Source organism: Toxotes jaculatrix, chromosome 20 (assembly GCF_017976425.1).
Source record: "Toxotes jaculatrix isolate fToxJac2 chromosome 20, fToxJac2.pri, whole genome shotgun sequence".
Lineage (NCBI taxonomy): Eukaryota > Metazoa > Chordata > Actinopteri > Toxotidae > Toxotes > Toxotes jaculatrix.
Window position 1 is genome coordinate 14,736,581 of NC_054413.1, and position 72,089 is coordinate 14,808,669.

At 39.3% G+C, this 72,089-nt stretch overlaps 1 protein-coding gene across 1 annotated transcript; it reads right to left on the reverse strand.

The window, feature by feature from the left end:
* Window positions 1–4,872: 4,872 nt before the first annotated feature.
* LOC121200308 (2-lysophosphatidate phosphatase PLPPR4) lies at window positions 4,873–43,789 on the reverse strand. Its single transcript, XM_041065521.1, has 10 exons — window positions 43,718–43,789; window positions 24,835–25,020; window positions 16,690–16,819; window positions 15,732–15,927; window positions 11,265–11,322; window positions 10,427–10,600; window positions 5,535–6,579; window positions 5,188–5,474; window positions 5,082–5,133; window positions 4,873–5,039 (listed from the first exon to the last, which is right to left on the reverse strand). The coding sequence occupies exons 1-10, from the start codon at window positions 43,787–43,789 to the stop codon at window positions 4,873–4,875; spliced, it is 2,367 nt and encodes a 788-aa protein (XP_040921455.1).
* Between the last annotated feature and the right edge of the window lie 28,300 nt (window positions 43,790–72,089).

A 72,089-nucleotide genomic window follows, 5' to 3' on the forward strand; every position in this document is an offset into this window, starting at 1 on the left:
GGGACAGACTCTAAATCAGACAAATTATCTAAAACAATTCAATAGAAATAGTCATGTCATTTCTTTTTTTTCTTTATATCCAATATATATATTAGACATGTTACTCTGGGTGAGAGGTGGAGGGTGGTGTGGGGAGTTCTATTATTCATATATGTTATCATAAAGGGAGTATGGACAATGTTAAGGCCTTGATCTAAAACAACTTGTAACTTGTATTTTGCACCCTCACATTATGCAAGTTCAACTTTGTAATGTTTAGGTGACGTCATACAGGCTGGTTTCACATAAATCATGTATTGTAGATAGAGGATATAAATGGGAGCCTTATTATTGATACGTCTTCTGTAAAAAGGCTGGTATGAAATGGTATTCTCAAATAAATATTGTGCATCATAAGAAATCTTCAGGGTGCAGTGGTTAGCTATATCGCCTCACAGCAAGAGGGTTCCAGGTTTGAACCCTGGTCTGAGTTCTTCTGTGTGGACTTTGCATGTGCCTGCATGGGTTTTCTCCGGGAACTCCGGCTTCCTCCCACAGTCCCACATTAGGTTAATTGGCTACCTTGCCTCTAGGTCTTTGTGTATGCGTGTGTTGTTGTTTGTCATTGTGTGTTGGCCCTGCGATTGACTGGTGACCAGTCCAGGGTGTACACTGCCCCTCGCACTGAAAAAATCTTCAGTACTGATTTTAGTCCTATATTGGAATTGAAAATGACCTCCTGTACTTTTGTACAGCTGCGTGTTTTCTGTAATTTGAATGTAGTCCTCCAATCTGTAGGTTGGTAGTATATAGGCCTATAATTCCTGCACGGTTTTGTTTTTCTGATAATTCTGCTCTCAGGATTGCACTTACTCTGCCAGTCACTGTGGCTCAAGCAGAGAGGAGCTTTTCAAAGCTAAAGTTGATCAAGTCGTACCTGAGGTCAACCATGTCTCAGGAAGGGCTCACTGGACTTGCTGTCATCAGTATCAATCACTCAATAGGGAAGCAAGTTTTGTATGATGACATTATTGATGATTTTGCATCAAGGAAGGCCAGAAAGGTCAGGTTTTAGTTTTAGTTTGCTGCTCTTAGTGCAATAGTTTTATAATTAAATTTCCTTTAGTGTGTTTTCATTTGTGTGATGAAGGGTTTGTGCTATTCAGAATATTTATTACATATTTTATTTGTATATTATTCTTTTATTGTTTTTATTATTCTAAAATAATAAAATTATATTGTTTGTATTTTATATTGTCATTCTCTGCTGTTGTTATGTGTGATTGTGTATATTTTTGCCACTTTTATGTGTATAGAGTATATTTATGTAATTTCTGATAACTTTAATTCCTAAATTGTATTATGTTGAACCACCACTGACTGCTGTGTAAAAAAGCTCAAAAAATGCAAGAGAAAAATTAAGTATATATCTGATGATTTTACAATTCTATAAACTGCACCTGTGTACGACAGTAAAGAGCACAACTGGACATGCCAGCCAAGCTGGCTTGTATGTCTACAGTCACATGACTGACAAATGGCACAATCTTAGTTAACTCCTTAAACCTTCACTGTATTGTGTTCCACACATTGTTTTGACATTTTAAGGGCAAAACAAGTGCACCTACACCTAATTATTGTGATAATAATGTGTGCAAGAAACTATTCTGAAGTCTGAAATGCAGATTAAAGCCGAATCCAGCCACTTAAGCGTTTGATGCAGTCAAAGCCTAATGTTTAAATACAGACTGTAAAGACTGTATTTAAAATAGTCAATACCTGGGTTGCTTAAAGAATAAATACTTTCTTTTTGAGAGTCAAAGAGCTATTTTTTTTTTTACATGTTTGTAACACATAAATAATACACATTTCAGATTAACTTAATCCTGGGTGAGCGGCAGCTCCATTAAGATAAAAAAAAAAGGGGGGGGGGGGGGGGGGGTTGTGGGACTACCAGCCGGTAGTAATGACCTTAAAGGGCAACAGTACTTAGATAACAAAGATTGTCATATAACTCTCACTATGAAACACATAAATAAAGTACATACTGTTAAACACTTCTGTAATTCAAAATAAAAGCACATTTATGATAAAAATCTTGTGATATGCACTATAGAAAAGTGACCATGCAAATGTTATTAACTCATGTACAATATAATGCAGGTTTGCTATACAAATACTGAAAATTTCATTTGATGATTTATGTTTTTTCCTATGAAAAGTTCTAGCTTTGGCAAAATTTCTCATATAGTTACTCTGGCAAAATATTTTCATAGGTGCCAATCTTGGAGTGTATGTATTAAATTTAATTTATATGCAGTGGGTGGTTATTTAACTAGTGATACAAATTAATGTTATGCATCACAATGTAAATCAATGTAAACAACAGATTTTGTCATTCCTCAACTGAGAAACAGTCTGCCTTCAGCTTTTTCCCAACAGTCTCTATCCTGTACGTACTGTATATTAATGTAAGAAAAAAAAAAGAATTTAGACAATTACTATCACCATAAACAAACCTGATGGTTTCTGATAAAACAGCCTCTACAGGCCTCAACTGTACATACCATGACACATTAGGTTACATTTGGTAGAAAATCTGCTGGTTACTTTATGGCACAAGAGGAAATTACAGCACAAAACTGGGAGAAGGTGCTGTTCTTCCAGTGCATACGGCAAATGGTAGAAGGAGTGCTAAACCCACCAAGAATCATCTATTACATCCTTATTCTGTTCAGCAAAGCCAAAGATGCCAATATGTTTTCATTTGATAATGATTATTATACTGAGGTATCACAATTTGACAGCAATATTGTATATTCTTTTTGAAAATTGCTACATGTAGCACCGGTAAATGTAGGCTACGACAAAATGAGTTTGAGTTTTACTACTATGCTGAGCACATTGCTTTATACAACATTTTGCTAGTAAAGAACTAAGATGTAAAATCAGCTCAGATGTTTCCAAGGCAGGTGATTAAAGCAACACTTAATCATTTTGGGAAATATATTTGTTTGCTATTTCAATCAGAGTCAGAAGAGAAGATAGGTCTTGGATGTGTTTAGCCAAGCTTAGCAGAAAGACTGGAAAAATGGGCAAACTGATAGCCTCTATCTTCTGTATCAGGTCTACCCTGCATAAATAGAAATGTTGGAAAAAAACTTTTGGGTGCAAAGGCTGCAGGAAGATCTTTGTCCTAAGCTAGGCTAAACACATCCCAAACAGACTTTATCTCAGTAGCTAACACGCAGGGATAAAACTGATTCAGAGTGGCAAAGTGTTTTTTTTCCCCACTGTAAACTGCTGTTTCTAAATGTTCTTTTATTGATATCTCCAATGTTAGAAATAGAAAAACTGAAGCCTCCTAAGTGCTATAACAATTCTGTCAACTGGGTTAGTTTGGCGGATGTGGCGGATGGCTCTAAACTAAACTAAACTCTGGGTATCCTATCTCTACTAGGAGAGAAAGCCAGTCAGAGGCATGAATCATAGCTTTAGCAAATTTTAAACACTTCATTATTTAAATTGAGAACATAAGGCACCATAGAAGCTGAATTCAACCAAAATTGACCAAGAATCTGAAAGTGAATTAATTTAAGCTGTAGACTGTATTATTATTTTTTAAAGTCACAATCTTTGGCTTCCACTTGTTGTTCGTAGCTCATGTAAAAAATTTTTTTTTCAAATCAAAGAATATTTATTTTCTAACACAGTTGTTCATCTTGTGTGATAGAGTGGGAGAGTTTCATTCTAATCCAGCCTTTTAAGTGCTCCACCCGCCAGTTACCTAACCATATCTATGCAAAATGTATTGGCATGGTTTTTATTTCTGAACCCTGGACACCCCTGAAAGAGCTACTCCCCTTCGTGACTCTGTTATTATTAACATAAGGCTGCAAATTTGACATAAGGAAGTGCATTTTGCAAAATGTCAAAATGTTCCATTGAAAGCTACAAAGACAGTTTGTAAGCAGATTGAAACCTGCCAAATTCAGTTGGAAAGCTTGAGGTCAGTATTGCATTGAGTTCTGGAAGTGTACTATTAATCTTATGGTATAAAGAAGCATAATACTGCGTTGTTTTGCTGCTTTTTTGTGCTGTAGATAGGAGACTGACATGGACATCCAAATGTAAGTACAGGATCTTAAGATAAGGTCAGGGTTTACAGTATACAAGGTACAGTAAACGCATATATCAGTGCAAGTCACAGCATATTTGACTTCATAGCTACAGAAGGAATGCTAAGCACACTTATGGTTCAAAACAGTATTGAGTATGTGATATCTGTACAGAAAAAAAGACTAAATACAAAACATATCTCTGTCACATATTAATGTCATAGTTTTTCAGTCTTTGTAAAATAAATCATTCTTTATCTACTCAAATTATATAGTATGCTGTATAGTAAATAGTTTTTTTCTGGTGTAGCACCCTTTTCAAATTTTTCATACATAGTATTTACAGTGCAGGGAAGTAAACACTAGTTTCACAGCTATGATACAATTATTTTGCAGTGGTTTGCTACAGTTTTAATGTTACTGTGCTACTTTTTTTCTTTTTTTTGTACTGATTTATATCCAAACTGTTTGGAACTGTTTAAAAAAGCTTCTCCTATCCCCAAAGCACTGGCACAGCATTAACATTACAATAGGTTTCCTTAGGAGTGACCACAAAAGTACACAGTGATTATTTCTACAACACTTAAAAGGTTGTGCTTTAGTGTAAACAGGTACAAAAATCTCATGCTGAATAAAACATTTTCTTTTAAAGTTATTATGATATGTACAATGGCAGGTAATACTGAGTGTTGTCACAGATATAGGGTTCTCTGAAATTTCAGCTGTGTTGCATTATTAGCTACATCTTCTCAAAAGTTTTAAGTCATTTTATGAGTTAGTCCTTGAAAACAGGAGTCATCGACGTTCCCTTGTAGAAAATATTCCGGGCATTATCAGGGCTGTTGGCTCTCTCTGGAATCAGGATTATATTATTGCCTTTTCTCTGCAGAGTGGACTCCCGACTGGAGGCAACTGAGTGGGTTTCTGAAGCAGTCTCACCACCTCCACCTCCGCCACCACCTCCTCCAGATCCAGAACCACTACCATCCCCTGGTGTGACCCTTATAGTAGAGAGACCCTGGGGGTGGAGCCTTTGCTCTGACTGGCCAGTGTTCTGGGTATGAACAGTGACTATGGGTGGGGTGCTAACAGTGGCAGTGGTGGTAATGATGTGATTGGCACGCTTCCTGTCAATGGACCCTTCACGTATTGAGTCAGAGCTCTCTGAGTCTCTATTTAGATCATTGAGCTCAAAGGACTGCCTCAAACTCCCACCTCCTCCTCCGGATCCTCCTCCTGCTCCACTATTCCCTGCACCTCCGCCAGTTCCAGTGCCATGATCCAGGGACCGCCATCTCCATGATCCGCTTCCATCTGTGGATGGAGCTTGGATCACAGGCCTGTTGTTTTCAGGGTGAGCCTCTACTCTGACAATTGCTCCAGTACTCCCTGAAATACTGCCTGTTGTGCTGCCCAGTGAGCTGGGCCCTGTGGTGCTGGTAGGTTCTTGATCAGTTAGCACCCTGTAGCGAGCAGAGCCCTGGCAACTCCCAGTGGTGCTGCAGCCCATGCTGCTCTCATCTAAGCTCTTGGAATGGGTCTGTAGTAGGCCCTGTTGCTTGGACATAGCAATCACTTGCAAGATTCGCGGCTGGGTGTTCTGCCCATTATCATTAGTCCTACAGTCTGCTGTCTTCTCTGCTGCTCTTTGCCAGTTAGCTTGAACTGTGCTATTTACTGTTGACATCCCTTTATTTCCTCCTCCTCCTCCCACTGTCCTTGGGGAGGTGGTATTATAATTCTCATGAGTTTCCTCTGGTATATGGACCAGCTGTGAAGACCCAGGTCTAGATTGCATGGATATCCTGGCCCCTCCAGTGATGCCACTACAGTTACTAGGCAGGGTGGTACTAGCACCTGTGGCCAGTTTCGACATGTATGCTTGACTATCAAATCCTCCATTCAGACCCATAGCCAGTGGCTCAGAGCTAGATCGGAGCTCCATGCTGCCATGATGGTGAGGATGCTGGGAGGACTGGCCAGATGACGAGTCTACAGAAGAGGAGGAATCTGGGACCTGCAGGGAGCATTTGTGGTTGCTGTTCTTACTTTTCCATTGAGACAGAAGCTGCTTTGAGCGGCTAGAGTCCATGGAGGCATGGTGGAGAGTGGCAGCATGACGTCTGGCTGCTTCCTCATATGCTGCCATAGCCTGGGGGGTGTGCACCCGGGGAAGAGTGTGGCTAAAAGTCACCATGGCATCTTTGCTCTGGGAGCTGTGGGGGGAGATCACTTCTACATCTGCACTGGACCGTTTCAGACTGTCATCAGGCCTCTGCTGCTGAAGGCCTCGGTGGAGGAGGCCCTCAGAGTGGGATGTGGGTATGCCTGGCTCCCCAGCCATGCTAGCTTTCATTTGCAGGTGATGGAGGACAGCCTCCTGGCTTATGTGGGGCAAAGAGCAGGGGGGTCGGTGTAGCAGCGGAGGGGGACTGTTGCTGGCCTCCTCACTTGGCTGGAAATTTCCAACTGCATATAACCCCTGGCAAAAGAGAAAAGAGAAAATATTATTTAGAGTAAAACATTTAATCTAATGCTTGTTTTACTTGATAACCAAATTAGGTGAACTGTTGAACTATTTCAGACTGACTCACAGAAAAACTTGCGTTTATAAAATCTAATTCAAACTCCACATTGTCCCTAGGTGTGAGTGTGTGCGTGTGGTTGTCTGTCTTTGTGTGTCAGCCCTGCAATTGACTGGCACCTCTCGCCCGTCAGCTGGGATAGGCTCCAGCTCCCCCGCGACCCTGGCAGATCAAGCGGTATAGAAAATGAATGAATGAATGGATTCCCTATCCCATTTCCAGTCAACCCTGTGAACAACACCTACACCACCTCTCTCCATCTCTCCAATATGATGCCGTGCTGATGCTCTCAGGAGAAGCTTAGCAGACACAGACACTCTGATGAAACCCAGAAGAACTACAGTGGGTACAGAAAGTATTCAGACCCTCTTAAATTTTTTCACTCGTTATATTGCAGCCATTTGCTAAAATTATTTAAGTTCATTTTTTTCCTCATTAATGTACACACAGCACCCCATATTGACAGAGAAACACGGAATTGTTGACATTTTTGCAGATTTATTAAAAAAGAAAAACTGAAATATCACACGGCCATAAGTATTCAGACCCTTTGCTCAGTATTTTGTAGAAGCACCCTTTTGAGCTAATACAGCCATGAGTCTTTTTGGGAATGATGCAACAAGTTTTTCACACCTGGATTTGGGGATCCTCTGCCATTCCTCCTTGCAGATCCTCTCCAGTTCTGTCAGGTTGGCTGGTGAACGTTGGTGGACAGCCATTTTCAGGTCTCTCCAGAGATGCTCAATTTGGTTTAAGCCAGCGCTCTGGCTGGGCCATTCAAGAACAGTCACGGAGTTGTCCTGAAGCCACTCCTTCGTTATTTCAGCTGTGTGCTTAGGGTCATTGTCTTGTTGGAAGGTGAACCTTCGGCCCAGTCTGAGGTCCTGAGCGCTCTGGAGAAGGTTTTCGTCCAGGATATCCCTGTACTTGGCCGCATTCATCTTTCCTTCGATTGCAACCAGTCGTCCTGGCCCTGCAGCTGAAAAACATCCCCACAGCATGATGCTGCCACCACCATGCTTCACTGTTGGGACAGTATTGGACAGGTGATGAGCAGTGCCTAGTTTTCTCCACATATACTGCTTAGAATTGAGCCCAAAAAGTTCTATCTTGGCCTCATCAGACCAGAGAATCTTATTTCTCACCATCTTGGAGTCCTTCAGGTGCTTTTTATGCAAACTACATGCTGGCTTTCATGTGTCTTGCACTGAGGAGAGGCTTCTGTCAGGCCACTCTGCCATAAAGCCCCGACTGGTGGAGGGCTGCAGTGATGGCTGACTTTCTCCCATCTGCCGACTGCATCTCTGGAGCTCAGCCACAATGATCTTTGGGTTCTTCTTCACCTCTCTCACCAGGGCTCTTCTCCCCCGATTGCTCAGTTTAGCCGGATGGCCAGCTCTAGGAAGGGTTCTGGTTGTCCCAAATGTCTTACATTTAAGGATTATGGAAGCCACTGTGCTCTTAGGAACCTTAAGTGCAGCTGAAATTTTTTTGTAACCTTGGCCAGATCTGTGCCTTGCCACAATCCTGTCTCTGAGCTCTTCAGGCAGTTCCTTTGACCTCATGATTCTCATTTGCTCTGACATGCACTGTGAGCTGTAAGGTCTTATATAGACAGGTGTGTGGCCTTCTTTATCAAGTCCAAACAGTATAATCAAACACAGCTGGACTCCAATGAAGGTGTAGAACCAGTTCAAGGATGATCAGAAGAAATGGACAGCACTCGAGTTAAATATATGAGGGTCATAGCAAAGGGTCTGAATACTTATGGCTGTGTGATATTTCAGTTTTTCTTTTTTAATAAATCTGCAAAAATTTCCACAATTTCGTGTTTCTCTGTCAATATGGGGTGCTGTGTGTACATTAATGAGGAAAAAAATGAACTTAAATGATTTTAGCAAATGGCTGCAATTTAACAAAGAGTGAAAAATTTAAGGGGGTCTGAATACTTTCTGTACCCACTGTACACTTGTATGATGCCCCCAGGGTCCCTGTCTCTCTGCAAACTCTTTACCCGGCATCTCCATTGTTATGCCTCCACACTGGCGACAGCCATGGCCGATGGTAATATTTCTGTTATGTCCGCACAATGGACAGACATACAACCCAAAAACAAACAGGTTTTTGGGTTGGCAAAGAAGCATAACAATGACTCAAGAGCAGTGGCAGTTTTTGGCAAGGGCGAACCGGGCAGCCGCCCAGGGCAGCATCACATGGGGGGCCGCACAACCACGTGAAAAAGAAAAATAATCTGCGCCGCTAAGCAGTTTTCTATTATCTATCATATTACTGTGTGGGGAATAAGCAAATTGGCAATCCCTGCAGCTGCAGGCGCACCTGTTTGCTGAGAAGGTGCCATGCTCAGAAGCCGTGTGAGGAGGGGAAAGAGGAGGGGGGGCACGGGGGACAGTTCACTCTGAGTGACTCTGGGTCTCTCCCAAATGGAACAGAAAAGGCGGCGGGGGAATCCACTGTATAGAGGAGCTTTTCAAAGGTAAAGTTGATCAAGTCGTACCTGAGGTCAACCATGTCTCAGGAACGGCTCACTGGCTTTGCTGTCATCAGTATCAATCACTCAATAGGGGAGCAGATTTCGTATGATGACATTATTGATGATTTTGCATCAAGGAAGGCCAGAAGGGTCAGGTTTTAGTTTTTGTTTGCTGTTCTTAGTGCAATAGTGTTATAATTAGATTTCTTTTAGTGTGTTTTCATTTCTGTGATGAAGGATTTGTGCTATTCAGAATATTTATTCTCTATTTTATTTGTATATTATTCTTATGGGGGTGTTAGGGGGTTGTCTCGGAGGGGGTCTCGCCCAGGGAGTAATTCAATGTAGAACCGCAACTGCTCAAGAGCGTTGCTAGACAGCCTAGATACGACACAATCACAAGCACGGTAAAATTAAAATTCTTGATTTGGTAAGAACATGGGGCGAAAGCTGAGTAATTATAGACCAATATCTAAAATGTCGTTTATGAGCAAAATTCTTGAAAAAGTACACTGTAATCAAATTAACAACTTCTTTCAATTAGACCTTTGAGTCTGCTCTCACCAAAATTATTAATGATCTGAGAATTAGTGCTGTTATAAGCAGGGTGTTTGTCCTGGTTCTTATTGATCCTACAGCTGCGCTTGTCATGGTGGTCCACAATATTCAGTTGATTTTCTCCAAAGACGGGTTGATCAGAGCTGGTTTTACTCTCATATCAGTGGTAGGAAATTGACATCCATGTCAGACATGTACGACCGATGATTTGATAGTCTGAGACCACTTTCCCATTCACTTGTATAAAGAAAGTATTGAGATCCAATCTGCACTCAATAATCCATAATGACAAAGTATTGAAACCCTTTGCTGTACCACCAAGATGTGGTAAAGTGCATTCTATGCATGTGATGCTCGGCAGGACACAGTAACTAAAAATGACTTGTTGTTGCTTTGTGTTAGATGTGAACGTTATACTTCCAGTTGCTTTACAAAGGTAGGTAAAAGCCTGCTTGAAGGAATTAATTTACCACGTGTAACAACATGCCTTACATTAGGTTGGCTAAAGACCCCAGGTTGGTTCTAATAAATTTTTGATTAATTTCTTAGCTCTACTTTCATTAAATCTAAGGCAATGCAATAAAACTATTCAGGTGTTTGGTTAAAATCTCCATCCAAGAATCAGATAAGATAAACAACAATCTCTCAACAGGCCCTCAAGGAACAGGGAAGTCATTGATGGGACTGGCTCCTACCAGGTAGACAGCAATAGCTCCTCCAAGCAGGAAGCCCAGGTAGACATCAATGGCGTGATTCTTGTACTGAATAATTCGGGTCAGACCACAGATGATGGCACAGATAATGAAGGAGAAGACCAGCAGTGGCTTTAGCAGCTTGGATGAGTCTGTCAGAGTGCTGTTGAAGTACATCTGTGGACACATGACACATTTACTGATTTAATTTCTATTGTCCTTATGATTCCTGCTTTGTGTCATAACAGCATTTAATACAAAACACAGGGAGTAATTATCTCCTCAAAGAAGCTAATTCCTCTGTATTGTCTGATTATTGGCGTGAGTCACCATCTCCAATGTCAGTAACCTTTCATTTGAGAATGAAAAGTGGTTAATATACCAGTTATTAATTGCTGTGGTGATACCATAGGCACCTTTAAATCTTTAATAGCGTCAGTATTTGTCCACTTTTTATTCAGAATTCTATCATTCTTTTGAACATGGTGGAAAAAAGGTAATATTCAAACTGTAATGAACTGTTTGAATTCAACATTTCCAGTAGTAATAAGCAACAGCAATGTGCTACAACTGCCAATTACTTAGCTAGCCAGCCTGCAAACTGATTTTATTAATCAGATGGGCTGACCTGTTCTTAAGAAGGTGAGCTTTAAAAATAAGTGGATTTAAAACAGTGAAGCAAAAATTGAATGGAGGAAAGAACTATGCGAAACCTTAAATCTGGGCTAATTCCATCTTCCATCACTCATAAGTGTCTGTGTTAACTTGTACTGTGTCATTAGGCACTTCATGGGTGGATGAGCAGGGCTAAGTGTTTGCGTGGACACAAACCATTACTTACCGAAACATAAACAGCGGCGAAGGATGCAAGAGTAGCATGCTGCGATGGGAAGGATTTTCTACAAGAGATGAAACAAAAATAGACACAGCCAGCGTTCACATCTGTACAGTATGAGTGAGTCAACAGGAGGTGGAGAGAAACACAAACATAATGAGATATCTCAAACACCACCCTGCATACACACTTGGTTGTTCTCGGCTGGAGGACTGAACCAAATTGGATGCCTCTTTTCATGCTCTTCAAGCTTTTGTTAACATGTTAGAAACCCCAAAATAATTTAACAAAAGCAGTCAGACAGCGATGAGGCACATTTTTTACATTGTAGTGACATCTTTATCTGTTGCCACTGGCCAAGTACCAAATGAATATATATGGAAACATAAACACAGCGTCTGATCTACAGTCATATACTGCAGTGTAGCAGTGGGAGCTTCACTGTGTGCTACATACTGATAGTGAACATGTGGCCAGTTTTTCACTGAGCTCCATCCCAGTGACCTACTTCTGACAACTCCCGATACTCACTCCTCCAACCAGCCTTCATCCTTACTCCTGACTTTGCGTGTGTGTGTGTGTGTGTGTGTGTGTGAATGAGCATGCAAATGCATGTGCATGCTTGTGTGTGTGTGTGTGTTACAGATGTGTGCTCCTTAAACCAACACTTACAACATCTGCGGAGTCATAAAAATTGCATTCACATATAAAAAATTGTGGCACAGCTTCTGCATAAAATAGAATGAATGAAATAACCAACACAAACTGTTTTGTACATCATTATGCATAGATCCATACCTAATATGCTTCCAATGTAAGCAATACGGGACAAATTTCACAGCCCTCATTCTGAGCAAAAATTCAAATTTGTACTCCAAATTCTTTGGAGTACAAAGTTCCCTCTATGTGTTCAAAGTATTCCTTTATGAAGCTCAGCTTGGAAACACTGGCTGGGTAAAACACACAGAGGGAATTTTGCACTAAAAAGACTGTAACTATTTGATTTGATTCACTTAGACTGTTGGAGCTTGACTTTAAACTATTGGAATACATTCTTCCATGCAATGAGGACTGCGAATTCTGTCATACATTAGCGTCTGTTTTAATGTACATGTGGGCAAGTGAATATTGTTTTGAGACAGACAAAAAAATTGAACCTATCCTTTGCATAATACAATCAAATCTAATCCACAACATACAGTGTATCATATCATACATATCATGATGTTTGAAATAACTTTTTACCTGCTGTTGATGTTATTTAGCCCTTTTGACCAACTAGTTCCAGGAACTAAGCAGCCCCAGGCACTGATCTTGGAACAAGTCTTTCCTCTTTGCGTTTTTTATGAACCATTCTTAAGAACTGTGAAGATTATGCTAATTATAGTGAAAAGGGATTAAAAGAGAATGCCATTGTTTAACACAATTTTCACATTCAAGGAAACAGTAACATAGAGTCAGCTTGAGCTTTGTGTTTTGCTGTAATACACTTCACATTGCAATGAATGGACACAAAGGTGAAGCACATTGTAGCAGCCTAAGGTTTGTGTTTGACTAATCACAGTCTTCAGCACTGCAAACATCACCCTGATAGATCCTGGACTATTGGACAGAAGTACTCTTAAAGAGGCAACTTTTTTGGATCCAAGAAATGTGGCTTATGAACAAAATTCTGTCTCACTAGGTCACAGAAAGAGTCTCTTCCCTTCTGCCGCCACCCTCATCAACACAGCTGTTTGGGGGGGAAGGGGGTGGCCCTTCCCCCCCAAACAGGACGGACCCTCATTTCCCCACAACAGACTATGTTACATTAACATAATTCAGCTCTGTATGCGTTATATTAACGCTCTTATGGACATTACTACTATATCTTTGCACTACATCTACTGTAACATTGCGCATTATTACTATTTGTACAGACTGTTTAGTTTCTTCCTCTTAGTACTTTCTTTCTTTCTTTTTTACTTCTTTCTTTTATTTAGTATTTTTCACTTGAGTGTGTTATAGGACTTGTCAGTCCAATTCTTCTTCTTTTTGCACCAACAACACCACGTCAAATTCCTTGTATGTGTAACATACCTGGCAATAAAGTGTTTCTGATTCTGATTCTAATTCTACCCATTCTACCAATTTCCAGAAGATCCTGGTAGTTGTAGCTGAGTGTCAGTGCGTTAAAAGATATCTTGTTTTTAATAGTTGAGGATATGTAAAACAATGAAAGCACTGAAATATTTGGTCCACAAGCGGCCAGTGTGTCTGCATGTGCCAAGCCCCCCACTCTCTCTGGACATCTTTAATTACATAATTTGTTGAATTTGAATGTAATGTAATGTAATATGGAATATAACTACGTAGATCTGCTTAAGTACTCTAATTAAGTATAAATTAAAGGTAACTGTACTTTCCTTGAGTGCTTCCAGGAGGTAAGTTTTCCAGGTAAATGTTGTACTTTATACTTCACTATACTCTAGCTTTAATTACCATTTTCTTCACAGATAAACATTTTACATACAAAAAAATTAAAAGCTGATCAATTATGATGTAATGCTATAAATTACACTGGCCAAAAGTTATCTCCAACTCAATCGAATACAACAGCAAAACGCTGCTTACACATTAATGTATTAGTAAAACAAAATTCAGTAATACAAAATAGCTAATAACAATGGAACAGCACATTGTACATTGTGATAATATGTTTAAATATTTTTGAATCTACATACTGTTACATACTATCTAACGATACATTTGTGTTATCATCTTTCATTTCAAATTTGTAGTTGTTTCAGCTGTGGTGCTGGAAGGTTATGGAATGTCAGCAAGTGAGTGATTTGTTCCCCAACTTTGCCCTTTAGGCAGCGCATCTCTTCAAGTTTGGTGTAGATAGTCATGTTGCCTGTGGGGCAGCAGTATCTTTAAGACTAATTTCAGGGAACAAAAAATCACCTGTTCACAGTAAACACCAAAGATTAATGTATATGAAAAACTGTAATATGATCATCTGCAGTCTGCAAGATGTAGCTATATTTAGCTAGTTAAATGGTAAATCCCCCAACCCAGGTGGCTGGATGATTCTTACCAACTATGGTGACCCTCTGGCCTTTTCTTTAGCTCCCCCATTTTCCTGAAAGTTCCACTCGTAGGTTAGAAATCTCAGTAGCTGGACAACAATTAGATTTGTTGAACAGACTTAGAGTATTTTCGTGAATATATAGTGATTTTATGATTCTATGTTAAATCTATGTTGTAGGATGACCTCCAACCCACACCATAATGTATCATAGTGTGTCATGCCTTTGCTAAAGGGAGACAGGTAGTATACTATTTCCACTGTTAAAATAGGTTAATAATACCCCTGGTGCACAAACACTGAAGCAAAACAGCTTTTCATGCTGCTCTGGAAGCAGGACTGATGCTAAAACTGGCACACACAAAGAGCAGAAGACAGTGTTTATGCCAGGAGCAGTAGGTTATATTTAGAGCCCCATACTCTGCAGCCAAAACTACGTGTCCCAAATGCATGGGTCAAACCTAGCCTCATCCCCTCGCCCAGATCCCTATGCTATTGACAGTCATACTCATGCAGGCATAATTTCATTAAACCTCAGTCAAGTTTAGAATGGAGAGGGCTATGAAGAAACAGACTCATTGCTGAAGATTTCAGCCGGTGTCAATCCAGAGGACCTTTGCTGGGTATCATGTAATGTCTGTATTGAGTAGTATCTGTATGGAGTCCTGCTCAGGCTGTCCCAAAGGGCTTAGAAAAAGCTTAGACACTTACAGCTAAATCACAGGAATTATGTCACATTTCTCTGTCACTGAAGAAATTAAAGAGCAATTTTGTTCTTTCTCTGTGACCAAAGTAATCTGCTCTGGCTTGTATGAAAATGGATTCCAGAAAAAAAAACAACAGAAAAAAAAATCAGCAAAATCCTTAACAGACATAAAGGCAAAGCGTGGTAATTACGTGAAACCTGTTACTCATATGGTACTATAAGACATAACACCATGGCAACTGCATGATGCCACAAATCGACATTGAATTTTTAATTATTTTATAAGGGTCATTCACCTGTGGCACTGATCTCAAGGACTAAATTTGTGAATCATCAAGGTGCTGAAGAATTTATTGATTAAACAATTATATCCCACTTCAAATGAGTACAAATTTCTAATCTCAAGAGCCATTAGTTACATTATAACTTTCATAATGTCTTATAAATGTAAGTGGTGAAAGTTGTAGTGGGTGGCTGGTGAATTCAGCTGCAAATTTATTATGTGACAGCTGTTCTATGTTAATTCTGTGAATTGGTTACAAAATGAAACTGTTTGCTGTTATGTGATTAGTATTCTTTCTGTGGGCTGACGAATAAGCACTTGAATAAATAAATTCTGGTTAGTGCTTAAATCCTAATAATGATACTTCATTTGAAACTAGAATCAAAGAAATCAGTCAATCAATTTCCTCCTTACCTGCCCTGATTGATGGCTGTGGGGTCGGCCCCTGAGCAGATATCCTCCATGACGTAGGGATTCTGCTCACAGCTGACATTAAGCGTGGTGTAATTGGGTTTACACACAGTGAGGAAATAGGGTGTCGGGTAGCCTGTCATCAGTTGGAGGATGTCAGTGATGAGGGCTGTGGCACAAAGCCCAAATGCATGAACACCTGAGGACAGAGGAGGGTATCATGTAAAAGCAGGGAATCAAGCTAAATGTGCTGAGGCATAATATTAATTGTTGGATGAGCCAATATACAGTATACTGGCAATGTAATTATTGACTTTAAAATCAGAAGTCTAAAACTTTACAGTTTTGACAGTCTTTGAAATGTACAGTTTTTTTAAGTTGATAGATACACAGTATACAATATACAGAGTTCAATTGATAGGACTTGCTTTAATGCCAACATAAGCATACACATTTAAAACAACGTATTTCAGCTATAACAATGTCTGGGCTCAGAAATCTTAGCATAACATTAGTTAAAGTTTCTAAGCTCCAGAATTCAGGCTAGTGCTAGCTTGAGCCTATGCAAAGCCCTTCACCTACATCCTCACTGAGTATGCTGTCTCAGCTAATCCAGGAATAGCGAGCTTTCCTGCCCCTGAGTCTGTCATAACAACACCCTCCCGCAGCTAATATGAAAGCTTGGTGCAAGAGCAGTAGCACTAGAAGTACATTCATGTATTGATTGACAGCTGTGAGCTTCAACTCCTGACTTTGGCTTTCTGTGACTCATTGGAAAGGTCACTCAAAAACTGTAACATACTGTAGTTTTAAGTAAATGATAGTTCTTGCTCCATGGAGAAGCTGAATGACTGTCAAAGATTTCCAAAGGCTTGTGCTGGTATATAAGTCATGAGCAAAAGCTGCAAAAGTTACCAAGTTACCACCAGGCCGGTGAAAAAAAAAAGAAAAATCAGTGTACCAACGAAGCGAACGGCTCTGCGTATGAAGGAGTTGAAGTTACAGCCAGCAGCATTGATATTGGCCTCTGCCCCAGCACTGCTCTTCCTCCGAGTCAGACAGCAGAACAGGATGGCCTCTCCAATCATTATCTGTCAACACAACACACAGCAACACACTTGTTTACATGTATGAATTGTGGAAAGCCAGCCTAAATGTTTTTTTTGTTTTGTTTTGTTTTTTTTACATCATGCTCATAGACAGATGTTAACAGTAACATCTGAGTCAGCTACTGACTGATGTTGGTGGTGCCCCAGCTTGGCCTATCTGTAGCTCTCCAAGCTCTCATTTAAGCCATCAGCACAGGCCAAGACAGCTCCTCCCTGTGTAATACACTGATACACAGAAATAAACACTCCTCCTGAAGTGACATATGGTGTTGGAGTGGTATACTTGGCAATCTACAAATTAACCATTTCGGATCACAGATCACTGCAGAAAGAGATGGATGGAGAAAAATGTACTGTATATAGTGCTGAATAGAGGAGAGAGAGATGAACAATGGTTGGAAAGAAGCAAACAGAAGGCAGCACTAGTGATGGACAGAGGGAAGGATTAGGAATACTTAAAAGACAGCCTCAAGGGATCTGCATAATACTGAGACTGAGACACTGTACTTATGAGTTTCACTAAACCAGAGTTTATCTGAGACATTTAGATCATAAGAAACAGCTGTTTTCTCTAATATTTTCCTGTTTGTGGAATTTTGATTCTTTTTTGTCTTATTTAGAGAGTAGGGATTGCTATTGAGACTCATTTTCTCATTTTAATGCTTTCCTGGAAGCTGCTATCACTCTTGGACACTATGGCAGGTCTTTTGTTGCATGGATAAATAGTAAACCAGATTTAAAAAAAATATCAATTCATTGTAATAAAAGTTCTTTAGCACCTTCTTCATCAGTCTGATGATGTGTGTACAGATCCTTGTTGGATACAGATCAGGCATAACGTTATGACCACCTGCCTAATATTGTGTTGGGCTCCCTTTTGCTGCCAAAACAGCCCTGACCTGTCGAGGCAAGAACTCCACTAAACCCCTGAAGGTGTGCTATGGTATCTGGCACCAAGATGTTAGCAGCAGATCCTATAAGTCCTGTAAGTTGCAAGGTGGGGCACTTCATGGATTGGATTTGTTTGTCCAGTACATCCCACAGATGCCTGATTGGAAATTTGGGGAATTTGGAGGCCAAGTCAACACCTCAAACTCACTGTTGTGCTCCTCAAACCATTCCTGAACCATTTTTGCTTTGTGGCACGGCGCATTATCCTGCTGAAAGAGGCCACAGCCATCAGGGAATACAGTTTCCATGAAAGGGTGTACATGGTCTGCAACAATGTGATTCATCAGACGTGATTCAACAGGCCAGGCAACCTTCTTCCATTGCTCCGTGGTCCTGTTCTGATGCTCACGTGCCCATTGTTGGCGCTTTTGGCGCTGCACAGAGGTCAGCATGGGCACCCTGACTTGTCTGTGGCTATGCAGCCCCATACGCAACAAACTGGGATGCACTGTGTATTCTGACACCTTTCTATCAGAACCAGCATTAACTTCTTCAGCAGTTTGAGTAACAGCAGCTCGTCTGTTGGATTGGACCACACGGGACAGCCTTCGCTCCCCATGTGCATCAATGAGCTGGCCGCCCATGGCCCTGTCGCTGGTTCACCAGTGTTCCTTCCTTGGACCACTTTTGATAGATACTGACCACTGCAGACTGGGAGCACCCCACAAGAGCTGCAGTTTTGGAGATGCTCTGACCCCAGTCGTCCAGCCATCATTATTTGGCCTTTGTCCAATCCATACGCTTGCCCATTTTTCCTGCTTCTAACACATAATAACTTTGAGGACAAAATGTTTACCTGCCGCCTAATATACCCCCTAACAGGTGCCATGAGGAAGAGATAATCAGTGTTATTCACTTCACCTGTCAGTGATGTCATAATGTTACTGTATGCCTGATCAGTGTATATCCATATACATGTATACAATAATTACATTACATTCACTTAGCACTTTATTAGTAACACCTGTACCTGCTTAATTCATGCAATTATCCATTCAAACATCAGATTGGGGAAAAATGTGACCTCAGTGACTGCAGTCTCTAAAGTCTGTATTATGCTGCATGTCCTTCTCCCCCTCTCCTCCATTCCTAGCTGTCCTATCTTCCTCCTTTTCCTCCTTTCACCCAGCCCGGCCATCGGCGGGAGGGTCCCCCATCTGAGCCAGGTTCTGCTCAAGGTTTCTTCCTGTTAAAAGGGAGTTTTTCCTTGCCAGTGTCGCCTTAAGTGCTTGCTCTGGGGTCAGGCTCTGGGTCTCTGTAAAGCGCTTTGAGACAATTTTGATTGTGGAAGGCGTTATATAAATAAAATTGAATTGAATTGAATTGAATTAAAGTTTAGTCAAAATCTGGCTACTTCCAGTATGATAATGAACCATGCCACAAAGCAAAAATCATCTCAAACTGGTTTCATGAAGATGACAATGAGTTCAGTGTACTTCTCCCTCCCCTGTCACCAGAGCTGAATCTAGCACCTCTGGGATGTAGTAGAAAGGGAGGTTTGCAGCATGAATGTGCTGCTGATAAATCTGCAGAAATTATGTGATGCCAGCATGTCAACATAGACCAGAATCTCAAAAGAATGTTTCCAACCTCATGAAGAATTGAGACTGTTTTGAGAGCAAAGGGAGACCATTCCCAGAATTAGCACTTAGTGATTGTATATCCATTAAGTATTGACATGTCAATACTTAATGTTAAATAATGGCTCAATGTCTCACCAACTCATTACAAGGTGTAACTCATTTCTCCCCTTTTCCTTTTTTTTGTTTTTGCCTGGAAAAGGAAAAATTAGCTAAATTAAATTATCCATATTAGATGAAATGGGCCACACATTCAGGATTAGGGGCCATTACACTGGATGTTATTTTCATCCTACAGAACTCAGAAGAGTCCCTCCACTATCACAGACTGAAAATTAATTATTTAAGATACGAATGCAGAATTTGTAGATTGTAGATCTTAAATATACGTATCTCAGCACAAAATCTATTTTAGATAGCTCATATAGCCTCACAGCTTTTACTTTCTTTTGTACTGCATTGCATATTGGCATTGTGCACCCACCAGCCAAAGCTGACCACCAAAGAATAATGTTCTACGTCAAATATGTCACAGTGAGGAAATAATGTCTTATTTTTTGTCCTGTGTTTATTTTTGTCTCATGATTTCTGCTTTTATTTTGTAATCTGTTCTCCCTTTGTTTTTCAGGTAGCTTGCCCTTCGTCTTTTGTTCCCACCAGTCTGATTGTCTTCCCCAGCCTGATTGTTTCCACCTGTTCCCCATTACCTATTGTCTGCGTCTCCCTTTCCTTGCCAGTTGGTCCTGTCTCATGTCAGCAGAACCAGCACCATCCTCGTCTTGTCAGGTTTTGCACACTGAATGCTCATTGTATCTTTTTTCTAGATTTGTTGGTTTGTTTCATAGATTGCTATTTTGCCTTGCTCAGAGTGATTTTGTGTTTTGTTATAGTCTTTTATTTTCTAGTTGCCTTTTCCTCGCTAAGTGTGATTTAGTGTTTTTGTAGTCTTTTATTTTTAGTTACCTTTTGCCCCTCGCCACAAGTGATTTTTATGTTGCACTGTTCTTTTTGGAACTCTGTCCTCGAGTCGTGCATTTGGGTTCAATCCTTGTTCAGTCGAGACAAAATGTGATTTTTTTTTTCTAATGTGTGGGAATAGAAATGCTATCATGCTGATGTTTAGCAGGTAATGATTACCATATTAACCTTCTTAGTTTGGTGAGTTAGCATGCTAAAGCACAGGACTAAACACAACATACACTTTAAGCTGATGGGAATATTATATTGTAGATATTTGGTCATAAATCAAATTGCTGACATTTGATGGCAGTGACAGATAAAAAGTCTGTGTCTGTTTGATAAAAACAGCATACACTGAAAGATATCTGCATGTGAAAAACAGGTGCAGAAGCTGCAATAAACCTGGTCCTAAGACTGCCATTCCTATGAGCAATGCTACTTGGATGGCTAAAAACTCACACCACGGTTACACACAGTCATGTGATAACAAAAAATATATTACATAAGCATTACAATAAATACATTCACTTGCTAAAAGTGGGATTTTTTGGGGATAATTTTTCTTAATGACTGAATCTTAGAATCTTAGGAGTTTCACGGAAGACACTATATATGCTTTGTACTTATTACGTGAAAATAGTTTCCTTGAAGGAAACCTTCCTTTTAAACTCAAATATTCATTTACATATTACATATTTACATATACAGTGGGGTTCAAAAAGAAGTCTGAGAATGCTTTTCCATTCAAGCGAATGACTTAATTGTATTTTTCAAGAAAGAACCTCACATAGTGAGTCTTCTAGTCATTTATCAAATGCTCTAAAAATGCTTGCAAAACCAGGAGAGGGAGACCATGCAGCAAGTTTTTTACACTTAGGCTTTTACACTTCACTACAATTCATTTCAACAGCTCCTGCAACCACAACCTTCATCTTTTAAGTCATCCGAAAACTGCTGTGGGCTCACTGAATATCTTCCCAGGACTAGCCAGTGTGTTCTTATGATTTCACTGGAGAATCATGAATTGTGTTAAATAGTTTTAAGTAAAGTCAACCTCATTTTTCCATAAGCCTTGCAGGTGGGCAGCAGCTCTAACACAGAGTGACAGTCAAAGCACTTGAACACTCTGCAACCTGCAGGAGGGATCCTGACACGAGGACAGGAAAGCCTCAGGTCATCTTCTGCTCAACAAGTTGCTGGAAGATGGATCTTTGGGGGAAAATGTGTTATCAGCTGTCTGTCAGTACAAAAAAAGGAAAAAAAAGACCTGTCTGAGTGATATCAAAGGGAGAAGTATGAGATGTGCACGTCTTTGATCAATGTTGAGTTTTCCCTCATCAAGCTGGTGAGGCAGCTTCACTGCACTTCTAGGCTTCTGGGAAGAAGCAGTGGTTTTTAGCTTTTTGTGTCTCTTCTGCCAAAGATTACTATGCATCCTACTATGGAATCGGTTGCTCACTGGTAATGTGCTTGGGGTCCTTGCGAGGATAGAGCTGATACAGTTTCCGTTTTTATTTCTGCTATGAACAAAAACAAGAAATAGAATGAAATTTTGAGGTTGTTCAAGTTAAGTCAGAAATAGAGAAAGTGTGCTGTGTTTCTACTCGCAGCTGTCAGAAACAGTCATCAAGGAGACAAAGATTTTTTTTTTTTTTTTGTCAGCACAAGATGTAGTGGAGAGTGATATTTCTTCCTGTGAACATAGCCTATAGTTTGAATAAGGAAATGAATCATTGCTCAGCTTAAGAATAACTGCTATAGTCCAGATGGAACACGACTAAGGTCACAAACAGGGAGACAGAGTCAGTGGTTAGTGAGGAAGAGTCTGATCTGATGAACAATGCAGTAGATGATGTGGATGGATTCATTACACCATTCAGTGTAACATCAATGAAAATGTCTTTTTCCTTCTTACATGTTGTCAGTTACAAATAAGATGAAGAAAAAGTGTGGATGCCTCATCTGCATTATTTAGAGGTTAACAGTGTTGTTGACACAGCTTGAGAGCTGGCACATTAGTCAAAAGGGGAAGGAACATCAGCTCATGTCATTTTATGTGACTGAGCAATTTTATGTGACTGCTCCTCTGAGCATCATGACTTATCATTAGGCTTTTTTGTTTACTATCTCCCTCTTTTCAAACACTCCACCATTTTGTGAGTGTATTGTGTACATGTAGCATGTGTACATGCAGCATGTAGGACGGAGTGATGTGTCACTGTGACAGTGTAAGAAAAGTGCCACAATATATAACTTGTTATCTGGGTTTTGGATTGAGAGACAATTTTCTACTATACTGTATTTGTGGAGTACAACATACCAGATATTTGTCAGAGGTAGAATGATAAAGTCCTGGACTAACTGACGTTGTTGTCCCTGCTGTTGTCACAACAATACTGTCACTTTTACAGCTCCAGTCTTTTTTCACTAAAATCTCTCTGAAAAATGTGCTCTTCTATAGTGAAACTCACAATTTATAAAGACGTTGTAAAAAATGATGTCCACCTATGTCAAGTTATAAGCATGAACTGCAGTAATTTTAGCAGTGGCAAGCAACCTGATAGGACTATTTTTGCCCTGGGTTTTGACTCTTGAGCCACACAAAGGCTGGAAGCACGAATAAACTTTATATTTATATTGTAATTTACAGATGACTGTGTATTTTTATTATTCTAAAAAAGATGCTATAATTCAAAATTAGTCAAACCTACGGCAGCAAAGGACAGTGCCCCTGTGACAGTGATTTATTCTGGCGACTAAAAGTGAACATTTATATAGAAGTATCCTTGTCCAGTATCCATGTTAAATTATGTTTGACCCATCATTAGGCCTTGCATTGGGTATCAGGCTGAGCGGTCATAAATCTACTGAGCCCTCTGACAAATGACACCATTCCTTATCCATGCCATTCCTTAACTTAAGACTGCCTTTCTAACTCACTAAAGCAAAGGGTGAGTGTAACAATAATTAAAACCAAACCAAAGCAACAGTACAGCCTCACAAAGCCCCTGTAGTCTGTTTTGGTCTTCACTCAGGTATGACTGCTGTGTTCACATCTGGCCAAACTAATCATGCTGAGGAGGAAAATGAACAGACTAAACAGCGTAGGTTTGTTAATGGCCTCTCTACATGGATCACATAATTCCCAGGATAGCTCCACCCAGCTTCCACCTGACTAGGGGTCTAAACAGCAGGGTAAGTGAAGACACTTTCACATGCAGAGACTTTAAGAAATATTACATTGAACCAAATGAACAATGTATACATTTTTTTCCTACTTTTCATGTCATTTGATGACATCTGTGCAAGTTCCACTGGCAGAAGAAAGCCATGGGATGCTGTCAAAAGTTCTGGAATAAGTAAGCCTTGGTACGGTAATATTTTTACCATAGATATGTGTTCTTAAGAATGAGCTTTCACACTCAAAAATTACTCATGACATGCCTGGCTGGCCACAACAAATGTGCATGCCAAGAAAACTTGTGTGACCTGAGGTGGGCAGGATCATTGCTGATAATATATGGGGGGGTAATAAGTCTGTGGCCTAAGGCAGGAATCAATTTTAGAAAGCCTAGAAAATTTATTTTTCAAGATAGTGCCCACCTACATTTACACACATAGCCCAGTGGTTGCAGAACAGAGAGATCCCTTATTTGTAGAAGTCAGCCTCCCGGACCTCCAGAAAGTGGTCCACAGCAGAGATGGCATCATTATCGCTGTCAAAATGACACCTCCTTCTTCACCTTGGGGAAGAAATGGTACTTTGAGGGAGCCAAATCAGGTCAAATCAGGCCAAGGACCTCCTTGGGCGACAAGTCCTTAAGACTGTGGTAGTGGATGACAGCATGAAGGCTGATCTTGACCCTTTTCTCAGACAGTGCTGACTTGCAATTTTCAATAACCCCAAAACAGAAATACCACAAAAGTTATTATTGTCAAACTCTCTGCATAATCAAAGAGTTGAATAGCAAGTGCATGAAATGAGAGCTGTATAACTCATCTCTTTCTACCTTAGCCAACATACTTATCAGTCATTCCCTGTGGATCAACAGCTTTCCTGACCTAGAGAAATCTATCTTCCTGACCTGACAAAATGTGTTGGTGTGTTCTGGAATAATAGTGAGTGTTTGTGGCTGTGTGTGTGTGTGTGTGTGTAAGTATCAGTGTGTTTGATGCTACAGCTTGACCCCCTGGGAATTACTGTACTGCAGGCTGGATCTCCATGTACACAGCTGTGTTAATTCTGAAGATAATTTTCTTAAAACAATCAGCATCAGGTGTAGAGAATAGGAAACAAATAGAAACTGGAAAGGCAGCTTAAAAAAATGTTAACCATGTCTTTTCACTTCTGGTAAAACAGCGGGTCTAGTTGTTTTAATACACAATACTGTCATGTGAAAGAGCAAAGCACCTCCAATATGGCTGCCAGAGAGTGTACTTCACTGTGTGAAATCCTTTTAAAAAACACTTAAAGTTCTAATTTTTTGTCTTGTCATCAATCCTTACCGTGATGGCGGGTCCAGCAAAGGCCAGACTGAGCAACATCAACAGGGGGATGACCTCATGGTTGGGATCAATGTAGGGCAGGCTCAGACTGCGGTCGTGACAGGTGAAACCAGACTTCACTGGCTTGAACACATCCGTCCACTCTAGGAAATACAGACTGACCATAGAAGATACCAGGATCGGCAGCTATCAGTGGATACAAAAGAAGAGACAAAGGTGTAAGGGAGTTCAGTCATAAACAGTTGAGGGAGAAAGAACTTTAACAGATTGCCAATGAATAAATAAATAGATAAACAGGCAGTGAATGCTGCAAATGTCCCCATAACACTACGGTTCAATGAACAAGCTAATTTGATTTGATAATGAGGATGGAGGCATGGAAAATAGTTTTCATGACCTCAGGGGGTGAGGATGGTGCTGAGGGTGATGGAAGATGGCATGTGGAATTAATTGCTCTTATGAACATCAAGTGCTCCCACAGATCTCAGCACAGATCTAGTGAACAAATTCTCCTCATCCAAACAAACAAAATGAGAAACAGCTATTTCATGTTTATTACAGCCAGCTTGAGGTCTTAAAACCATAAAATAACACAGCAGTTCAATCCCAGCCATGAAATAAAGTTAGAGTAATAAAGCTGGTGTTGATCTCTCAGCTGAACAAATCAAAGTGTTTCAGTGGTGTGTGGAAGATAGCCAGGGATCAACTCTGCAGAGGGCTTGGCTATTTATGTGAATTTCTGCTTTAGATATGCTGAATGGTTGGCTGAAGCGATTTCACCACTGACCTGTCACACTGTCATAGTATGAGCTGGTGGCAATTTACCAGTGGATATCTAGTGCTGCCAAGAGTGCTGAGAGAGCAGACCTGTGGAGCTAAGAGGACAGAGCCCAAGCAAACTGTGTAGTGTCTCACCAGAGACACTACCACAGTCGCAACTATTCACAACTATACAAGAGGAAAGCTAAAAACTTCAAGATGGTGCCTGTATCTATAAAACCATATTTTTATGCTTCATGCTAGTACACTGTGTTGACCCAATTACTCTACTTCCTGTGTTGTTCTGCAGAGGCGGCTGGCCCATAGGGGGCGCTGGGGCACCGCCCTCCCAGATGTGGAGGGGGAAAAATATATATAATATATATGTATATATTTTATATATTTATATTTTTTTTTAACAAAATGTATATTATCAATGTCATTTTTACTAAATAGTGTGTTCCTACATGCAATCTAAACTATATAAACATCATTTCCACCAGCTGACTCTCATTCAACAGTCAATTTCCCCTGACGTCACAGATTAGTAACATTTTGGTCTATTAATAGAATTCTTCCTGGGCGCTAGTGAAAAGCGCCCCCCGATTGTAGCGAAATAGCCAATTGTGTACTGTTACTGGGGGAAAAACAAAATATTCAGCCAATTAACGTCGTGTAATTTTAGGATTTGGGGGCGCTGAAAATTTAGCCCCTTACTCAGGAAATGCCGCGAAAGGGATTGCTATGAGGTCACAGGTTAGTCAGTCAAAGTGATGATGGCGGTGCTAACCACAGTTGAGGGGCAGCTTCCACCAAATTCGGTGAGATCCCTTTTAAACTACCCTTTTGCGAGAAGGACGATGGTAGAAAAAATATGTGTTAAGGAGCTGGGACCTGACAAGCCCGAAATAACCATCACCCAGCCAACCAAGGAGAAAGGAAAGGCCTATAACAGGACCTTTAGCGGAAATTGGTTCCAGCGTAAATCCTGGCTAACAGGCTGTGGAATATCTAATGCGCTTTTTTGTTTCCCCTGCATACTTTTTAAAAGTGACAAGTGTGATTTGACGTGGACAGTTTCTGGACAGACTGATTTAAAGCACCTCTCAGAACGCATTAAGAAGCACGAACGATCAAAAGTTCACATGGAAAACTGCATAAAGCTAGCTGTGGTTGGAAAGATAAGCATAGCGGCGCAGCTAGACGAAGGGCACCGCATCGCTGTCAGAAGGCACAATGAAGAGGTGGATAAAAACCGTCATATTTTATCAAAGATCATCGACTGCGTGAAATTTTGTGGTGCTTTTGAACTATCAATGCGGGGACATGATGAGAGTGGTTCTTCAGACAATCCCGGAATTTTCCGAGGTCTGGTGGACTTAATGGCATCCATAGATCGGGACTTGAGGGAACACCTTGAAAGTGCGACTGTATTTAAAGGCATTTCAAAGACGGTTCAGAATGAGCTGCTGGACTGTATGCTGGCAGTTCTGCAAGAACGGATTGTGGATGAGGTAAAGACAGCAAACTTTTTAGCTATCCAAGCTGATGAAACTACTGACATTTCCACACACTGTCAGCTAGTCCTGGTGCTGAGATACATCGACCAACGCAACAACATACAAGAGCGTTTTTTCGAGTTCATCAAGCTACCCAACGCCTGTGTGGATGCAATAGCTAGCGCCTTAATGGAGAGGCTGCGCACCATCCTTCCCGAGGGACAAGAAAAAAAGTTGATCGCCCAGGCCATGATGGGGCTTCAGTAATGAGGGGTGCCACTGGAGGAGTGCAGCGTAAGATACAGGACATCTATTCAAACGCTCACTACGTTCACTGTTATGCCCATAAGTTAAACCTGGTAATGCAACAAGCAACCTCTCACATCCCTCAGATCAGTCACTTTTTTTCCGACATGGGGGGATTTGCTTCTTTTTTCACAAAATCGAGCAAGAGAACCGCAGTGCTGGATGAGGTGGTGGCGCATCAGCTTCCAAGTGCGTCGTCAACATGTTGGAACTTCAACAGTCGTGCTGTGAACACCGTGTACGAGCACAAGGATGACCTGGTGAAGTGTTTTCAGACCATCCGGAACAGAGAAGCATTTGATGGCCCCACAAAGAGAGAAGCCGGCGGCTATGTGAGGATGCTGGAAGATGAAGCTTTTTGTTTTTTCCTAGCATTGTTTCATAAGATCATGCCACACGTAGACATGCTATATAACCAGCTGCAGAAGAGAAACATCGATGCTGTCTACATCACAGGAGCCACCCAGAGGTTCATTCACAGCATGCAAGCTATCAGGTAGGCTAAATGCATTAATAATAATAATAATAATCTATAATCTATAATCTTTAGAGCATTTTATACAGAAAATGTAGCTCAAAGCTTCAGCAGTTTGACAAAGGAACACAAGACCAGCCCAGTAGCTATGTTAATATGTAGTGTATCTATGATGTTTAGATGAAAATATAATGTGATGTTTAGATGAAATATAATTGCCAGTAATTGTAACACAGCCTTGGGTTTGATTAATATATCCCTCGCCAGTTTTCAGAACTTACTCACAAAATTCCTGTATTGGATCAGGGAGGATGTTCCTAATCTGATGGAGGATGAGGAGTACAGAAGACCTGTTCAGGAGCCACCCACAAAGAAACGGAGGACACTGGGAGAAGGCACGCAACACCACTTGGCACTGGAGGTGAGCACTTGCTGCTTGTTCTGATATTAATCAGATCAAATCTAATGAAGATGCTGGCCATTTGATATAGTAATCCTGACTGAAATGTATATTGTCATATTGTCATATTATTATTGTCATAATATTTTTAAAAATTACATGTCATTGCGTAGGTATGTGACACCATTATGAGCCATGCCAAGGAGAGGTTTTCATTCACCAAGCACCTCGTCAGCGCCACTCTGTTGCAAGGAGACTTGTTCCAGCAACACTGCAGAAAGTTCCCAGATTCAGCACTGGAAGCCACGGTGGAAGCCTATCCCTCATTGGACAAGGCCAGACTTAAGACAGAACTGTCCTTGATCTATGAAAACGAGGAGTTCCAGAGTTGCAGTGGTGCATTGGCTCTCTATCAGGTTTTGATGGAAAACAATCTTCAAGACACATTCACTGAAAGCGTAAGTCTTCTAAACATCCTCATCACCACGCCGATGACAACATCAGAGTCAGAGAGGTGCTTCTCTACTTTAAACAGGATAAAGACTTTCCTTAGAAACACCATGGCACAAGATCGGCTCAATGCTCTGGCCATGCTCTCCATAGAGAAAAAACTGACAAGAGACATTCCTGACTTCAACACCAGGGTCATTGAGAAATTTGCCACACAGAAAGACAGACGAGCAAAGTTCTTGTACAAATAATAACTCTCCACCCCATTCAGTTAATCTTCTCTCTGTCTGTCTCTCTCACACACACACATACACACACGTGCACACACATTGTTGATTTGTGTAGGTTCAGTTGATATCATAGCTGTAGCTGAATTTTGTTTTCGATACCGTTTTTATTTGTTTTTGTATTGTTTTTGATACTGTTCCTTTCTAAAGCATACATGTAATGTGAATTGTTAATATACTTTATCTGTGATTTTGAGAAGGAAATAAAATTATTATTGTGGAATTTAAGTCATTTTCTGACTGTTGATTTGAATGCTTATACTGGAGTAGGCAGGAAAATTTATCGGCACATCAGCCCCACCAAGAATTTTTTTCACCAGCCGCCACTGTTGTTCTTTATAAAGATGTTATACTGCCACCTACAGGTAACATATGTAAACACCTACTATTAAATTCATTTCAGTAAAAGTGCCTTAACAAAACTGCATGAATAAAAGTGCATTTATTCTGGTCTACCTCTGTTATCAATTTCAACTTGCCCAGAATACTGCTGCTAGAATCCTATTCTAAAACGAGAACATTCAGTCACTTCAGTCACTCCACTGGCTAATCATACATTCCAGAACTAATTTCAAAGTATTTACCTTGACCTGTAAAATGCTACATGGGCTAGCATCTGGTTACTTCTCTACCTTATCACACTGTGTACACTGGTCTTTTGTTTCTAGGTACCTCCATGCCTCAGTCTTCTCTTATAATCTATCACTGCTGCTATTGTATTGGTTGTTACTTTGTTTTGTCTCCTTTGTTTTTTTGTTTTTTTTTAGAATTTTAGAATGATAATCTCTGAAGAAATTTAGCGAGGAGTGGTGGATTTATTGCAGTACTGCAAATGGCCACTGGGGCAAACTGGCAGTATTTCTTTATCCACCTCTGTTAATGCATTTGTATGTGATAAAGATGTCTTTAAAAAATCCAGAAACTATTGAGAAAACAGTGCTGGTTTGCATGAGCTTCCGTTAAATTATATGATTCTAGACCAGGGGTGGGCAACCTTAAATACTCAAAGAGCCATTTGGACCGTCTCCCATAGAAAACACCTGGAGCCACAAAACCATTTGCATATATCGTTATATGCACTGCATATATCGTTTTTTTTGTTGTTGTTTTTTTAACCTGTATGCTTTGTATAAAAAACTACAGTGTGTTCCATTTATGAAATCAGTGACCTGATACAGAGAACACAAAATTTTATTTCTGCATGTAACAAAAACATTTCGAACTTTAAAATAAAATACTCAATGTCTATTTCAGTCCTCCTCGGATTTATGAAATAAAAATCCAAACTTAAATTATCCACCTGAAGCGAACCAAAAATATCGTCTGCTTCTGTGTTCCATCATCATTTTATGGTGTGTACTAGAGCGTGCAGTCAGCTGTCAACCTGAACAAAAAAATTCTAATTCTAAATCCTATTTCACTTAACAATGTGAAAAATATTTATTTTACCTAGTTAATGTGATTTTTGCTTATGAACCTCAGCTCATAGCGTCTGCACATCAGAGCTGTTGTCTGTGAAACTTTTCTTTTCTTGGATTTATCCATTGTTTACCTACCGGGGGTTGAAAAGCTCAATAAATCTTGCCGCCGGGTGTCGCACATCGGAGGTTGTGATGCATATTTTGAGCAACAAAAATTCAAAATGTTTTATTTTAATGTTCACCATAATCTTCAAATTTAGAATTACATTTAAAAAACCAATGAATTGAAATAAAAATATATTTAAATTAAATACTCATTATTTATTTTATTTAGAGCCAAAGAAGAGGGATGAAAGAGCCACATGCGGCTCTGGAGCCGCAGGTTTCCGACCCTTGTTCTAGACCATCAGATAATATTATCTCTTTTTGCAAGCAAGAAGTTATTGCTGTTTTTGAAATTAATTGACATACATCCCTGGCAATTCATCAGCTCTCATGTGTTTCAGTATGCAGAAACAAGACCATTGTTTTATGACCTGACATAAAATGTGAGCACCTAAAAATGCTCAGATATGAGCCTTTACACGGCAGTTCTGTTGTGTCAGAATTTATTCTCTGATGTTTTCTAACAACACCCAGTTTCTGTGGTGTTCCATTAGGGAGTACCACAGGGAAGTGAGATGCATGTGTAGGCAAAAAGCTGAAGTGTAAGTGAAGGCAGTAAAGTTTGGACTGCAATTTGATGTGTCTCTGGGAGTTGAATGTGGCCTGGAGCATCATGGGCTTTATCATGCAGCTTAATACCCTGATTCACTGGTACACAGCAGCAGGCACACTGTTCGCTTGACTAATGCTAAGTAGAGCAGTGTGATGGAGGAGGGCCCTGCTGGGAGCCCAACAAAGGGGATCTCTTCAAGTCAACACACTCCTGCTGGGAGCTGAGCCACTAATACATACACACTTATACACACACAGCCACACATAGAGCCTCTGTTTGCAGACTTCCTTCCCTTCAAGTGTCTCACATTCCTGTCAGAGGTTACTTACTATCACACTAGATTTCTTGTCCTTCCGTCCTGGCTTTCGATCATTGCCTTCTTTCTTTCTTTCTTTCTTTCTTTCTTTCTTTCTTTCTTTCTTTCCTTCCTTACAAACAGGGACACTTCATCTAGTTGTGAACCAAACAGTTTAACATTAGTGCTAACCTTAGGGAAATTAGGAGGTTTAGAGAAATGGGGAGACAGCAAAAAGACAGGATTACAAAACAAAAAAATGAATGTCAATGAAGGTGTGTGTAACAGCATCCTGTATGACTTTTAAGGCTGTATTCCTAATCTGAGAATGTTCAGAGAGTTCTTTACGTACAGTGGCATAAACACTCCAGAAAAGGAGCCCCAGTGTTGGGAAGACTTACGATATTTGGAGCAAGTACAAGAAAATGTATGATTGATGCCATTCATAGGTATGCTACAGTCTTTGGGTCAATAATAAAAATTCTATGTGGATTTCCTTGAGTAACACAGAATACAGTCAGACTGCATATCACATGACTGCATCATCACAACAGTGGTCAGTCCACAGGAAAACTTAAATTGCAGATTCTGGGAACATGGTAATACCACTGAAAACAGGAAAGGCTTGTGGCAAACGTATGACTCAAACTGTTAATTGTAAACATCCCATGAACTTTACAGATCCACTTTCGAGTTCAACTTTGATCTACTGTACTTGCTGTATAGTGGGTCTCAGAATTATTAGGGATTATTATCAACATTTCATTTGCACTCTCTTTCTGTCAGATCTCTGAATAAAGAGGTTTAGATCATCTGGATAAACTGTTTGTTTCCAGCCTTTTCTAATCATCTCTGCTCGTGCTCTGATGCTCCAAATGGATGGATGTGAGGCAGTTGTCATGCACATGTGAACACGTAGTTTGAGCCCAAGCTGATGTCATCAAAATGCTTGTTTTGTATGTCCGACAATCCAAAATCTCAAGATATTCAACTAATATATAGGGTAATATGTAGGGATAATGCCATTATCAATGCTACATAATGGTCCAATTTTGTATTGATTCCCTTAACTATTCCTGATCAATTTTCTGCGAGAAAAGGTTTTCGGCATCATTTGAACTGGTTTATTATCTTGGAGTCTGAACCCAAACTGTAGCCTGAGAGCAACAGTCTGTCTGTCATCATCTAAAATGGCTGAAAATAGAAAACATTTGTGTAGCATTTATTTTCATTTAGATTTTCTTAGTCAAAGAAAAAATCTGCTGAGCCGGACTGCATGGCACTAATGATATTATAATAAGATATTTACCCTCAAGGACGGACAAACATGCTGCTTGCTTGGGTAGCAGTGGCACTCATGCAAGTGTGAAATACATGGCATTGCTGGAATTGCTGTTGCGTAGAAGAATGTTTCAGCATATTACTGGTATTTCCACCCTTACTTGAAATCACAATTTTATAGACATTACAGTGTTTCCCACAGGTTGAGAATTTACTTGTGGTGGTGGATGGGGCGGCATGTTACCAACACATCAACACTCGTGCAGTTTAGAGGGGGAGAGAGTAACCCAGAGCATTGTTAAATACAGCTACGGTATGGACTGTTTCTTCCTCACTGCCATGATTCCTTCTCGTTTGCGAGTTTCCAGCAGTGGAGACACATGGGTTTCATGTCATTGTTTTGCAGTGTGTAAAATAATAATATATTATTATTTTATAAAAAATATAAAATAAAGCAGAAAATGCACAAGCACATTGGAAAGACTACAAATATGGAATGCTTTGGATATTTCTTTGGGAAAAGAAATTATCAGTTAATTAACTGATTATATTTTTCTCTTGAGTGATTAATCGACTAGGTTTTTCAGTCTGTTTTGTATGTTACACAATTAAAAAGAAAAATAAACACTTAAAAATGCTACAAAAGAAGGCAGTTACTGAAAATAATAAATATATAATGCTTAATGATGATTGCTGAAAAATGCAGACCATAAATTGAGTCTAAAATGAGGTTAGAAATAATTTAGGTCTTCACTTTCAAAAGTAGGTCCTCAAGTATATCAGTACAGTACAGTATAACCAAAATCTCAGTGCAAAGTAAAAACAAAACTGTACTAATCCCATGTTTCTTGGTGATGACAGGCTTATGCTAACTATATGACGTAGCATTATGTGTGGATATGGCAGTCATAGCTGGTAAGTAAAAAATTGCATGCATGATGCCGAAAGAATTATTATTTTACCAACTGTTTCCTGTTGGGCTCCATACAAGCAGCTGCAAATTGAGTTGTTTAGTATATTACTTATTTATTTATTTTAAATAGGACTACTTTGATAGCCAGAAAACCTATAAAGGGATTTCTGTAACCTGTCATTTTTATTGTTTCTTTAAAGATGTTCATACAGTGTGCTATCTAAAGGATCTTGAATGGATGAAATATTGTATTGCTTCTTGTGTGCTCCACATTGTAACCGTCTTCCACAGCCCCCACTGAGCTCCACACCACCACACCCCTCCCCCTCCTTCTCTCAGGTCTGTTTTCTTGGCTTCGTGGCAGCCTCCCTCACCTCTCATCCAGCATCTCAGCTTGTGGAAATGAAATATGTAGGTCAGTGGTGTTAGCACTTGCACTGCTCATGCTCTGCAGATGAAGCTCTAGGAGGAATACTGTACTCTCCATACTTCAAAGTAGAGCTATGCAGGATATGTTATGTTATCCTTATATTTTGTGAGCATAAAAATAACAGGCAATTGCATTTGATACATTTCCATGTCTATACACATGCCTAGGTTTCCTTTTATTTGTTGGTGAGTTAAGTAAGTAATTTAATGGTAAAGCTGGCCAGTGTACAGAAAGCTAGTCATTAATTATTTCATCAAGATTTGCTGTTCAGAACACAGTGGTAGGGCCTACATGGTGTGTCAGCCCAACACTTTGCTGCAGAGCAAAGTTGGTGGGATTGTGGTCGATATGGTTGCTGAAGGAAGATTCAGCATGATTTTGATCTTGACCTTTTGTTTGGGGCTTGCAAAAGATTCTACTGGTCAAAATTTACACAGACCCCATTTTTCCCATGGCAAGACATCTGTTAAACTAAAGGTATTACTATGCATAGGCCCCAAAATCATTCCTATTTTTGCTGAGCTCCTAATCATTCATGTTGTGTGGACTTCTGAAAGTCCTGACCAAACTCTTAAAGTTCAAGGTTCACAGTTCAACTGATTCATCCATATAAACATGGAACTTACAGGACTCCCTTCATAATCAACCAATGCTAATTACTAAAACAAACAAAATAAAGACCCATCAAATAAAATATAGAATACAGTAGATTAAACTAACACAAACGTTTTTGGGCTTAATCCTATGAATTAAAATCCTGGATGAAGATGCTTCTTACCATTGATGCAACAATCTTGTCAATACAACCAGAGTTAATAAAGGTTTAGCTAACCTTGGTATAACTGACAGAAAAACAGTTGAGAACTTTATATTGTTTCACAGTATTTTATCATCATAGTCTCAACCATCAGTCACTGACAAGCTGACATCAAGCTGTTCTCAAAGTTTGCAAAGAAGAGGAAAAGTTGGACAGAAGAAATCTACTGTATGTGCTCATATCATGACTGCTTCACCAATTGTGAAGTGATCATGCAAGGTATCCTCCTTACAGACCGGTAGCCATCACTGCATGGACTGGTACAGGAATCATCAAGTCTGACATTTTGTAACATTTTTGGACAACTTCATTCAAAAATATAACTTGTTCTTTGGCCAAAGCTTGCACATTAATCATGTCAAATTCTACTGGCCAAATTACAATAAAACAGGCCAATTTTAATGACCCATTAACCCACCGATCTTAATAACCAACGACCATTACATTACTTTCAGGACAAACTACATTTTTAGCTCTCGTAAAAAAAAAAAAAATATTTAGTGTTCATCAGTTTTAATGATCACTGCTGACTCTAGGTGTCATTATTATGACTTTGACCTTTGGCATTGTGTCATTTTGTAGTGTGGTTGGAGAGTGGATTTGATCTGAAGGTTTCCCTGACAATAATCCATCCGCTGGCTCCCATGTGTTCCTGGCGGGCCCTCAGTTATCACAGAAATGAGAGAACAGGGAAGATACAAAGTACTTTGAATAATAGATGTGAAAAATGGAGTTGGCTGGCAGTTATTTCTGGTGGGTGCTGGGCCAATAATCATCAAGCTTTCAGTGACTTGAGGTGCCCGACTGTTTATGATTCAAGTCTCTCAGTAGAAAGTCAATGTATTAGTCTGCCAAATTGTGGAGATGATTTGGATAAAACAATGGGAGAATGGAAGGAGCTGCATTTACTGGCGTTAAGAAGTTCATTGTAATCTTGCATTATGTTAAAACTGCTCAAGGCAACTTGGTACAACCCTGTCTCCTAGAAATTACACTTGTATACAGCTCAACTGCAACAGCGAACACATTTTGTAGGACACACAACTTGGCAAGTCACAAATATGTTAATAATGAAAGTATCAGTAAAATGTTCACAGACAATGTATTTGTTTTCCGCCAAAATATCCAATCTTGCAGTACGATATTCATTTGTAGTGACTAGAGCATTACTACACTTTTTTATGGTTGTGTTTAGGCACCCACAGCACTTGGTTAACATTAGGGAAAAATAATGGTCTGATTTGTTGAACAAAAAAAACAGCGTCTTCACACACGTTTATTTACATTTAACCAAACCACAGGACTAAGGATGCAAACCCCAGTCTCTGGTGTGATGATGTCACTTTGTACAGCCACCATCCCCCCCCAGTCACCTCCTTGCAAATCCACTGCTGTTAATAAATATGCAGCTTCATTCGTTCATTCATTAAACAAAAAAAGAAGTAGCATAACCACTGAACTCTGAACATAATCCAGCCAGCAACTGTGTTTCCTACAAAATAAATATTTCGGGTTGCATTTTAGTTATACTGTATAGAAAAGTAATTTCTAAGAGACTGGTTTACTTGGTAAATTTTAAATGTGATATTTAGCTAAATTAATTCTGTGAATAGCAAAAAGTAAATTGCTGTAAGTCCTCCTTGTTTTCTGATTCACTCTCCGTCATTCTACTTTTTCAGAGATCTAATAATGACCCTTTACTCCATGTCTTATATCTATGGAATGTTTCAAACCATTATCCTGACAAGAAGTGCACTAAAATCAAAATACATTTTCAAGATAAACTTTACGAAGTGACGAATCAAGCCTTTGTTAGCTAACGTCAGTATCACTGACAATCCTTCCTGTACTGGTAGAATAAAAGCATACTGCTGCTTTAATATTAAAAGACATATATTAAAATCACATGCAGCAGGTGTTTTGCTAGTATCACCAGCAACTTTATCATTAGCTTACCACAATGAAGTGAAAACTATAAAAATATATACAGACATTAGTGTTCTGCACATTGACTTCAAATGTGATGATTGTGATTTGAATTAACATATTTTACATACAGAATAAAACAATTTAATTTAAAGTACAATAACAAATTAGTTAACCATAATATATGAATTACATAATGAATTTAAGCAAATTAAATGGGTTTAGCTAGCTTAAACAGTCAGCTTAAAAAATATGTCTAGATTTAGATGAGTGTATTGCGTGCAACCACTTTCAACATTGAGTAAATTCAACGAAACATTTTTTTCAATGTGGCTGGCTTTTCTGATAGTGATGAGGCAATCTACTGAAGGCTCACAGAGCAGTCAGGGTGGAGGATTAGGCGTGTAGAAAAATCACAGAGCAGGATGTTTTAATATTCCTTACACTCTCTTTCTCTGAATAGCCCTCTTCTGGGAGAGTGCTGCTCAGTAGAGATGCTCCATTGCCCTACATCTGCTAACACTGCCAACCCCGTGACTGTGTCTATCTGTGACATATTGTACTGTTCTATCTCACTATCAGCCTCTTTTCCTTCATGCTGACTGGATCTCTGACAGTGTCCTTCCTCTATTCCCTCTTTGTGTGCCTGTCCTAGGGTCAACTGATACAGGTTTTTGAAGCCCAGTATGATACACATATTTTTGGATTGAAGTCGCAAAAAAAAGAATGACAAAAGCTGGACTGCATCATGCAAGCTCAGCTTTCACCTCAAGATTTGAATCTGGAAAACCTGTAATAAATTCAGCCAGGTCAGATACAGACCAATCACTACACTATGAAGGGAGTTCATATGGTGACACTACTCACTGCCTCCTCAAACTCCTCCAAGTGTTCAAGTGCCAATTATGACCTCATTAGGGCCATGGGTCAATGCATTGGATTTAAACTGTTTATTGAAACATCATGACAAATAAAGAACACAGCCAAATATATACAACAATAGATAGTGTATCTCACTTCAAAACTGTGGGACTATGTGAAAGCAGTCACTAATCTGGAACCCGGCAAAAGGCCCATTACCATAACAGATGGTGTACAGAGGGCTAAGATTTTCACCTTAGGTTTTCAAAGTAAGGATTTTACTGAGCAATGCAACAGTGTTTTAGACTGTCTTCTCTAGAATAAAACAAATGGATGGTTGGATGAATGTATACCTTCTGAGCACTTTATTAGGAACACTTGTACACCTGTTTATTCATGCAATTATCCAATTAGCCAATCACGTGGCAGTGGTGCAGTGAATAAAATCAAGCAGATACAGGTCAGGACCTTCAATTAATGTTCACATCAAACATCCCAAAGTGATCTCAGTGACTTTGACTGTGGCAGCATTGTTGGTGTCAGATAGGATGGTGAATGAATATTTCTGAAACTTCTGATCTCTGATTTTCATGTGCAACAGTCTGTAGAGTTTACTCAGAATTGTAAGAATAGCCTTAGCCTTGCAAGCTTCTGTCCCTCCCCCACCTTAACAGTCTAGCATGTTGCTGACCATATGAACTGCATCATCCACAAATGCAGGGATATTTACTCTTATTTACATTGTTCTATGACGTAAGTAACATTTTTTTACTCAGTTAAGAGCTAACATTTACAGTAAAAACCAAATTAAGTAGCAGATTTTTCACTTTTACTGGAGTAGATTTAGTCGTAATAGTTTCAATGGCTTTTGTGTCATTGCATTTTGATGCAGATCACACTTCAATTCGAGTCAAGCCTGCTCTTGTGGTTAGTACACTCTCTGTTTTGAAGAGGCTGGTGTTATGCTGATCCCAAGTCTGCTGAGGCTCCTTGAAAGTAGACCCAACTTTTCAAGTCAAGTACATAGTAGCAGTTGTTGTTCTCTGTGTCCTTTACTTTTGAGTCTTGTTGGATTTGACTTGGTCAAATAAAGTTTTAATGTAATTTTGAAATGCTGTTCGTGTAGGCATCCAAATTAGCAAATGTGACTTTTGAAATAGATTTATTTGACAATCCTTACAGTGGATCAGAGTTATGAAATGACTATTATTATATGACAAATCATACCTAAAGTACACATGTAATTACCTTCCACTTTTCACATTTTGCCCACTGATATAATTACTAATGCAAGTAATGTGATGTCAGCCATGTATCTAAGTATGTATGTATCTAAAGCTTGAGCTTGTGAACTTACATCTCATCTGTGAAATCAAATGAGACGGTATATATTGGTTTGATTTTTCAGATGATGTTACATTTCATAAATTCTGTTCGGTTCTTTGATTTCACAAATGATATCGACATCAAAAGCGTGAACTTGTTCTGTGACATCACAGATGTTTCCCTAGTACTTACTAACTATAAATTAAATTTGTCCAGATATTCAGTAAATATAAATTTAAAAAAAATCCCAGTTGTTTATTAAATACAAATTCATTTCCCCCAATATTAAAGGAACAGAAATTCATTTAACTGATATTTATTGGATAAAAATGTGTTATGCCTAGATGTAAGCATAAATCAAATTTCCTTGTGAAATTGATTTCTGTTTATTAAATATTTGGGTTGTGTGAACTCATAATTTTGTATGCTATTATTACTACATCCAATACATGTTAACTGTTCCTTACATTTTTGTGTACATTTCCGTAATGTATTCAATCACTTTTAATAAAAGCTTAGGTATTTAGAATATTTTAAGTTATATTACATGCCACTTTGTTACCATAATTTTTAAGTTACCACTAATCACATTTTTTACAGTATGTCATCTGACATAGATCATGATCACCTAATCTGACAGAGTGACTATCTCAGAAGATATAAATGCTGTGTATCAGAAAGGAAGCTCTAATACTGTCAACATAAGAGCTCAGTGAGTAAATTGTCCTTAGGTAATGTTAACCTTGTCTGCAGATACACAATGCTCTTTATGCATTATCTGGGCTAGCGGCCATGTCCCTCCCTATACAATTATACATGTGATTTTATCTGTTGTTTCTCCCCAGTTTTAGATAACAGTTGTTCAGCCCTCCTCATGCTTCCATTTGTTCCACTTTGGAGGAAAAGCAGCCTGAAGCTTCACAGTGGAGCCTTGCTGCACTACACAGTCCAAAGTAAAGTGGAGCAGCCAGCCTGTTGGAGGGAACACACAGATCATATCTGCAGCTGCTCATCCTTCAACGTAAACCTGGATCATAACCAATAACAAGTAATGGGATTTCAGTATTTACATTACTGTCTCTTACATTAGTTCATTGAGGTTACATACACTTTAAAGGAGAGATTCACAATTTTTCGAGACTGTCTTAAAACAATAGCCAAGTGCCTATATGAAAATTGAAACAGGTTGTGCTTACTGTAATCTGTAAATGACTTCATATCAAGAAATCATATGACTTTTGTGACAGGAGCATTTGGGGCCTTATTTTCTTCATATTGGTTGAGTTGGAGGTACTGAAGGAATCTTTACAGGAATTTTTCATATTTCAACTATGTTTTATACTGTTTGACAGGAGATTTACCCACTTCATTTTTTATTTGTCACTTTTGTGCCAGGATTTCTAGCCTGCAGTGCTATTCGATCTGGCATGTCCCACAATGCAACTCAATAGGGTCAAATCTTTCCCTGTCTGTTAAACATCAACATTTTTCAAAACTGATGCCTTCAATTTGTCACACAGACTTTCTCCAAGCTACCAGCTGAGATAACCCTGATGACAACAATATGACCACTATTTTCTCAGATTTGCCATAGCTCATCCAGAAACCAAGAAGACATTATAAATGAAGGAAAAATAAGCGATAAAACAATCTTGATAATCATCATTATTAAGCTGCAGAAGTCTTATGTAGCTGATGAGATTTCTAAAGCTGGATAAACTGCAGAGTGATGTCAAACAAATACGGGAACCACAACAAATCGTTTCTAACATTTGAAAAGGTACCATCACACAGAGTACAAGCCAAAGTCAGCAGTCCCAAACTCTTAGTGCTAGCACTAGCAGCCAGGCTTACCAGCAAGACTATCATGGTTTCATTAGTTCAAACCGCAGGAGTGTGGCAACTCTGTTTTTTAAATACATTACTCTTGCCTTTTTGAAGGGGAAGGTTATACCATGTCAGCTGTGGAGAGCATGAAGTTATTTATCCAAAAATACATCATTGTTTAGAAACCACACTGATGGAGGAAGACGGGGGAGAGGGAGTGCAGGTTCTGACTGCTAACACTTAAAATGGATGGATCTGAATGTCTCTGCAAGCAGAAAATGTCAGTTTCACATATTTTTGTACAGTATATCCTGTCAGCGCATTTTGATGAACATACGGGTATCATGAAATCCTTTTTGACATGCTCCAAAGCCCGATTCCACTATACCCATACCAGACTTTTATTTGATTTATTGAGGACTCAATCCTAAACTGAGTATCTCCCTTGAACTTCAAAGTACCTTTGGAAGTTTTTTGTTTGTTTGTTTTTGTTTTTAAACAAGTAAGTTATAATAGCATTCAGTGTTATCACCAAAACATATTGTAATTATCAACATCAATCAATATGAAAAAAAAAAATACAGTGATAACACTTTTGGTGATGTATTCCCCACACCTATGTGTTGCTCTACTGCTTCAAAAGTGGTGGCATTTCAGGGTGGACCATCAGAGCACCTGCTAAAAGTGTTAGTGGAGTTTATATTTATCAATTACTGTCTTTATTTTTTTCATTCAGCTTTTGTTAGATATGTCGTATATCATAATATGTCCAGTGTCAAATGAGCTTTTTAGAATAAGTCTATACTGTAGCTTGCCAGGTAAGTATACTTATTTGGATGTGATATGACAAAGTTCACTTTATTAATACTATTATTAATTCCATGAAACATTGTTTTCATTGTAACCAACTCTCTTTGTTTTGCCCTAACTCGTTAGTAGTGACTGATGAATATTTAGTTATGTATACAGCAAATAGGGCACTATGGCACAGCAAAATTACATTTAGGTCAGGTGTAAGCTATTATATCAGCATTTTAATGGCCATGAAGAGCATGACATGGCAGTCACAACTGACAGGAGAGCAGGATGGGATAGAAGGGAATGGGCCACCACCTCAGCTCTCTGGAAACCAGCCACTAACACACACACACAGGGAATGAGAGTGAGTCTAATTAAATACACAAGTGTTGGAGTTCACGGAGTAGAATTAACTTTCAGCATTGACCTAGTTTGAATGCCTCCTGCTGTCTGTAAAAATAAAAATAGCTTTAGCAATCTGAAAAGCACAAGTCTGACATTTCTTGTTCGGGGATATTAATTGCAGTGAGAATGCACTGAAATGTAAATGAATCACTCCAAACATAAACCAAAATTGAATGAATCCCATGTCCAAGTCACTGCAGAGAGCAGAATCCATGGGAATGATGCAGTCATCCAAACAGCATCCATCATACAGTATTAGAGGCAAATCTATAATATATGATGCCAGTTTGATTGGAGAGCCACAGGCCAGTGGTGAATTAGAGCATGCATAAAGTACACAGCAGGGGAACACGGGACAGCCACCACAAGCTGCATGCAATCTGTACTTAAAAGTTTGAAATCATCAGTCAATTTGAATTAATTTCCTTTCAACATGATATTCTTCAAAAAAAAAAAAAAAAAAAAGGGGGGGGGGTCACTCTCAGGCTGACTGACCCCATACTAAAAGACACTGTTCCCACTAAGGAGTCTTCTCATCCACATCTATCATGACTGCACTACCCTGTCACCACAAATTCATACTTAAAAGTTACCAAAGCTATCTGCCATTCTGTGTGTGGAAATTTCCAAATCATGTTTGCATTATGTGTCGTGCTGCACATAATGTTAACCTACTTAGTCTGGTTATGTGTAAAATCACTTGATAATGGTGATGCCATTTCCAGCTCATGATGCACTGCACTGTAAATAAGATGCAAATTATCAAATGTATGTTAGGCCTGCAAATATTAACTCTCCTTTTTCCATTTTCTTTTTAATGGGGGAAACATAATAATATGGAATATGTAGGTATGTTTTTGTTTGTTAGTTTTTTGTGGTGGTGGTGGGGTGTGGGTGTGTGTGTGGGTGTGTGTGTGTGGGTGTGTGTGTGAGGGTGGGTGGGGGGGGTACTTGTTGGTTGTTATTTTTTATTGTTGCCTATTGTTTTATCTGTTGCTCAATGATTTACTATTGTTGTTTTTCATTACGGTCTTCTTTTGCATCTGTAGGAAAAGTTAATATTAAGAAATTATGTTGTGTTGTTGGCGCGTTTTCATGCTAAAGACACAAATTTGTGTTTAAAATGTGTATACTGTATATGTGAATTTATATGCTGATCCAACTGTAACCACACAAGTTATTATTATTATTTTTTTTTTTACTGAGGTTGCAACTAATATCAGCTGTAATATAGGTTTTAGGTTTTAGTGCCATACAAATATATAATCTATACAAAAACAACATACAAGAAATTCAAAAAACAGTACATTTTTTCTTGTTTTGTGAATCCAGCCATATTTTACGTTATGAGTTCAGATGGCTACACTGTACAGGTAATAGAGGAACAATGTTTTATATCATATATATTTAAGATTGTGGTGGAAGAAATTCACCTAAAGGCACTACATGCACATTTCTTTTCCAGAATATGTGTATTGCGTTGTAGTGTTGACGTGATTCTTTTTCACCTACTTATTAAAACATCTTGAAAAGAAGTCCCTCTTAATATGGGATGATGTGTTGTAATGGATCTTTGGTGATAGTTATGCACAACCACGTCTACATTCGACTACATCCTCATTATGCTATAGTATTGACTGATGTGGATTTAGAGCAGATCTAAATGAGAAGCATGCAGCATGAACCCACCTCTACAAAATAGAAACAGGGCAGCAGGCTGACGCTGTCTTTGGTCAGGATCCCCTTCTCTCGCGCAGACATGGTCAGGCCTCCAAATATCCAAACAGATCCGAGATGTGAGGAGGGAAGAATGGATGAGCTCTTCCAGGCTTCCTGCCGGGATCAGGAGCGCTCCATGCCGCTGTGTGAAGCAGGATGCTCAGGACAACAGTTGCACAATGTCCAGCTCGCGCTCCCGATGCCCAGATCTGCACGGCCCTTAATCACTGTTTGCAAGAATCCCCGACACGATTTTGTGTATGTCTTCCGTCAAGCTGTCAGGTAGAGAACGAAGCCACACCGATGGAGGGAGGGAGGGAGGGAGGGGGAGGAGAAGGAGAAGGAGCGCAGGCGCACTGGGGAGTAAGGTAGTTGACAGTAGATGGTTTTGACTGCTGACACGTATAATGGCTGGATCAGACTGACTCTGCCAGCGAAAAAAAAGTCAGCATCACACGTTTTTCGAAGCAGATTTTGCAGTGCATTTTCGGATATGTTAGCGATCATGCAGGTATCATCAAATCCTTTAGACATGCTCCCAAACCTCTGTCACGACTATTTCAGTGATTAGTATAGGATCATATTTGGCACAGAGCAGTGGCATTTTACAGATTACAGACCCGGAGAACCAAATAAACCCGCCCACACCCCACCATCTCAATGTGTATTCAGCTGTTTACTACAGCAACAACAAAAATGAACCAGACTAAAACATCCCTTTTAATGACAGTAGATCTCTCGTGAATTTAGAGCCTGTCCTGTATCATGATTTTGTGCTGCTTGTCTTTCCTGTCTCTTGCCTGCATCTTGCTGCACTCTACCTGGACAGTTTCAGAAGACAACACACATTAATCAACATTTCTGTAAATGTGTGCCTTCTTATTTTCAGCTAGAGTCCTTTGGTGAGATGTTTCTAAAACCAATAAGGTGACTGGTTAAGAAATACAAACATAAAATAACAGGAAGCTGAAATGACAACAAAAGTAGCAAAATCAGCATAAACAAAACAATACACAAATCGGATACAGCAACAGGGAGAAGCAAAGCATTACTGAGTTTCAATCTTAATAAGATATCATTTGAAATAGTTTGAAAGGTAAACTATTTCAACAGTGATAAAAAATATGAATACCTAATACCATATCTAAAAAGGTGTAGGTCAACACACTCATATTCAGACTTGTGAGTCTTTGGCAAATGACAGTGAGGATCATTGACTTCTGGCATGATAGACATGATGTGGTTTTATCAGTGTATTCTGCAGTGCAGAAGAGATCAGAGGATAGTTCTGCTGCATGGATACACTACCAGTCAAAAGTCTTAGAACACCCCATTTTTTCCAGTTGTTGTTTTTATTGAAATTCAAGCAGTTCGAGTCCAATGAATAGCTTGAAATGGTACAAAGGTAAGTGGTGAACTGCCAGAGGGTTAAAAAAAAAGGTAAGGTTACCCAAAACTGAAACATAATGTACATTTCAGAATAATACGAAACAGCCTTTTTCAGGGAACAATAAATGGGTTAACAACTTAAAGCTGTTCTGCAATGGAGGTTGATCAAGCCTTGGTGCTACCAATTCCTACAGGTGTCCCAACTTTTCTTGATTACTTACAACCCCCTCTGTCTGCATAAAAGTATTGTTGGAAAACACTGTAGTACCATGCCCTCGTGAACAGTATTGTACTGCATAAAGTAGTGTGTTGCTATACAAATAGCAAGAAAATGGCAGTTAACAATGGAAGAGAGGCAGGCCATATAACACTTAAAAATGCAGGTCTTTCCTACAGAGAAATTGCAAAGAAAGTCAAGCTGTCAGTGAGTACAGTTTCCTTCACCATCAAAAGGCACTCAGAAACTGGGGGAAACTCTGACAGGAAGAGGTCTGGCAGACCCAAAGCCACAACAGAAGACAAGTTTCTGAGAGTCAACATCTTGCGTGATAGGCGGCTCACAGGACAATAGCTTCAAGCACAGCTTAATAGTGGTTCTAGTAAACAAGTCTCAGTTTCAACTGTGAAGAGACTTTGAGTTGCATGTTTGACAGGTTGAGCTGTAGCAAGAAAGCCATTGCTTAGATGTCAGAATAAGAAAAAGAGGCTTGCCTGGGCCATGAAACACTGCCAATGGACTACTGAAGACTGGAAGAAGGTGTTATGGACTGATGAATCAAAATTTGAAATCTTCGGTTCATTATGCTGGATTTTTGTATGCCGTCGAGTAGGTGAAAGGATGGTTCCTCAGTGTGTGACATCCACTGTCAAGCATGGAGGAGGAAGCATGATGTCTGGGTCTGGGGCTGTTTTGATGGATCCAGGGTCGGTGACTTGTACAGAGTGAGAGGCACCCTGAACCAAAACGGCTACCACAGCATTCTTCAGCACCATGTAGTACCCTCTGGTGTGCGCCTAGTTGGTCAGGGGCTCATCCTACAGCAAGATAATGACCCAAAACACAAGTCCAAGCTATGCCAGAACTACCTTAGGAAAAAAGAACAAGCTGGTAAGCTTGAAAACATGGAGTGGCCAGTACAGTCTCCAGACTTAAACTCCATCGAGCTGGTTTGGGATGAACTGGAAAAAAGAGTGAAAGCAAAGCAACTTACAAGTGCCACATACAACTTCTGCAATAGAGTTGGGAAGAACTTTCTGAAGAATATTTGATTTCCATTGTAGAAAGAATGCCACGAGTGTGTTCAGCTGTTATACCTGCCAAAGATGGATACTTTGATGAGTCAAAGGTTTAGAATACATTTTGGTTTATAAATTGATCCCATGATTTCTTTTTTAACTTCAATTTGTTCTATACTTTCATTTCAGAGTACAATGAGACATTAAACTGCATAATTTTCAATAAAAAACTGGAAAATTGGGGTGTTCTAAAACATTTGACCGGTAGTGTATGTCATATCATTATAAAACTAGCTGCATCTGTGTTTATAACACCATATGATAATGTGCTAATTAATTAATTTTTAACTGGCCACATTTCAGTGTGTACTTTGTTGTGATGAGAGAATTTGTCATCACAGAGTTGCAGTGTGATGTTTAACATCTCAGCTTTGACACACTAGCTGCTTGCCAAGGTTTCTTCCCACTACTCCGTAGCTGCTGGCCAAGTAAGTGGACACCCCATGCACAGTAAGTCAGTGTGTGTAATAGGACTCTCATTACTGCTGCAGGAACAGATACAGAGAGGAGTAATGCCACTTTCATGATCCACTCTAAGCTCTGATGTCAGAAAGACATGCTGTTGCATATTGATGTGTTTTAGGTCAGATACAAGTGTCTGTGTCTAAAACAGTAAATACAAATGTATGTGTCTGTGATGAACAAATCAGAATCAGAAAAACTTTATTACTCCCCGTATGGAAATTCTTTTCGTAACAGGTTGCACACAAATGACGCATGCACACATAAATGATGTCAAATGAGTTACACTGGGACCACGATCAATGGCTATCTGTCAGGTACACTTGGCTAAAACTAATGCAGTCCAATACAACTGTCCTGCAATAAATTTCATCTTCATGTAGGTTCTAATGTTCGGTTTGTACTGAAACTGTTTTAGAGAGATGTTGTTTCAACTGTATGACCATTTTGGAGGTTGTAGTTTGCATTGTTGTTGAATTCTGTAAGCATTGTACAGACAGATATTATTATTATTTTGTCAACCCCATAGTTATCAGTGAGGGTAGGCTAAATAACAGAAACTGCTCTGTGTAATGCAACACAGTACAGATAACAGTACAGTATAAAAAAATGTTTAAACCAGCAATTTTAAATATTTGAAATGACCTCAATTTATAATATCTATGTTTTATAACATAACATCGATGCTCTTCTTAAGTTTACAACAATATCGGCTGATGTTTTAAAAATTTAACTTATTTTGGAAGATGATCGCTCGGTTTTTCTACTTTCCGACACTGCTTGAAGGCAGCACTCACCTCTGCTCAACAGAGACCGACCTGAGCAGCGCATGCGTATTTGCAGAGGGACCCCGTGCATGCAGCACCAAGGATCCGTTAATTAAAACAACGAAGATGCGGAAAAGTGTCAAGAGATAAGGCAGACCCGCCAGAGCAACTGTAACCGGATAGTGTTGCTGTCAAAGGGTTAAACTTGTGCCTTCCGTTGCTGTTCTTTTTCTTTTCCTCGCTGAGACTCTAAAGAGGCTGCACAAACTCCTGGAGCTGTCCAAGGTAGGAGTCTCTCCCCGTGGATGTCCTTCACCTGTGAAACCGGTAATCTCCACCGCCGACCGACTCACTCAGCTAAAAATGTAGCAGTGTGTCACGTACTGTGAAGCAAGAGTCAGAGAGCTTTGTTAATCATTCTCTGGCGTCTGGTTAGTGGTCATTATAAAAAAAATTAACAACCAGTAACTCAACACTCAAACACATTACCTTTAACTTCCGCCTACATTTCTGACCCCATCGTTGAGCCTTTGCGGGGGAGGAACTCTTTTTCTGCAACTACAGTAAAGTGACTTTACCTGTGAGGTTCACAGACACTGCATCTCTGGTTACGTAGCAGTAGCATAGTCATTGAACTTAGCATCGTCAGGAAGTTGGTTACCCCTTCGTCAGTGTGTTTATCTTGAAATCACTCTCAGTTTGTTTTAATAAATCAATTAAACACTTAACTTACAGTATCTCACACATCAAAGATGGTTTACTACTCATGAGCAGCTCTTAGCAACCTGTGAAAACAGCTGTAGCCTATCTGTCTCTCCTGTGGTTGTGGAGTTATCTGATCTTTAGCTTGATGACTACTAAGTTCCATATAACAGAAACGGGTATTTTGGGGTTTGGAACATATTTAATAGACAGCGGAATTCTAATGAATAGACGCTGTTAATTTGCATCATGGGACGTGTAGGAGCAAGAATCTTAAAATTTGACTGATAGGGTCTGAAAGTCAAGATATCTATATCAGCCTCTGCTGCTTTAATTTGACCACTCTTCTGTTTTTTTTCTCAAAAGTCTTTCAACTTTATGGAAGTATAATATTAAATCCTGTAAAAATAAAGATAATGCTGGTGACCATCAGCTCCTCTTGGCTGTTTAACAAAAGTAAATGCAGAAAGCAAAGCCTGACAGTTAAAAAACGGTAATGGATGCTGCTGGGAAATAATTTTATCTCCACTACAAGTCGGGTGGTTTATACTTTTATTTTAACAACATACCCACCTTCAAGTGTAGCAAGAGCTTCTCCCCGTTTTATTTTTTTTTGCTCTGGACTCATACTGTGTTTTGAATGCCAGCTCTGCAGCCTCTGACTGCTGATTGGTCCGATGTTGATTGTTGCTAATCATCATGACGGCGTGCGTGCGTGGTGTCAGATTACAGCTGTCATTACCATAGACTGTATAAGACATGGACGTAGCACCCGTGACGTCACCCATTGGTTTCGGGGAGTCGGTTTTGTGACCAAACCATGGGCATTAGAGCTGCGCCATCTTGGATTTTAGTGGGAGTGCACTTTCCATATTTGGCGAAGAGGCGATTACTCTAGGGGTCGGCCGCGGTCAGCCTGCCGAGAACCAGGCCACGTAGCTCGGAGCAGCAGAGCTAGCCTAAGGCTAATCAGCTAGGCTAACAAGCTAAGCGGCAGCTACGCAGCCTCCACCCACTATCCACTTACAGTTACAGCAGCCGCTTACTGACGGAGCTGCTCTGTCCATGCAATGTCGGACTTTTTAAACAGAAAAATGAGACGAAATAAATTTGTAACCTGGTACTCCGGCAATAAACGGACTCTGACAGCATGGAACACACCGCAGCAGCGTTCCTAACATTATTCGCTCAGATCCTCTATCTGTATCAGCAGCGAACATAAATCGGCAATTAAGTCATAAGCCAGCGGCAAAATATGCCGGTACTAATTAGTGCAAACATCCAGGTAAAATAGTGAGAAATTTACTTACCGAAAAAACTGCAACACAGACTCCTTAGACGGTCGGTTAGTACAGTCTATACTACAACAAGCCATATTGTCACAAAAACCTATCCGAACATTGGCAAACCAACACGGACACTGCAGCCCCTGTCAGCCGCTGGAGGTAGCCGGAGGCCTCTGGATGTAGCCGCCTAGCCCAGCCGATGCTTTAGCAAAGAGCTAACTGCCAGTGCCCGTCTATGGGCTGTCACTCAACGTAACCACACCCCAATTTATTCAGCCTAAATAACACTAAAACGGTTGTGGTACAAAAAAATTCACCCCCCTCACAGTGTTCACGGAGGTGGAAACTATCAATAGAGACCAAAAACAAAAAATGTACCAGGCTGTAAATATGCTTTTTTAGGCTGTAAAGTTGGCTATTTTAACATGGGGGTCAATGGAGAATTGCTCACTTCTGGAGCCAGCCCCCAGCGGCAGCCGAGGAACTGCAGCTTTTTGAACGCGGAAGTGATCCTCACTGCTGAAACCTACAACTCCCCCCTTGGTCATTACCCTTTGCTTTGCTGGCACTTTCAATTCAATTCAATTCAATTTTATTTATATAGCGCCTTCCACAATCAAAATTGTCTCAAAGCGCTTTACAGAGACCCAGAGCCTGACCCCAGAGCAAGCACTTAAGGCGACAGTGGCAAGGAAAACTCCCTTTTAACAGGAAGAAACCTTGAGCAGAACCTGGCTCAGATGGGGGACCCTCCTGCCGATGGCCGGGCTGGGTGAAAGGAGGAAAAGGAGGAAGATAGGACAGCTAGGAATGGAGGAGAGGGGGAGAAAGACATGCAGCATAATACAGACAATGTGGGTCAGTATTTACATTACAGTTAGTGAACAGTTATTGGATAATGTGTGCTCAGCAGATTAGAATTATGAAACAGAGCACGGAGGCAAAAAGCTGTCATGACTGGTAATTATTTACATTACAGTTTGCAAAGAATATTAATCAAATATTTATCTGTAGCAGAACGGAACATTAAACATGTTAGAAATAGATCATTGTAAACAATAAACAGCAGCAGGTGGGTGGAGCCAGGACCATAGGACAAGCAGCTCCGGAGCCAGAGGTACCTGCAGAAAGGTACAGAGAAAGAGAGACCAGAGAGAAACAAGCACAGGACTACGGGACAGAGAGGACACAGAGTTAATGACATGTAATAAAGGCTAATAAATTTGAGAGTGGGTCTGAGGAGAGAAAGAGAAAGAAGAAGAAGTGCGCAGTAAATCATGGGATGTCCCCCAGCAGCCTAGGCCTATAGCAGCATAACTAGGGGATGATTCAGTTGCCTGAGCCAGCCCTACTAAGGGCTATATCCTTAACTGTAACAGTGTCTATAGAGATAATTGTGACTAACTATAAGTTTAATAAATAACTAGGACTGTAACTACAACTAATTATAAGCTTTATCAAACAAGAAGGTTTTAAGCTTCGTTTTAAAATTAGAGAGGGTGTCTGCTTCCCGAACCCAAACTGGCAGTTGGTTCCATAGGAGAGGGGCCTGATAGCTAAAGGCTCGGCCTCCCATTCTACTTTTAGAGATTTTGGGAACCATAAGCAAACCTGCATTCTGGGAACGAAGCAATCTGTTAGGATGATATGGTACTATCAGCTCTTTGAGATATGAAGGAGCCTGGCCATTGAGGGCCTTATATGTAAGGAGAAGGATTTTAAAATCAATTCTGGATTTTACAGGAAGCCAATGAAGAGAAGTTAGTACAGGAGTAATGTGATCTCTCTTGCTAATTCCAGTCAGTACTCTCGCTGCAGCATTTTGGATCAGCTGGATGCTTTTTAGAGAGTTAACTGGACATCCTGATAATAGGGAATTACAGTAGTCCAGCCTAGAAGTAACAAAAGCATGGACTAATTTTTCAGCATCACTCTGCGACAGAATGTTCCTAATCTTACTGATATTGCGCAGGTGAAAGAAGGCGGTCCTAGAGACTTGTTTTATATGTGAGTTAAAGGACAGATCCTGATCAAAAATAACTCCAAGGTTCCTCACAGTTGTACTGGAGGCTAAATTAATGCCATCCAGAGTAACTATATGATTAGATAAACTGTTTCTGAGGTGTTTGGGACCAAACAAAATAACCTCAGTTTTGTCTGAATTCAGAAGAAGAAAGTTACAGGTCATCCAGGCCTTTATGTCTTTAAGACATGCCTGAAGTATGGTTAACTGATCTGTTTCGTCTGGTTTCATAGATAAATATAGCTGGGTATCATCCGCATAGCAATGGAAATTTATTCCATGCTTCCTGATAATATTGCCTAGGGGAAGCATGTATAAGGTGAACAGTATCCGTCCAAGCACAGAACCCTGTGGAACTCCATGACTTACTCTGGTATATATGGAGGGATCATCATTAACATGAACAAACTGGTATCTATCTGATAGATATGATTTAAACCAGTCTAGTGCTCTTCCTTTAATCCCAATAACATGTTCCAATCTATCCAATAGGATATTATGATCAATGGTGTCAAATGCAGCACTAAGATCTAGCAGGACAAGTATAGAGACGAGTCCATTATCTGATGCTATAAGAAGGTCGTTGGTAACTTTCACCAGTGCTGTCTCTGTGCTATGATGAACTCTAAATCCTGACTGAAAAACTTCAAACAAACCGTTCCTATGTAGATGGTCACACAACTGAGTTGCAACAGCCTTTTCAAGAATTTTAGAATTAAAGGGGAGATTGGATATAGGTCTATAGTTTGCCAAAATGTCAGAGTCCAGAGAAGGCTTTTTAAGTAAAGGTTTGATAACTGCAACCTTAAAAGCCTGTGGAACATATCCTGTAACCAACGAGAGATTTATCTGATCTAATATGTGAGTGCCAATCAAAGGCAACACATCTTTAAGAAGTCTGGTCGGGATAGGATCCAAAAGACATGTTGATGATTTAGATTTAGAAACTATTGAAGTCAATTCAGCTAGATCTATGGGAGAGAAACAGTCTAACGACAAATCAGGACTGGCAGACATTTCTAAAGATGCTGTTCTAGACATACCTACATCATTAACAGTTGTAGGCAGGATGAGATGGATTCTGTCTCTAATGTCTACTATTTTGTTGCTAAAGAAGCTCATAAAGTCATTACTAGTGAGAGCTAGAGGGATGGATGGTACAACAGAGCTATGGCTCTTTGTCAGCCTGGCTACAGTGCTGAAAAGAAACCTAGGGTTGTTCTTGTTTTCCTCTATTAATGATGAGTAATAGGCAGTTCTTGCCTTACGAAGGGCTTTTTTATACGTTATAAAGCTGTCTTTCCAGGCTAGGCGGAATTCCTCTAAATTAGTGGATAACCATTTCCTTTCCAGCTTTCGTGATATCTGTTTTAAAGTACGTATTTGTGAACTGTACCATGGAGCTAGCTTCCTCTGATTACTGACCTTCTTTTTCAAAGGGGCAACAGAGTCAAGGGTTGAACGCAATGAAGCAGCAGTATTATCAACTAGATAGTCTATATCTGCTGGAGTAACGTTTAGGCCATTGCCCTCTGTAAAACTGGCACATGGCAGCGGAGATAATGAAGATGGAATAGCTTCCTTATATTTGATAACAGCATTATCAGACAGAAATCTACAGTAGTTAATTTTTTTCTCAGATGCTGTGCAGTTCATTATTGTAAATTCAAATGTTACTAAAGAATGATCAGATAAAACAGGGTTAAGAGGGAATACTGTCAAATATTCAGCTTCTATGCCATAGGTTAGTACAAGATCAAGGGTGTGATTAAAACAGTGAGTTGGTTTGTTAACATTTTGTAAAAAGCCAATTGAGTCTAATACTGAATAGAAAGCAGTCTTAAGGCTGTCATTGTGGGTATCGACATGAATATTAAAGTCGCCCACTATAATTACTCTATCCGCACTAAGCACTAAATCAGATAAAAATTCAGTGAATTCAGACAAAAACTCTGAGTAAGCAGCAGGTGGACGATACACCACAGCAAATAGTACTGGTTTTTCTGTCTTCCAATTTGGATGTGAGAGGCTGAGGATAAGGCTTTCAAATGTACTATATTTCGGCTTAGGTCTAGGATTAATTAATAAACTTGAGTGGTAGATTGCTGCCACTCCTCCTCCTCGGCCTGTGCCTCGAGGAATGTGATAATTAATATGACTAGCAGGGGTTGACTCATTTAGACTGACATACTCTTCCTCCTGCAGCCAGGTCTCAGTCAGACAGAATAAATCAATCTGCTGATCCATTATCAAATCATTCACTAACAGAGATTTAGACAAGAGAGATCTAATGTTTAATAGCCCACATCTGATTGTGGTGTTTTTAGGTTCAGATGCTTTTGTAGTATAAATTTTTTTGAGGTTTTTATGAGTAACACCTCTTGCATTTTTTAATTTATGCACTTTTTGTTGACGGGGAGCAGACACAGTCTCTATAGGGTAAAGGGAATCGTTAGAATGGTAGGAATAATAAGAATCATGAGAATCATGGGTGGGTGACAGCTCTAGAGAAACTGCAGAGAAGCGTGTAGGACTGCAACTCTGCATCCTGGTCTCAACTCTGGGTTGTCATGACTTTGGTTTTCTAATGAAATCTGTCATATTTCTAGATATGAGAGCTGCACCATCCAAAGTTGGATGGATGCCGTCTCTCCTAATCAGACCAGGTTTTCCCCAAAAAGTTTTCCAGTTATCAATGAAGGCCACGTCGTTTGCTGGACACCACCTAGACAGCCAGCGACGGAATGAAGACATGCGGCTAAACATGTCATCACTGGTCAAATCGGGCAGGGGTCCAGAGAACACTACAGAGTCCGACATTGTTTTGGCAAAGTTACACACCGACTCCACATTAATTTTAGTGACCTCCGATTGGCGTAATCGGGTGTCATTACCGCCGACGTGAATAACGATCTTACCAAATCTACGTTTATCCTTAGCCAGCAGTTTTAAATACGATTCAACGTCGCCCGCTCTGGCCCCAGGGATGCATTTAACTATGGTCGCTGGAGTCTCTAACTTCACATTTCGCAAAATGGAGCTGCCAATAACCAGAGTTTTTTCCTCAGCGGGTGTGTCGCTGATTGGGGAAAATCTGTTTGAAACATGAAGCGGTTGATGGTGAACCACGGGCCGTTGTTTCATGCTATGTTTCCTTCGGACTGCCACCCAGCCGCCCTGGCTTCCCGGCTGCTCGGGAGCTGCCGGGGAACGGCTGACAGGAGCTAACGTAGGACGGCTAGCTGTAGCTAATTTAGGCTGGTCCGCATCAGCTACAGGGGACTGACTAGCTAGCGCTGCTGCGGGGCGATTATCTATGGTGCGGAGCCGAGCCTCTACTTCCCTAAGTCTCGCCTCCAATGCTACAAAAATGCTACATTTATTACACATACCATTATCGCTAAAGGAGGCAGAGGAGTAACTAAACATCTCACACACCGTGCAAGAGAGAGGAGAGACAGCAGGAGAGATAGCAGGAGAGAGAGAAGCCATTGCTAACAGCTAAGCTAGCGGACCAGAGATAGAGTGATTAGAGTGTAGTGTTAGATTCCGAGGGACACGTGCACCACAGATGTTTAACTAAAGCAATATACGTGTACAGGAATTCAGAGATTGACCACAGAACACGGCAAAGTAAGGGTTGATTAATAAGCTAGGATAACACTCGTAACACCACAGTGCAGAAGCAGCAAACAGGAAGTGACACAATACGTTACCACCACGTCAGCACGTCAAGATCCAACAACCTTAAGGGTACCTTAAGATCCAACCACTTAAGGGTACTCATCGTGCATCTCATATTGCGCTGCGGTGCACATTACTGACGCAGTGGTGAGCTGCACGAATCATTCACGCAATTTGCGCATCTCGCTCAAAACGGGGCGCCCTCCGCAAACGTGGGGCCCTACTCACAGTGCGTGTTTTGCCTATAGGGAGGGGCGGGGCTGTCTACTCTTTCAAAAGTAGAGCATTAAAAAAGTGCCAATGTCTGTTTAGCAGTAATGTCTGTCAAAAAATGTGCCAAGACAATGAATCTAAGAAACATTAAAATGGACAATTACTGTATTAGTAATCTGCCTCTCCTTACTGTTGCATTCTTTTTTAATTGAGAATGTTCCAGCTCTTCAGTGATTTTTTTTTTTTTTTTTTTTTTTTTTTTTTTGTGGTGTCATTTTGTAATTTTGCTCTGGTATTTTAGCACAGCAAACCTAGAGGTTACATGCCAATCAACAGAACACCCAGTACTGCAGCATTGAAGTCCGAATATGGTGAATCAGTTTACAGTATGCCTTTTTAAATGTTGATCAGTTAAGATAGATAAATAGATAAACAGATAGATAAAAAAACTTTCCAGCCTGATCAGATGACCAGAGTGACTACAAATGTGGTTAGAGGCACAGTCAGTCACTCTCAAACACTAAAAAGTGTTTTATTTACACACTGCAACCAAAAGTACATGTGTAAATAAAATGTAAAGTAGAAAAATTCACATAAGGAATGATCACATGCACATAGTTATTAATGTCTTAATGGTCTTCCTTCTCTGCCTTGTGGCCCATTGCTGCCTCTCACAGTTCAGTGTAAAGTTGCATTCTTATAGATGTCTAGTTCCACAAGCCTTTGGTGGTAATGAACTGGAAGAATCTTTTACTGGTTGATTTGCAGTGGGACTAAGCAGATTTCCTTACTGAGTGCAGTTTTGCTCTGTCTTTTGTACAGTTGTTGCATTCCATGAGCATATGTTGCAGGGATGGAGGTTTTAGGCAGGTTTGAGTTAGTACGTTAATGGTTTCTTCTGTGTTTGTTTGTTTGTTTGTTTGTGTATTTATTTATTTATTTGCATGTCTGAGGCATTTAAAACTTTGCCTCTCGCCAACTTAATTGTAATTTGCTGTAGTTGACTGAATGATCTGTCCAGGGTGTCTCCCTGCCCCATGTGCACAAACAAACAATTCATACCAAGACAGTGGCTGAGGTGTGAGATGTGGATAATTTATTAATACAGTTCAGGGATACAGTGTGGTTTTGGGGAGTTTGATGATGTTAACTGACACAACAGTTAATCAGTTATTTTTGTTCACAGGCCAAACTGTAGGTGTTTGTGTATGGATGGATTAAATCTGAAAATATGATGAAAGAGTCAGAATACAAGGGGTCTGACTGCTTTCATTGTTTTTTTTTTTTCAATAAAACGTGTACTAATAAAAATGGTCACCATGATTTTGGCGTGGTGAGATGAGGGATCAAAACATCTCACTGTGATTCTTCTCCTTTGAAAGGGTGATACTGTGTGGAGTAGTCTGTTTTGAGTATAACATTACTACTTTAAGGACTTTTAAAGACTTGTTGCTATGTCACTATGACATCACTGTTGGGTGTATAACCACATCCAACAGTGATGTCATAGTGTCCTGGCCAACGTCACAGATTTTTATCAGCATGGTATGATTATTCTTTAAGCAACGTAGCAGCTGCAAGCAACATTTGACTGATTTAAGTTGGGTTTAGTCTTTGTCTTAAAAGATATGCGTACGAGCTGGGTTCAGGTCTCAGCAATAGACCTACAAGCCTTTTTTACTCTCTGAGTACTTATGTTCCTCTGGTGCTTTTAGTGAAATGTAATCTTCACAGACACGTGCAGTATTTCCCACTATTTTGTGTATATATATATAACCAAATGAGAGGTCAGACAACTCTCATTCTTTTACCCCATTCATACTATATCTGGATACATTATCTCGATGAGGAAAAACATGGTAATGCCAGGTGTAAACACATACAGAATGCATTGGGATTGACTGGGCTCAGATCAGCTAGACCATATTTGCATTAACTGACTGTGGTACAGCAGAAACAAATCGTGAACACAACATTGACATACTGTATTAACTGAAATTACTGCAATGTAGAAAAGAGAGAAGATGCTGGAGGAGGACGTGTGTATGACCACTGAACTGAGTGAGGCAGAAGGTAGAGAAGAAGGAGCAGCCGTAAATGCATAGGAGGAAATTTTATGATACCAGGCGGACTGATGGCAATCGTTGCAGCCTGGGTCGCTGCAGTGTGTAGTTACATTTCTAGGGAGGTGCATGTCAGGCTTCTTGCTAACTCAAGAAGGCCAGGTAAAAGCTACAGGTAGTAGCAGTAATGTTAACTAGCAGCTAATTTGCATACCAGGATCCGATCACAATGCATCTGTTGAATAGTAATCGAATAGTATTTTAAGATAAATTTGTTTTTTTGGTTTATGGTTGTCTTTGTAATTTTTTGTGGCATTGTTCATATTTTTATTATCCTTAGGTTATTTGAGTTCTCATGTATTTTAAGGTATATTATTTTTAGCTTATCTTTTACATTGTGTTGGCCCATCTGTCCTGTCGCACTATGAGCTCACCAAGGCAAATTCCTGAAGCTGCTGTTGAATGTGTATGGTGTTGCATGCAGATTTCACCTCAAAGATGGTGTCTCAAAGCCATTCCGTCTGAAGTATTTTAAAGGGCTTGTAGCAGTCGTGTCTGCCTCCAGCAAAGGCCCACATGGGATACTACTTTTCAAAAACATGCAGCATTGTTCGACAAGAATAACATATTCATGCCGTTCTCCTGGAATAGGCTGGCTCTCACTGTCTTCGCTGTGGTGCTGTGTAATGAGGGCAGGCAGACTGCTTCCCAGCTTGATAAAGGTCACTAGAGTTCAGGCTGAGTGTACATGCTGTGCTGGTCTGTAAATAAACCGTGTGGATGTGTGTGTGTGTGTGTGCATGTGTGAATATAATTCCCATACAATGCAGGTGATTTAGTTTGGAGGATTTGTTGTCCATCACACTTTACAGACCAACTTCCTACTTTAACTTTTAGCTTCTGCACTACTATAGTTGTGTGCAGACAGTTGTCAGAATCAGAATCAAAATCAGAAAAACTTTATTAATCCCCGTAGGGAAATTCTTTTGTTACTTACAACTCCCAATTGAAAATGAAGAAAAGAGGAAAATTGCACATAGAGTGTGTAGTAAGAGAAAAAAGTTTCTAAAATAAATAAGTGAAGTGAAAACAAAAAAGAAAGGTATAGTATAATGAAAATCAAGTAAAAATATTGCAGTACCCCCCTTACAGTGTACATATACTCCAATATCAAACAGAACAATATAATACAAATAATAGAAAAACATAAAGACATCTTAATATTTGCAGATATGTACATGAGGTTTGTGGTTGATGATTTAAAAATGAAGTATACACAGTATACATGAGTTCGTGGTTTTTACAGTTCAGAGTTATATAGTTTGATAGCAACAGGCAGGAATGATTTCCTGTGTCGCTCTGTTGTGCAGTGTGGAACAATGAGTCTATTGCTGAACGAGCTTCTGTGACTGATCAGCACATGGTGGAGAGGGTGTGAAGGAGAGTCCAATATTGTCCTAACTTTGGACAACATTCTCCTCTCCAACACTGTATTCAGTGAGTCCAGTTTCTCCCCCACAACATGGCTGGCCTTACTTCTGGCCTTCCTTCCATCCTGTGCAATGAGAGATTATTATTGATATATAAAAGGTGAGCTCACTTTCAGTTTGATTTCATGGTTTGAAGTAACATGATGTCCCGATCAATTTTTTTTTTTTTTTGGCCTGGATCCTGATTCGAGTGATCTTTTTGATCCAAAATACTGAAGGTCATGGTTCAAAACATAAAGATTATAAGCTCAAATTTTTTGATATGGTGTACGAACGTTCTGTTGGTAATAGTAGCTAGATGCTACTCTTGACTGTGATGTGACATGATCCACTACAAAGATGTGTTTTTCTGTTGAAGTCAAGTCCACTTGTATAGAGGTAAGAAAAGACAAAAGAAAAACCCCAAAACACATTATATTGCAGTAGGATTGAGAAAAGATTGGATCATAGCCAGTAGTAGGTTGTATGAAAGAAAATCAAAAAGATATATCCCATTCAATTCATAGAATATACAGTAATTTTGTAACTGTTGGCACAGGGACCCATACGTTTTACCTCCAGGAGCCATTCCCTCCAAAAGGCAATGGTCCTGGCTTCCAGCCACCTCTGAATTGATGCAGTGATCTGCAGCTGGCCTGGCCCTTCAGGGATGTTGTGTTCTGGAGAAAGATTTTCTTGAAAGCTTGAGGGTGTGAAGTGACTTCCTCCAAGACACTAAGAGTACCCGGTCCTTCTCTGAATCACAATGTGAATCAAGAGTATCTGTACTGTTACTTTAATACTGTCATGGTGTACTTCCATGTTCTAATTAGAATTAAATGATAATTGAAATCATGTGTAAAGATTAACTGAAGGTGAAACACATTTTAGACACAAGTATAAGTAGAACACAAAGGGTCATGTAAACTTGCTTTGCTCCAGTTGTTGTCAACTAACCTTTCCTGCTTGTAATCCAAGCATGAGGCAGCTTATTGTTGGAGGGCTGCATTCATCCTTCATGGTAAAACTGGAATACAGTGTGCAGCCCTGTGGTTGTAATCTCATATCAGAGTCAACTTTTCACCATTTATGGTATTCATTAATGGTCTATCTGGCATCATCAGTGTCTCTACACATCTTATGTGAAATTATAAAAAGAAAGAAAGAATTGCCAACTAGATGTAAATTAATGGGTAAAACATGGTTTCTTTTTATACCAGCATATCTCCAACTATAGCCAGAACTCAATATATTAATAATTCTCATGAGACAGGTCTTTATTGTGATTATGGGTTTCCAGGGCCTCACACCATTGATATTATTTAAGCAGCCATTAATGCAGTGGTGGAAAAAAGTTTTCGGACACCCTTAAAATTTTACACAATCTCAAATATTATCATGAAATATTTGCAGAAAAATCTGTTTTGTATTTCACAAGGGTTGGCTGCATCAGACAGGCACAAACAAAACAAATGATTTCTTTTGTTTATTGTTATCAAGAAAAAAATAGCAAAACTAAATTCTTGATGGTGTCAACATGTCAGTTCTCAACATTGTTGGTATCAAAGTTATAGCAAAGAAATGTGCATAGCAAAGAATTTGTTCAAAACTGAACAAGAAATAAATAAACCATCACATAACAAAATTAATATTTGAATCTTCTCCCATTCTTCATGAATTACTGTTTTTAATTCTTCCAAATTCTTTGGTTTCCGCACTAAAACAGACCTTTTGATAATCCACCAAAGATTTTCAATGGGGCTCATGTCCGGGGATTGAGCTGGCCACTCTGACCTGACCTGGATATTGTGCTCCTGCAGCCAAGTTCTACTTGACCTGGATGCGTAGCAAGGGGCATTATCTTGCTGAAACATCCAGTTTCTACCTCGACGGAACAGTGTATGTGAAGAAGGGAGCATGTGGGTTTTGAGAATGGCACAATACTTAGCAGAGTTCAATGTACCATCACAGACAGTGAGGTGACCAACGCATCGAACTGAGTCCAGATGTTGTCTTTTTCTGACCACCCCACTGTTTCTGTTGCTATCATGTACTTTTCCCATCACTTTCGCACATTGGTCAACTTCCTACAACTGTAGGGCGCAGCTAGCTCCAGGCTTTAGCACTGTTGAAGATGTACTGCTGCAGTGCAAAGTTACTAGGAAGACAATCTTAGTGTACAGGAAGACATATTGGCAGAAATCCAATGACAAGAAGTAGATCTGGATTACAAAAAAATATATATATATTTTTTTCAACACAAATAAAGAGATTATTCACCATATTCACCACAGCATTAAAGTTACACCTCTTCATGACTTAAAAAAAGGTCATTTAACAAATATATTTCATAACACATTCCTTTAGTGAGCATAGACACTGCCATGGTCAAAAAGAGTGTATGTGTCCCACTTCTGTAATGTGTTTAACACTAATGCTAATACAAAATAGGCACTGTATGTTATTTTGATATTTATAGCACACATTAGAATACCTGACAGACCAGCTGGTTTAACTGGTTTTCAGTGGACTAAGAGACATCATGATGTCCTGGAGAATCCTTGTTGGGATTCCGTCTCTGATTGTTAATTATTTCTGTCTGTTACACTTGTTTTCTGATGAATCACATTCTATCTCTTCTAACTTGTCTGTTTTTTTTGTTTATCTGCAGTGCTCATTAGAAGAGACAAGTCAACATGCCTTCAAAGCGACTCAGTAGAAAAGAGCGAAGGAAACTGTACACCTCACTGGCAGGGGAGGTAAGATATGATTCATAAAGACAGACGTTAGAGTTAGATGGACACCTCCATCCTTTAATGATTCTGAACTTTTACATGGTTCGTATGTATAGATTGTATACGTATGTATAGATTGTTCTGTTTGTATAGATTTACTCTACACAGACCCCTACAGATAAGCCCTAGATCTTTAAAGTACTACAAAGTTGTTTTTTTTTACAAAAAAGTATTCTCTCACCATCTAGTGGCAAGAAAATTGAATCACACATTTCTGCAACCGAGTAAACCAACCATTAAGTAACATTTTCATTCATTTATTTCACCATAGTTAAAGTTTTTTTCAGTTTTCATGTGACTCTTGGTCAGTATCAGGGGATTAGAATTAGATTTTTCATAAAATCATAATAAACTGAGGTTAGAGAATCTTCAGCTTCCATAGTTTAACACATTTCAGAACAAAATTATTTATTTCACTCTAAGACCTCTGTGCACATTGTAGTAACAATGATCTTATGTCACACTGTGTGAGATGGGTAAAATAAAACCTTGGTTGCATTTCACAACCTTTGTCTCATACCACTCAAATTTTGTTTAGGACGGCCTAGGATGTGTAATTAGGTTTGTAGGTGCTGGCCATCAATTTCACTAGTTAAAATAACAAACATTGCCAGTGGCCGGTTATATCAACTGTCACTTAGTGAGTATTTTGATGATTGAGTCTCTCTGTAGTTGCAACAAATCTGACAAAGTAAAACCTCTTTGCTACTGAAAAACCATCAGCTGATCGTGTCATGTCAGTTTCAGTAATTGCCTTCTCCCAGTTACACTTCATTCATTTCAGAATAATAATTTATTCTAATTAGAAAAAAATAAGGTGTGCCAAATTTAGTATCCACAACGGTTATTTCAGATTGTCAGTTATTTAATCGTCTTGTACTTTTTCTGCTGCTGTGTATATTCTTATATTTACTGTGCATACATTTTTGGTACAGAAATTTCTTTCAGGATAAATTAAATTCAATCGCATCAGCATTATAACAACTTAGATCAGGTTATATTTTACTGACCACATTCTCTTCTTAACCTTAGCAAAGTATGAGCATGAACTTAATCCTCTTGGAAAGAGCAGTTTGACAAAATATTGGACCGTGAATTAATATTTTGTAAAATGTAACCAAGTCATTTTTATACCTAAACATAGCCAAACCTTAACCAGCAATGTGGTTGAGCTAAGATAAAAAAACAAACAAACAAACAAACATAAAAACATTCATGTTTTGGAAGCCACAGACAAGTGACTCTGTAAGCAGTTTTATCCGGTGAACTTGTAAACATGAGATATGAGTGAGCTCATTTAAAGATATACAAACTGCTTTTTGTACAAGGAACAATCAGGGTGATCAGGGTGCACAATTTAATCACATGTGGCTATAACCTCCCCTTCTGTGCAGTAATTAAGGTTTAAGAGATGGACTCTTGCACTTGCAATACAGTAATAGACTCTTGGATCAGTCAGGACTGTGTGCAATGGCTGCAATGCATATTTTTGCCACTGCTTTGTTGGAATAATGAATGATCAAGCTAGAGAGAAGCATGGAAAGCACCCAAAAATGGTCATGTTGTAGATGTGAAATTCAGATTGTGGATTCAAGTAATGTAATTTCATTTTTTATTTTGTTTCATACGTACAGAGAACAGCAAATGCTGAAAGTGAACTGAATTGTTACTGGCACGTTATTTGTGATATTTTCTCAGAAATGTTACCAGGCTCTTTTTAAGTATTGCTCTAGAATATTGTGAAAGTTAAGAAAGTTACCTCCCTTGTTCATCACTCTCTACTTTTGAACACAGCTCATTATTAATGCATAATACCCAAGATGTGAACTGCTTAGTGTCTCAGACAGCAGAGAATGACACTTGGACAGCAGGGAAAGTCAAGGGAAAGTACACCATGTGAGACAAAACTGAAAAGTAGATGAACCAATACTTATGAAATTTGCCTATGTCTCTGGTTCCCGGCTGAACCAATCAGACTCCATTATCACCACAGTGCTCCACAAAGGACATCATCACTCTGATTATCTATAATTGTCCATAATTGCTTTTTCAACTGAAAAAAAATCAGCATGATGGACTCTCACTCTGTTGATAGTGTTTTAACTGCAGCTACTAAATGTTCATGTGGTTGCATTGCTATTGCAATTGACTAGGGCCCCTTTTAGTAACTTTCCACTGAGTGTAGTGTTGAATATTAATGAATCTCAGAATGCAGTGAAAAACAGATAAATATAAAAGTGAGGATTGCAACTTACAGTTATTTTCATTGTTGATTTGTCTATCCATTCACCCACTGATTAGTCTTTTTAGTAAAAGGATAAGTTTGCTGTTATTCTATATATTTCTTACTGTTAACACAGCTCATGTGCACACCCAAACCAACAATGCGATAGTCCGTCTCCCAGCACTTCTTTCCCTCCTCTCTTTTTCTCTCAGATCCACACCCATTGGCTCCTACTTGAGATATAGTTTCATTTTTAGCCAGGTTAGAGGTGTGAATCCATGGGCAATGTCCTTCGTTCCATCGCTTCACGTGGTTCAGGCTGAAATAAGTTCATTGCATCCTAATAACTTTGGTGATCCCCTCCACAGAGAAATAAGATGTACTGTTCTTTGGATTCACAGATGATACTTGACAGTAGGTACAATTCAATAGGTTGGTTTGGTTTGGTTTGGTTTGGTTCTTTTTGTGGGATTTGTTCCCAAATATTTTATATCACCTGACTTATTCTTAATTTGAATAAGCATTTAGTCACAAATAATGACTGATGATGATGATTTTGTTCCTAGAGCCTAAAGTAATGTCTTCATGCTAGTTTAGTGTGACCATCAGTTGATTTTTTTATACCTAAATAAATGTTTTGACGTGTCCAGGTGCAAGGAAAGATGTTTACCCGCATAAATACTGAGGTAGCTGTGGGATTTATCCTTGCAACATTGTTCAAAAAATATTTTGTGTGATCGTGATTTTGGTAACATATTTAAACTCACTATTTAAACCTTAAATGCACATGCATTATAGTTATAGTTTCACACTGCTTTTTTTGTTGCGATAAAGGGCGCATGCATTGATTTCTGTGGTGCAATTTAAAAAGTATTTTGTTTTTCTGAAACGTGCAGGATTACCATACTGTTTACAATGATTCATGAGAGCATTGTAATGCAGTAGAGATACAGGTTTACCTCAAGCAGCAGCAGTAGGTTACAACTTCAGTTACAACCTCTGGGAAGTCAGTTACAACTTCTGGGAAGGTAGAAAATTGCTGCTTCATCTGGGAAATAATAGCAATGTGAGGGTAAAAGCAGTGATTCTTAATCTTGCCTTGTGTTTAGAATGAGACAGTACTTTACTAGGCAGACTGTACATGTGGCACTGAGCAGTGCTGCATGCAGCGTGTATATCCGACATGCTGTGGGGTTGTTATCCTGTTTCATTATTTGTTAATTGCAGATAGTTGCATCACATGTGTTGTCAAGTAAAATTAATAAAGCTCATTCATTTTTAAATTTACTTTGTCCAGTGTGAATAATTAAGGAGTTTAACTCTAGTATGGTTGCTTTAGCTACCAGCACCCTAATATAGACATAGAATGGTGATTTAACTTACAGGTGTTTCAGGTGTGCTGATATACAACTTTATACATCAAGATCAGTTTTGTCATCATCAGCATTAGTAGAGAAAATAACCCTGACGAAATCATAAAGGTCTTCTCAGTTTTGTCTTTGAGACTGGATTTACAACAGAGATCCTAGGTTATAATCTGTGGGATATGGGTATAGACGTAGGTGTTTCCAAGGCATGGAGATTCTAATGAAAGATGCCATCAAGACACATCGTGGGAAATGTAGAATTCAGTGGTTTTGGAACTGTACTCATACTACAGATTAAAATCTTGGTCTCTGCTGCACTGATTTTGACAACACTTTTCTTTTTCTGTCCCTTGAAAGTCAACTATATGGAAGTACAATAAATAAGTCGGTAAATCAACTCTTTTTTATCAGTTAGCCAGTTATTGAGAAACTTTTTGGGGTTTCCTGTGACAATCTAGTCTTCTTTTGTCCACAATTGGAGGACATATTCAGTGCATTCTTTATCGTAAAATCCCATCAAAGTGGTAGAACTGGGGAAAGGACATAGCAATACATCCTAACATATTACAGTACATTTTGTGTATTTGTAATGGAAAATCCACCCTTTGGTCTCATCTTTCTCCTTGTCTCATTTTTGTTTTCTTCTTCTATACCAAGAGAGTCGTGTTTTTATATTTAGAAAACTGCACAATCAGTGGGACAGATTAGCAAACCATCATTCATCTCATGTCATTTGTAAACTGATTTGAGGATTTTGTTTGGACAGTATATGGCCAGCAGTGAAGATAATGGTTAGTAATTGTGTTTCCCATTATCTGTCATTTATTATCACAGTTCTGGTCATGTCTGGCAGAAGAGCGTTTATAAGACAGATTTCTGATCATCATCATATACTTCATGATATTTCATAGAAACATGTATAAACAGGGTGTATGTTGTGAATTTTAGTGTGTTGAATGATTCAGTGACAGTGGGTCTGAGCGCTTGTTGTTCAGGGATTCACCACCGGAGGGCACAGCTGTATACTCAGTATAGGCAAGGACAAAAGAGGGTTACACACACACGTGTATAGTAGTATGTAAAGTACATTGCTTTACAGTATCATGTACTGTGTACATGAATATAGTTACGTAATGGGAAGCAATAATCAACTATGATATACTGCACTGTGCCACATTATAGGCTACTGCTGTATCTCTATGTCTGCTCTGATATGTTACAGCATACTCTCACCTTGAATTATTGTTGTGTACTTCACAATACTAAGATTATTTATACTTACTCATAAGAAGTATATATATATAGCCTAATATGCTTTTAAAAAGTATATGTTTACATCAAAACCACAATTAAGAAAAAAATTCAGTTTTGGAAATTTTGTTGCCATCGATGTTCAAACTTTCTATCATTGTGTTTGGACTTAATAGACATGCTGGCCTAAAAGCTGAGCCAACGTTGACAAGAACCCCTAAATGCCTAATATTAAACTGAACCTAACAGAAGGCAGGACTCAGGAAGCATTTTTTAAATATGCTTTGCATGCACAACTTTCACCATGACCACATCTATATGGCTTATGTGTGCTACAACTACGTACACTCTGAGATGAATCAATAAAGCCACAGACATTATTGTTGTTCATTGACATAGTCACTCATAGTGAAATTAAATAAAACTGTTGTGTTTTGGTTCCAGTAATATTAAAATACAATAGCACCTGTAACAAATACATTTCAAATGAGATTTATTTCCATAAGTTTGCTGCCTGGGTCACTGGGAACCCTTCCATGCACGCCTGCTCCTGGGACACTACATTAGGACTGTCTCAACTTCACTGTCTGTAATTTTCTTGTTTTCTACCTTTATCTGGAGTTTTAGAGAGATATAGTTGACCATATTTACCAACTTCAGGGGCATGTACAGTATGGAAATGAACCTGTAGGTACACGAGCAAATGGATGTAGAACAGGTGAGATTTCACTGCATAAAGTTATGAGTGCACCATGTCTGATAAATACAAGTCATCTTGTTTGTATGGACAGTTTCTAGGCACACATGTAGAACTTGTTCCATGGATGCTTTTGATAAATGTGGCCCCTGGTTTTCATTCTGTTCTTCTAGTCAACAGCAATAACACATCATGCAACAGTAATGTATAGTATAAGAAAGTATAGTATAAGGTATTGTATGGCTTTATTAGTGAGTTGACATTAGAGAGATGGCTGGAAATGAAGAGAGAGAGATAGCTGGAGAATGATATGCAGCAAACATCCCCAATGTGCATCACCCATTTTCCTATTCGTATTTTCATTCATAACTTGAGCTGCCCTCACTCAATATATCCATGCTTTATTCTTTTGCTTCTGCTTAGTTGGGCCTCATGGGGAGGTGAGCTTGTGTTGCTTGCTTGTTGTTGCCAGGTGGCTTTCAACAATGACGGTTGTGTTGTGATTCTGTAGTCCAGCGCACTGCTAATCTTCTCAGACACTTAATTTCACATGTGGTGAGGTGTGTATGACTCTCATGTACTGTTCAGCCATTCTAGGTGTTAAAAGTAACTGCACCCTTAAATACGGTCTGAAATCAGCATATGTGAAACTGGCATACACAGCAGGAGGACTGCACACACTCTCTACTGTGTGAGCCCCCTCGCATTTCCTGTGGGGCACGTTGGATCTGGTGCATGTGTACAGATTGACTCGTTAACAAATGGCTTTGTTTTTTCCTGAGAGGAGCGAGGAATCAATTAGTTTGGATTAGAACGCTAATACTTTGATTATCTGATAGAGGACAGAACATGTGCCGCCCTGCTGCCACTTCTTTTCCAGGAACAGAATAGCAGGCAGCCAACAGATGTGTGTTGTCTCATCAGAAGTTAAGATCTATGCATTTTAACAGCAAACATATATTAAGATGTTTGATTCTGTACTTCATATTGTGTACAGTGTTTTTTTTTTATTCAAATACACTGGGTTATTACTGCCTTGTATGTTTTGTAGTGAGGTGTTCTGCACATCGAACCTTCTAATACTGAGAACTTATTTTTGCAGGACAAAAAAAACAATGACTTTCTTGCAAGAAGTCAACAGTTTAGTCTCACTTTGTTTTATTAAACACAATTAGTGTATTAATTGCTGATTTAAGTCATAATAGATATTTGGGAACAGATAATTCATTAACACATTTTAATTTGGACATAAAACTAGTAAAATCGAAGACATTTCACAGTGATTTAAACTGATACTACATATTTTAATTTTTTACTAAAAATTGCAAAACGAGCTAAGCTAGAAATATTGTCTGAGACTGAGCTCTGAATGTACTCCCTGTCATCAGTTAATGTCTGCTGAAGTACTCACAAAATTATGAAAGACCCAAACTCAATAGCAAAGCAGAGTAATATTTGGCAGTTTTTGATCCCCTCTAAATTACAGAGGAGAATGTGAAGATGTCGATTTGATTTGGTAAATTTATTAATTCTTTTTTGGTTTATCCATAAATCCATTTTCTATACCGCTTGATCTGTCAGGGTTGCGGGGGAGCTGGAGCCTATCCCAGCTGACTACGGGCAGTCAATCGCAGGGCCAACACACAAAGACAGACAACCACACACGCACACACTCACTCAACCTAACATAAATGTTTCTGGGATTGTGGGAGGAAGCCGGAGTACCTGGAGACAGGAAGAACATGCAAACACCGCACAGAAGAGCCCAGACCAGGGTTCAAACCTAGACCTCGCGCTGTGAGACGACAGTGCTAACCACTGCACCACCGTGTCGCCCTCTTTATTGGTTTATTTAAATGTAGGGTATGAGTGGATTTTCAAATGCTGTCACTACCTCATGTTGCTAGCAACCGATACCTACAGTTGTAAGTAATTTGTAAGTTGGGGCACTTCTGAGCTAATTCCATATTTTTATTTAATAATAATTTTTTTTTTGTCACAGTAATTGTGACAAAAAAAGTTTGGGAGCCCTAATACTTGTAAAACACCCTACTCACACTACTTCTAAAACACTTCCTTAAGTCATTAGGCCTTAGTTGACTCATTAGGGAAAAGAATTGTCATTAGGAATTGTCAGCTGGTGACAAGACTTCTCAGTTTTGGAAATATGCTGTGGATAGATGACGTTAACATTGAGCTTTTTGGCCACAATAACAAAAGGTGTGTTTGGAGAAAAAAAGAGAGGTAGAAATATTACGCTTCAGGCAAGACTCTAATGACAGAGGGTTGAGTGGATTTTTCTAAATATCTGCAAATTCTGGAGCAGTAAAGAAGTAATACTGAAAAGAGGTTGGATTCTGCAACAGAATAACAATCCAAAGCATATCTCAAAATATATCATGTACTATAGAGAAGAAACGCAAACTGAAGACTTTGGAATAAAATGACTCTTAGCTGGCTACAAAAAGTTGTTCTTGTCCATATAGAGTAGAATACCTGCAGTGAGCAAATAAAAGCCTCTGCCCTGGGCATTGCATGAACGGGGTGTACTCTGCTTCAAGGCTGCAGCCCCCCACAACCCTGAGTGGGATAAACAGTTTAGAAAATGGATGGATAGATGGATGGATGAAGGTGATGGGATTTAAAAAGTATATGAGGAGCTGTGATTGCTCTCAGCTTCTGAAGTGTTGTGATAAACAGTAGACCAAAATTTAAACCAAATCTTTAGACAGATCACACGTCTTTGTACTTAGACAATAATTTTTGATCTCTCAGTAATGGAGACACCTACTTTCATTTGTCACCCATATGTGTGTGAGTTATTAACAACATGTAGTTGTATGGTTCAGATTTCTGTACTCACAAATCTAAACAACAGTGTCAGCTTTTAACATGTTAAACCCTGACTGCAAGTCACGCTCTGCAACCCACCTTATTCTGACTTGTCTGGCATCTTAATATCAATCCACCAGGCTGCTCAGGCGTTTCTGGTTTTTAATATGTTGTATTCTTATATAAGAGCAGTTTCCTGGGCTTCTGAGAATTTGCCAGAGATTTGTCACATATCATCTGATTGTGTTTGAAACTTTTGTGCATTGTGCAAATTTTAACTGGAGAGTATGATGATTAGATATTCCAGTCATCTGAATTCTTCTTGAAATTTAAATGTGTGTCAGTCATAGTGGCACATGGCAAAATAGCTCAATAAGGCCTGTAATTAAAATAAAAATTTCCTTTTAGTGGAACTGTATCATGATGATTCTGTAAAACCCCATTTTTGATTTATAAATTTCTGTTTTTTCAATTAATCATTCCAAGCACACTGGAAAGAAATATGCAAAATAAATAAACAAAGAAGGAAAGAAAGAAAGAAAGAAGAAGAAAAAAAGTTTTTGCAATAGAGTCCATGCAAGTTTTTCAGACAAATGCAAAACAGTAGAACAGATTTCATTATTGTGAACATCATTATGTGCATATTATATGTGTTTCTATAAATTTTCACCACATTGTGGTATAAATTAATATTAATATTGTGACTGAAATCTAGACCTAGATGTCTTTTGCAGCAACATATATCGAGGCTTGTTTGATCAAGGAGAAAAGACATGAGCAGTACGCGTTAACAAGTGTAATGCCCCCCAATTCTGAAGGATTCCTTCCTGGTAATGTCGCACTTACCACATGTCCATCTAAGGTTATTCTTTATGGAACCACATCACATCCATACATGTGTGAGGACTCAATTGAATACATAATCCTGAACACTTTTTTACCTAAATCTGGTTGTGAGTAACTATGAAACAGTTAAGTCCTTCTCAGAGAAGATGCGTGTAAATCACAACCCTGAGGGGTGTTATGGTTATGGGGTGTTTTGGCCCTATCTTGTCCTATCTCTGAGGGTCTGTGATTGACCTTGGTTGCTATGGTAACTGCCAATGGGTATTGGGCCGGCTGGACACTCTCAGCTATGCTAGAAATGAACAACAAACCATTGCTTACTGTAGGGCACCCATATGTGGAGAAACATGACCTAATGCTACATAGACACCTAAAGACCTAATAGTAGCAGAGAAATACCTAAACATGGAAAATGAAATTTTCTTTTCGAATATATTAAATTGCCAAGAATCACCAAAATGCTAACTGAGTGACTGAAAACATGACCTTTTCATGTTTATTTTCAGTGCAACACCAAACACACTTTAAAAACACTAACAACTTGTGTTGCCTTAGATCTCCCCATCTGGTTCCATCTCTCCACCTACCTGTGTGCCATGTGCTCTATGCTAGGCATGAAAATGCCAAATGGGTAAAATGCATTTCAGGGTCAGGAAAACAGCAGAATATCGTAGTGCTGCTTGTGCCTCCTCCACTCCACATGTCAAAGTGGCCCCAAATTGCCCCCTGATGTATCATCGGTCTGTGAATGTATGTGTGTGTTAGTAAAACATCATGCAGTGAAAAAGCATGTATGAATGTGTATGTGTAGAATGTGTGAATATGACTTGTAGTGTAAAGCACTTTGAGAGGTCGACATGACTAGAAAAGTGCTATATAAATGAAGTCCATTTACCATTTTACTATTTACTCTCTTTCATTATATGCTGGTCCATGAGTAGATATTTTAGAAAAACTGATAAAAAAAAAAAATCAC

Excerpts from the sequence above, each read along its gene's own strand:
- LOC121200308 (XM_041065521.1), bottom strand. The coding sequence starts at position 43,789 with ATGTCTGCGCGAGAGAAGGGGATCCTGACCAAAGACAGCGTCAGCCTG. Across the intron at positions 16,820-24,834 it reads TTGCTGGACCCGCCATCACG|ATAATGATTGGAGAGGCCAT; the intron begins GTAAGGATTGAT and ends TTGTGTTGACAG. Across the intron at positions 5,134-5,187 it reads TCATTACCACCACTGCCACT|CAAAGGCTCCACCCCCAGGG; the intron begins GTTAGCACCCCA and ends GGCCAGTCAGAG.